This window comes from Drosophila busckii, chromosome X, assembly GCF_011750605.1.
Source record: "Drosophila busckii strain San Diego stock center, stock number 13000-0081.31 chromosome X, ASM1175060v1, whole genome shotgun sequence".
Lineage (NCBI taxonomy): Eukaryota > Metazoa > Arthropoda > Insecta > Diptera > Drosophilidae > Drosophila > Drosophila busckii.
This window is the reverse complement of record NC_046608.1, coordinates 17,264,594-17,336,682: the sequence shown is the minus strand read 5'-3', so window position 1 is coordinate 17,336,682 and position 72,089 is coordinate 17,264,594. Positions and strand designations below refer to the sequence as shown.

Below are 72,089 nucleotides of genomic sequence, written 5' to 3'. Positions count from 1 at the left end.
GTCGATGTTTCTTACACGATGTTTTTCGTGCATTTGGCAGAAGTGTAGGTCGGCAAGTTGAACTGCTGCTTGTGACGCGACGGCTGCTGCCGCTTGTGACGTCACGGCGGCGCGTCTGAGTAAATAAGCTTAAGTAAAATAATAAAGACAAGTTTTTTCGGCCGCTAGTTGCTGGCATTAACACACAAATAAATGAACATAAATGCATACTTGTTAGTTAATAATTGTTATACATAATGTTTAAGTAAATACAAAATGCATTGCGAACTGTATTTGTAAATAATGTTAATCTGTTTATATAAGCAAGCATTAAATATTTTGAAATGTTGAGCGCCAACTGGAATGATCATTACGCCATAGCGAGCAACAAAACTAGCACGTATCATCCAGCACCATCGTGTTGCGCAAGTGCAAGCGAGAAAAACATAGTGATCGCTCAAACTCAACTCAATTGTAGCTTACAACGCGCGCCAAATTCAAATTGTCAACTGTAAATGAGCAATGGAAGTAAAACAGCGCACTTAAATAAAAATATACAGCTTACGCAATTATGTATTTTTATTGAAGTAAGCTGCCATGACAGTATGTTTGTTAAGAATGCGTGATGTACTTATACCAATTTACATATGCAAATATGCATGTAAATGTGCGAAAAAACAATAAGCAGTGTTTTTTTTTTGCATATGTACATAGCAAAGTGGCCTTTAAAATTACTGTCCCATCTACATAAATATTAAACACATATTCTTCATACTTACATACAATGAATATATAAATATGTACATATATATATATATATATGTGTGTGAATAAGAGTGTATGGATATGAATGCGCCAGGGGTCAGGTCAACTTTGTCGCCTGCCAATTAAAACTTTTTAATGCGCTACGGCTGCTACAAAACACACACACACACACATACAACGAAACGCGCCAGCAGTAACTTTATTAATGCAATTTCAGTTAATTAACAGCAACAATTACACGTATGTATGTTTATACATATACATACATACATATGTAGAACAAACAGCAGAAGCCAGAATTTCAAAGTTTAAGAAGCATTGCGTTTTGATCAACGCAGTGCCAAAAAAAATAAAAATAACTATTTTTAATAACATAGAAATGCACTTTCAGTTCACACTTGCTGAGTGCTAACTGTTAATATGGCATTCGCTTGAGTTTGCGCGCAACACCCCAGCACCCCCAAAGCGACTGTTGCAGGACTGATTTGTTATGATGTGGCCGCCTACGCAACATTTTGTTGCGAGTTCGTTTTTTGTAGCAAGCGCTCAACAAGTTGCTGCCACTGAGTTTAGCCAAGCATATGAAAAATACAAGTGCATGCGTGCGTGTGTGTGTGTGTGTGAGCAAAAAGTATTGCCTACATTACTGATGAAAGCTTAACACGCAGCAAATTTGCATCTTGTGAAGGCTAAATGATGCTCTAAGCTGTATTTTGGGTTTTCGTTTTTTTAGCTGGCCACAAGCAGTGTCAAAATATTCATAGACGCTCACTCTCTCTCTCTCTCTTTGAACTTTTGGCAGATGCAATCAGCAAGCGGTAAAGCACTAACTACATTTTACTAATGAAAATTTTGCGCTGTCTATGTGTGTGTTGCATCATTTGAATGCTGGATATATATGTCTATCATCAAGAACTGTGCTCCAGCACCCCAATAAGTGGTTGCCAGCGGCTACTGGGGTAAAAACCTGTGTTTCGCTCTCTCTCTCTCTCTCTCTCTCTCGCTCATTCTGTGTTTCGCATAACTTGGCTATGAAATTGGTACAAAATGTGCTCTAAGCATTATGGTCGAACACACCAGCAGCAGCAGCAGCAACCATGATTTTTATCGTATTTTCATATGCACAAAATTCTAGCATGGGAATGTGGGAAAAATAAATCTGAAACCAAGTTGAGCGATTAGCGCAATGTGGTTATCTAGCTGACGCGCCAATCTGTTGCTACAGCTACACACTCGCAATTTATTACTGATAGCGTATAAATAGAAATTATAGCACATGCTATAGCCAGCTAGTTGAAGAGCCATTGCAAAATAAGTCAAAAGCTTTCACACTTGATGCGTGTGCTGTGGCTTTGGTAAGGGTATATCCAAATATTAAGCGAAGATTTGTTTGGCAACATTTGCTTTAACTCAATAATCGCCAAACAGTTTCAAAAACTGAAAAGTGCTGAGCACAGAACTGAAAACAATTCGTTTCTATTTAAAAAAGCAAGTGTATAATAATTTTAAACGCTAAGCTCAAGTGTATTTAAGCACTTAATTGGCAAAGCATTCAGTTTTTGTATATATAAAAGATGAGAGTGTATATTGGACAAGACAACATTGGTGCCAATAAAGCAAAAGCGCAGACTTTTCGCTTTCGCTCTCTCTCTCTCTCTCTCTCTCTGTGTCTTTCGTCGAAAAACGGCAGCTGTCAAATTTATTTGTGCGTGAAAATGCATTGACAACAAACAGGACAGTAGCAGTATCGAATGGTCAGATGGCTGCTGCTCCCGCTCCCGCTCCCGCTCCGCTGTGAAGTGTAGAGCAACAAGTGGTCGACAGCTTGACACTGTCATAGTCGAAATATCTATGGATATATACACAGCTACAATTGACATGATGTCATGAGGCGAAGAGATACAGCCAGTCATCAATACGATTTGTGCAAACTTTCTTCTTTTTTATTCTCCTGCCACGTTGTAGCATTGGGGCAGCCCCTCCTCCTTTATTTTACGCGTATTGTCAGCCATGAAAAACTCAACAGCCATTTGGCAGTGCAACGAGCATAGCGTAAAAACAATTCAATACCCTGTGTTGGTTTTTCCAAAAAAAGGTTTGCCAACTGATTAAAAATTTGTAAATCGAGAGCAACATTTTAAGCATAAATTATATTTTAAGCAGCAACACACTTTTTTAGTTTGTATTTTGCTCACTGCAATTTATTAAATAGTTAAACTATATGCCCCTTTAACTTTTCTATAAGCAGGGTACATATGTAGGTAAATCTAGGCTAGGTAAATTGGCAACTGTTTACCAGCTGCTGCTGCCTGAGAGCACATCCAGCTAATCGAATTTAAATAGCAGGCCAAATGAAGCGCAATTGACCAAAAATGCAATTGCGCTTTTTGTAGTTTTCGTGTTTATGTCGAATTGTCACAGTCATTGCAATTGCATTAACTCGTTTTTGTTGGCAACACTGCACTGACTACCGTCGACATGGACACCTATTTAACCACACAACTGACCTTCGGGCGATAAATCTGCATAGCTGGGCATATTGTCAATGCGAATAATAAAATTATAGCTAGCTATTGAAACTAACAAGATTAAGCATTAAACAAATGCAGAATTGAACAAGCAAAGCTTATAAATTGTTAAAAACTTCATTGGAAATTAACTAAGAAAAATATTAGTTGATTATATAAATAGCAAATCATCAGCTACGTATAGCTTAAATTTTTTTTAAATATTTTTTTTTAAAAATGGAACATGCAGTTGTGAAAATGTAACACGGAGAAGAAGGCGTGGCATACCCCATAAAGTATATATATGCTTGATCAGCAAGACAAACTGAGTTAACGTCTGTATGAGCGACAGTTTCTCAGCAACTAAAAGAGCTAGACCAACCAAATTTGGTATGTAACTGCTTCCAAGCCCAGAACATATTTTGCGTTTATTTTACTTTATTTAATTTGCTCACCCTCCCCCGCAAATGAAAAAAACTAAAGTTACACGCACAATATTAAGCAATTCAAAAATATGCAAAAATCTGCAATAAATTACAAATACGCTTTGGCATGTTTTTGACTGATTTCGAAAATTTCAGAACGAACGCATACATAACTTAGGAATTATTTACATTTCAATTTGCAATATAGTCAGCGGGTTGCGCCATACGAACGTCGCTGCTAACGCAGGCGGCGGCGTCGCTGCTAACGCTACAGCGAAAACGAGCATTGGCTGTTTGTGTTGTGTGTGTGTGAATTGAATACTTAGTTTGAATATATTTCAATATAATTACATGCAGCAAAGAGAGCAGAATGGCAGGTAGAGTGGCTAGTATATAGTAAATCATAAGTAGGCGTTGCTTATATTCATTGTATATAACAAACAATATGCAGCTTATGCATGAATTCATGGTAACTAAATAAGGTCTTGGCCACGCCCAGCTGCTGCCTAAACTTAAACATAAAGCAGCAGGCAGCCAATCAATTGATAGATCAATGACTGCATTAGAATCAAAGTACGTCTATACACCACCCAATCCCCCCCACACACACACACTATGCTGTCAGTGTTAGTAACAAGCATTTTCATTTGTAATTAAAATTAATATGCCATAGCATAAATAAAAAAATGCTATCACTAATTTTGAATTGTTATTTAGTTGCATTTATTTATTTAATGAATTGCTTTTGTTGTTAAAACTTTATTGCGCTTTAAGTTGCGCCAACTTTTTGTTGATGCTAATCCATATTGTAAAGTTTGCTTTGTTGCATGCAGCGACGCTTATTGCTGACGACAAGCCAAGTAAGCGACAGCTAGAGCGACAGAGTGAGCGAAGGCAGCGGCAGAGTTAGGAGTCCCTGTTGTTGTCTGTTGCGTTAGCTGCAATGCGACAAGTTAGCTCGACTGAGAGCGCAGCACACAGTCCATCACATCAACTGGTGTCCAATTAGTTATGGATAGGTAAAAATGGCGATGCACGCCATCATAAATCAGAGCACAAATCCTATACACACACACACACACACACAGAGAGACACAGCAACAGTCTGGGGAGAACTTTACCGCAGCACAAGAGTCGAGGCAACAAAGCCGTAGACTGCCGGGCTGGCTAGTTGGTGAGTTGGCAGCTGGTGTCATTGTAAACGTCAATTATGTTTCGCTTGCTGTTAAACAAAAGCTTGAGCAGCTGTATATATGAGATTAAGCTAGGCTGACATTAATTAGCATAATCTACAATATACATGTGTGTGCCACACCCACAATTACTGCAAGTAACAAGTAAACTCTAAGGCAGCTTTCAATTAAGTTCGAACTTAAGTTCGCTTCGCACTACGCCGCGAGGCCCTTAGAACTTTATAATGATGCAACTTTAGTCTAATAAACATGATTTTTAATCAACTTGCCAGCAATAATTTGTGCGTATTGCTTAAGCAGCTTAGCAAAGCCCAAAGACTGAAGCGTCCGTGGTCAACAACAATGTGTCTAGTTTAGTTAGCATTGCTCTGACTTTGAGCAGCTAATGCACTAAGCTAATTTGTGAGTAACTCATATAAAGCTACAACGCTGACAAGCTGCACACAAATCGCTTAGCTTGGTTTCTGACATTTTGGAAGTGTGCTGTCGTCCAGCATAAAGCGCTAAGTTCGTTCGCTCACTCGCTCTCTCAGTGTGTGTTGGGCTGAGCGTGTGGCCAAGCAATTTCACACGCATACAATTCCATATGCAAATGGAGCAGCTGCAACTGCAGCTTATCTCTGGCAACACAAAAGTGCAACCACACACATGTGCACACAGGTGCAATGAAAATGTTTGCAAATCAAAAGGCAAGCCGAGTAGCTGTCGCTTCACTCACGCTCGCTAAGCTTACGGCTGTCCCAAGCCCCCCCAACTGTTTGAACAGCAAGGAGCGGAGTGAAGCGGGGTGGGCTGGGCACTGTAGCTAGTGGTAGCGGCGTTAGTGCTGTACACAATAGTTAAACGTATTCATTTCAAGCGTTTTATGCATTGTTCGCTTTTGTTTTAACAGCCTCTCATGCTCTTCGCTCATGCTCGTCCGTCCGTCCGTCCGTCCGTCCGTCCAGCTGACACACTTTTTTTTGCTGGCCAGCCCCCACTACGCTCTCACTTGCTGTGCTGTGCTGTGTGTGTTTTTTGCGCCACTCCTTTCCCACTTAGCTGCCGCCGCTGCATGCCACATGCCTTCTTGGCTGCTTGGCGTGCCAGCATTGCTGACAGTAAATGCTGAAAATTGAGTGCAACTTGTCGTAACTTTATTTCAAATATATGCGGAAGGACTAACCAGACAATGCACAACACACACACACACACGCATGCAGGCATGCTGCTATGTATTATGCGCCTCAAAGTATACTGCGAATTGTTGCGGCGACGCGCATTCAACATGCAAGCGCCTCAACAAGGCGACAACAGTTTCAGCTTGCCAAAACTACTTAAACCAGATATTATAAATATAATTAAGAAAAAAAAAAATGGTTAAGCTAAAGCAAAGTCGCTGTTATTTGTTAATTGGCATATTAAACGCCAAAGCTAAAGCAAAGTTTGAACAGAATGCGGCTCCAAATCAAACCGCATGCAAGTCTTAATGCTCATCAGTCCAGCTGCATACAAACAAAACCAGCAGCACAGCACACACATAACTAAGGCACACGTTTTTGTTAGCGCTCGAACTCGATCGCTCTGCGCTTTGAATTGAAAGCTACGCATTGGAACAATGTGCCCCTGGCTGGGTGGTTTTTGTTTTTCAGGCTTCGTGCTGTGCAAAAATCACCTGCATCCAATCACAATTGTGTGCAAAGCATTGAGGCTACATGCTAACGAGCATGTTTGCATTGTATAGTTCAATTAAATAACATTTTGTTGGTTGAACTTAACTGCAGTGTGTGCTGCACAAAAGTATGCTATACATTTATGCTATACAGTTAAGAAATTATAGACTGTGTATATAATTTTTTAATTAACTTACCATAAGTACGCTTTAGCTAAATTGCATTCCATTAAATTTATGCTGAAATTATGTAATTTGTTTATTTAGTGCTGGTTACTATAACTATTTATTTTAAAACTAACTAGCAGCAACAAACTTTTGTCGCCTGTACAATGAGCAACGCTTGCTGCTGCTTATTTGTCTGTGTGTGTGTGTGTGTGTGTGTGTGTGTGTTGTGCTTAAGTGTTTTGCAACAAAGTTTTTCTTTGCTTTTTGTCTGAGAGCTGCCGACGCCGCCGCCGCCATTACGAGCAGCTGCTATGCCCAATACGCTGCCGATTCGGCCAGGATGACGACTCTTGGCATTGCGGTAGATATTTTATGAATATGTCAATGTTAAGCCAGCAAGAAAACGTTGTTGTCTATATATAATACTTGTAACTTAGCTAGACCTTAACGCCGCTGCTCATAAATTAAGCTCTAAAGACTTAAATTCAAAATGTAATAAGCACCAAAATAGTTTGCAACTAGTGCTTAGAGCATTGCACAATATAATTTGAAATTCCCAGCAACTTGGTGACTTACGTTATTACATTATTTTTTTTAATACCTATCATTGAACATAATATGAGCTGCTGTCGTTGTGTCATTCTCAGAACTGAAAGTGAATGCAACTTTGTGCTGGACATTATAACAAGCAGCAAAAGCGAAAAGTAGCGGGTAGTAGTTAGTATATAATATGAGCAACTCGTGGCCAGGACATAATTAAGTTAGCATGAATTCATAAATAAGTTGCTTTAAACTTTGATTGGGCCGTTGCATATACTAGTATTAGTATATATAGTATTAGTATATACTAGTATTAGTAATAAATGCATGTTAACTAAATAAAGTTTTGGCCACGCCCAGCAGCTGCTGGGTAAACTTAAAGTTAAAGCCAATCAATTGGCTATCAATGACTGCTGCACACTACATTAGAATCAACGTATGCCACCCACCCACACACACACACACACACACACACACACACTCTGCTGCTAGCCAAGTGCATCGCCATTGTTAGTAACAATATATTGCAAGCATTTTCTACGAACTTGGCCCACACTGCAAACAAAAACAAAGCGACAACTGACATTTAATAACTTGTATATGGCTAAAATTCTATTGCTGCCCACGCTTGTTATTCTCGCAGTGTATTTATTGAGCTGTGTTCACTGCTGCTGGCCATGGGTGTTGCCCATTGTATAGTTTGGCTGCTGGCGTTAAGTATCAATAACCAACCAGCAGCAGACTGAACTCATATATATATAACATAAGTATATAGTATAGTATATAGGTATATAAGCAGCTCAATACATACATGCAACGTATATGGCCAGATCAGCTTTTTGATTTCATTAGCCAATTCCTTTAGTTTGTATATAGGCTTCATAACTGAAGTATTACGTTGCATTAAACGATTTTTGCTACGCTTTGTTAGCAGCAGCTTTTGCTTTACTTTTTGCTTGCTACTTTGGCTGCAGGCGCATTGAAGGACCCACAACATGTGCTGCTCGCCTTTGTTAATTGACTGCGGCTCCAAGTGGCTCCAAGTCATGAGCTGCAGGCACTTTGCCTGCCTCAAAAATAAAATGAGCGCTTCTTTTGAGTTTGCATAGCTTTGTCTCTAGCTAAGCAATTTGAATTTGAATATAGTTATGCCAATCCACACACACACACACACACAGAGCAGCAAAAATAAAATATTTTCAAAGCAAATATTTGCATCGATTGCGGCATGCTCTGCAAATATTTGTAAAAACCAATAGAATGTGCAAACATATAGCAAAAAAAAAAAAAATGTCTTTAATCTATGTGCAAAAATGTTTTGCCTAAATTCATGGCCCACAGGATCAAGGCACATACATAAGCCTTAGAGCAGTTTGCTCGGCTTACTGCAGTGCAGAAAAAATTTGGCAGCATTAGCTGCCCCCACCCCAACGTATTTAGCAAAAAAAAAAAAAAAAAATTGAGTTTTCGTTTGCATTGTGCATTTTTTTGTTGTGCTTAGCTTTTAACATTGAGTGATGGACAGTATTGAAGCAATGCTGCCAGCTAATTTGCAGCGCCTTAAAGTTTAAACAGCAGCTTCAATTATTTAAGCGCATCAAATCAATTGGAATGCAATTGAAAAAAGGGCAGCAATTTTTTTTAACAAGTCTTGCTATGAACATTTTTTATGCGTGAAATGCTTTTACAAATAGCGCTAAAAGGATCAAATTATAAAACAACAACAACAACAAAACTCAGTCAGCTGTCAACTGTGAAAAACTGAAAACTGAACGCTTTAGGGTTGACAGCATGATAAATGCATTTAATAGTTGTAATTAAAATTAATACCAGCGCACACACATAAATTTTAAAATTGCATAGCCATTGATCAATATAAGCGTTGCAAAAAAATAAAAAGCAATGCGCATTTGTCAAAATGTTTATGCCAATTAAACTAAGTTGGCAAAAATGTTGTGTGCATATGAATTAAGTAACTACAGTAAGTGCTAAATATAACTGACAGCACTCGCAATAGAAATTAAAATGTTTGCTAACACATTTTAACAATTACAATTTAGAAAGTTGTAAATTTTAAATTCCTGCTAAGTGCAGACACATAGAACTGCATCAATTATAATGATGATTAAGTGAATCAAGCTAGCTCAATGCATTGATATATTGCCCAAATTTATGCTATATTGGAGCTGCATATGGACTCGCTTATTGGCTTACAATTGCCTTTGCTTAATCGGTTTACAAGTCCTTTGGGCAGCGCTCGATCGCTGCTGCTGCGTTTTGTGGGGCTCTGGAAAGCGAAGAGAGCGCACAATGGCCATTTGCACCGTATGCGTGTGAATGGGATTTTGCTTTGGCTGCAGGCATACTGGCTTTAGTCTTAGCAAACGTCAACTGAATCGAACACAAATCTATGCAAAGCATTGCAAACTACTTGCTAATTAGCATGTTGGCATTGAATGCAATGCGAAACTACAAGCTGAGCAATAAATTATAATTCAATTTAAGCTGCTTAAAAATAGCAACAAATTTCTATTTTGAAAAGTAAGCAGCGCAAATAGCTTCAAATTATAAACAGTATAAATATATAAAGCGCAAATATGTGCAAACACTTTCTACAGAATTAAACGCCAGCTTAGAGTTTCAAGCGAAATCTAAAGATTTAGCAAAGATTTTATTTTGCAATTGAAGCTTGAAGCTTGAATGATTTTTTGCAGCTGCTTGTCCATCAATCACAACACACAGTCCTTCGTCCTGTGTCCTTCGTTGCCGCCGCATGCCTTATAAATAATTTAAGCTGCTTTTTGGTCAAACTTTTCAAATATTTATGCAACAATAAATGGCCTACAGTGATAAGCGCTGCTGCTTGAAAACAAAAGAAGAGCTAAAAACAATATCAAAGCAGCAGCAAAGTATTCAGATTCCAAAATATATATTTATGTTTTGACAAATTTCAATGCCCGAGGACGCGGCTGTTTCAAGTTTGTTGTCTAGCACAAAAAAAAAAACTAAAATTTGAGTTTGTGAATTAAATGCATAAAATTTTTAGCAGCCTGCACACGTTGCCAGCTGTCCATATAATTGCTTAATTAAAGTAACAAAAGTAACACTTGCCTGGGGGCCGAGCATTATTATGAGTTGAGCTGCAACTGCTGACTTTTCCCTCATAACAATTTAATGCGCTTTTATTTCGCACCTGGGCCAAAAACACAGCAAAGGCAACAGATATATAAAGCTTAGCTGCGCTGGCTAAAAATATTAAATTGTTTTATAACCAGCGCCGTGTCATGTTGTTCAGCAAGAAATCCAAAGTGAAGCAGGAGCTGTTCAGCTTTGAGGATCTAACGCGTTTTCCAATGGTTTTCTACAAGACCATTGGTGAGGATTTGTATTCGGAGCGGGATAAGAATCTAGTGCGTCGCTATTTGTTGCGCCTGTATTTGATATTGGGTTTCCTCAACTTCAATGCCTATGTGGTGGGGGAGATTGCGTACTTTATAGTGCACATAACCTCGACGACCACGCTGCTGGAGGCGACTGCAGTGGCGCCCTGCATTGGCTTTAGCTTCATGGCCGACTTTAAGCAATTCGGGCTGACCGTAAATCGTCGCAAGTTGGTCAATTTGCTGGATCAGCTCAAGGAGATCTTTCCGATGAGCAGGGAACAGCAGCAGGCATATCAGGTGGCCTACTATGATAAGCATATGAATCGCGTTATGTGGCTATTCACCATTCTATGCATGACATATACATCATCGTTTAGCTTTTATCCCGCCATCAAATCGACCATTAAATATTACTTTATGGGCTCGGAAATATTCGAGCGTAATTATGGTTTTCATATACTATTTCCCTACGATGCGGAAACGGACATAACGGTCTACTGGATTTCGTATTGGGGTCTAGCACATTGTGCCTACGTCGCTGGTGTGTCCTACGTCTGCGTCGATCTGCTGCTCATCACAACCATCACACAGTTAACCATGCACTTCAACTATATGGCCGATACCCTAGCCGCTTACAATGGAGATGAGCACAGCGTGGCTGAGAACCTAAAATTCGCACAGGACTTTGTTGTTTATCATACGCGCTGCTTGGAGTAAGTTGCGCCTTTTCAAGGCTTCAAAGCTAACCTAAAGCTCTCTCTCTCTCTCTCTCGTCTCGTCTCGTCTTGTCTTGTTGCAGACTCAGCGAGGAGATCAACAATATCTTTAGCTTCACCATACTTTGGAACTTTATAGCCGCTTCGCTGGTTATTTGCTTTGCTGGCTTTCAAATCACCGCTTCGAATGTTGAGGACATTGTGCTCTATTTTATCTTCTTCTCAGCCTCGCTGGTGCAGGTGTTTGTTGTTTGCTATTACGGCGATGAAATTATATCATCGGCAAGTATTCAAACTAACAATGCGAATGAATAATTGACAATTGGCATTTTGTCTTTGCAGAGCTCACGCATTGGCAGCTCGACGTTCAATCACAATTGGCTGTCCTGCGATTCGAAATATAAGCACATTATGCGTTTTATTAATATGCGAGCTCAGAAGCCCGCCTCAATAAGACCGCCCACATTTCCGCCCATATCGTTTAATACCTTTATGAAAGTCATAAGCATGTCTTATCAGTTTTTCGCACTGCTGCGCACAACTTACTATGGCTAAAATTCTAATGAAGCAAAGCATTAAATTAAGGCTCAGAGCAATTGCAATTAAAACTATTTGCGTAAAATATTTACATTTTTTCAAAAGGCTTGGCTGACAATTTAAAATAAATTTTTATTTACTCACAGCGTAATGTGGTAGCAAATTGTTGACATGGGCAGTTGCACAAATAAATGTATGCAAGAGCGAGAGAAAGAGAAAGACAGAGAGAGAGAATGTTAATTTGCAAGCTTTTGATAACGACAATAAATGACAAGCAAAACAGTTTACAAAATGGCTGATACCAAGCAGATTTAACGGCTTTATAATTGGCTATAAATTTGTGGAACTAGAGCTAAATTGCTCGAGCCACTGACACAAACGTAATTTGCTTTTATATTGTTAAAGGCATTTTACTCAAGTGTCTGCATATTTAGCAAATAACAATTTTGTGCTTGTTGCATTAATATTTATACGCACTGTAGCTGCAGTTGCAGTTGCAGTTGCAGCCACTGCTGGTCATGATGGCTTGTTAGTTGCACTTACAGCTGCTGCTGCTGCTGCTGCTGCTGCTGCTCCTGTTGTATTTTTTAATTGCATATCAACATTTTATAAATATTTACAGACAAGTGCCACACACACGCACACGCACACGCATACAGCTGCAGTCTAGAGGTATTTGTCTGTCAGTTTACATTTAAATCAATAAATGTCAAAAGCAATGAAAACCATAAAAACCTGTGATTGTGTGTGTGTGTGTGTGTGTGGCTTTTACACTGACATAATGATGACCATAAGCAATGCCTATCAACGTTGCATTGAATTTTTATGTCAACAGCAAACATACAAAAACAGCAAGTCAACAAAAAAAAAAAAAAACAAGTGGATAAATTAAAGTTGGGCGCAACCAACCAACTAGATATACTTTGAATAGAGCATCGCAGCAAACGCGTCAGCACGTGCACCCCGTTGTCTACATTAAAAATTCAAATGTAAATAATTCTTTAATTAATTAATCCCATCGTATGACAAGGCAATTTTGTGATTTATTTCAGATTTTTAAGACTTTTTTAATTGCCCCATATGGTTTTATTTTGATTTGCGGGAGAGGGGAGTGCAAATAAAAAAAAAATAAAATAAAAGCGTTCGGGTTTGGCTATAGAAGCAGCTATATACCGAATTTGTTTGCTCTAGCTCTTATAGCTGCTGAGAAACACGCACTCATACAGACGTACATGGCTATATCGACTCAGTTTGTCCAAGAATATATATACTTTGTGGGGTTTGCCACGCCTCCTTCTTCCTGTTGCCTACATTTGCACAACTTCATGATACCCTTTTTCTATTTTTTGCAAAAATGTCAAAGTGTATAAAAACCACACACACACACACACACAAAAGTTGCTAGAACGCATTAAAAATATGAAATTTAATTCCTAAGTTAGCTATAGCCTGTTAACTAAATGAAATATTTGTAAATGAGTGTAGCTTAATTCGAGTTGTAATTAGTTGTTTGAATAGTCACGCACTTAATTTGCATATTAAATGAATAGAATGTCATGGCTGGCAGCCTTCAGAATCTGTGCCCCGCCCCCCTCGCTAACAGCTTGACTATGCCCATGCAGCCAAAGTAGCTAACGCTGCTAACTTGTTGCGCCATTAAAAACAACAACAAACTTACAAATTACCACACCTCAAAACAAATATGACTTAAGTCAGCTTCTTAGCTTAGCTACTGCTACTTAATCTTGTTCTGCTTCTTCTTCTTCTTCACATCAGCATCACATTTGTGCTTGGCTACATAGTTGAAAATCCCAAATGTGCCACTAATTTGTGGGCTCAAGCATGCGCTGACTTTTACACACATCTTTTGAACTTCGGATGTGGATGTGGATGTAGATGTGGCATGACGGCATCTTATGTGGCATACAACACACTACACGTGCCCGCCGCCGCCGCCGCCGCCTGCCACTTATATTAGCAACTTGGGGCGCGCACTAACATTTCGTCTGTGTGTGTGTGTGTGTGCTGCCTAAGAAGCGCCCCCAGCACTACTTAAAATGTTTGGACAGCGTTTTTAATGTAATCCAAGGCAGCGACACATGCTGCATAAAATATGCCCCCAAAAGCAGAAAACTATGGAGCTGCTAGATCTAGAAAATATAATTACTAACTCTATTTAATTGAATAAATGATTGCATTAGATTAACTCAAACCAAGGAACAAGCGTTGAGTTGGCTTAAACAAAATAAAGTTTACCTTTGAAATTCGTTGTGAAATTTCCAATTTCCATTTTGTAGTTTCTGTTAAATATAATTAAAATTTATTAATAGATTTCGGTATAAATAAAGCAAAAATTGTATAAAAGTATTAATGTGCAGGCTTACATCTAAAATTCGTTATAAACTTTTCATTAAATATAATTAATAATGCCAAATTCTGTTTAAATTGAATTGAATAATAAACTCAAACCAGACGATAAATTATAAATATGCGAATCTGTTTAAGGTCCTAGAGCACGCCTACACTTCTATAGAATAAAATTACCAATATATTTAATTTAAATGAATGAATGAAAGATCAAAGCGCGTGATGGATCGCGACATAAATAAAGCAAGAAGTATGTATAAGAATTTGAATCAGTTAAGAGTCCTAGAGCAAGTTTACCTTTGAAATTAATACTAGTATTAAATATAATTGGACTATACTATACTATACTAGTATTAAATATCTTGGACTAAATAAAGCAAAAATTGTATAAAAGTATTAAAATTCCGATCAATCTAAAATTCGTTGTGAGCTTTTCATTAAATATAATTAATATTGCTAAATGCATGAATATTTTAATATTAGCTTAAACTCAAACCAGACGGTGCATCGCTTGATAAATTATAAATATGCGGATCAGTTAAGAGTCATAGATCACGCATACACTGCTATAAAATATAATTGCTATTATTATATTCTATTTATATTGAATGAATGACCAAAGCCTGAGCTAGTTCGCGACATAAATATAAGAATTTGCAACAGTCAAGTGAAACAGTCATGAAATATAATTAAAATTAATCAATTGAATTTCATAAAAACGTTGAAAGGAGTCAAAAATTATAAATATTCGAATCAGTTTAAGGTTTACATTTGCAATTCGTTAAACAATTGAATTTCATATGCGCTTAAACTCAAAATCAGAATCAGACGCTAGAGATCGCGGATAAAGCGCAAAAATGTATAAAATTGTTTGGCAATAAACTGAAGCATGTTGATGCTATCAACAATGTAGGTTATGAACGAGCTGTAGATGTGTTAATTTAAATATTTTCGCTATTGTTAACAGCAATAAATTATGAAATTTTATGATGCCCGACATTCGATTGCTATGCAACAAAGCGTTGCAGTTGCCACACGTATTTCCCCAGCGGCTTTTTCCTTAACATAAATCAAGGCTGTAAACCCTTACACACACACACACGCTGAGAGAGAAAGAGCGAGAGTGAAAAAGTGAGTGAGTGAGTGAGAGAGAGAGAGAAAAGCACATTACATTTAACAGCGAAATTTTGTTAAAGTAGGTGAAAGTTATGTGCATATGTAGTTGTATATACATGTGTGTGTGTGTGTGTGTGCATGTGTGTGTGTTGTAGCCTTAATAACTTCACTTACACTATTCACATATGCATATATAACGGCAGCACGTGCGGCAGACTTGACTTGACTAGTAGTGCGCCTCATTGCTGCTGCACCATCATCATATTTGTTTGTAGGTGTGCGTGCGTGTGCGTGTGTGTGTGTGTGTGTAGCTGAGTGCCTGTTGGGTGTTTGCACATTTTAACGGATTTAATATGAAAATTAACAGTCACATATTCATATATGTTGAGCATATATACATATATATATATATATATACGTATAGCTACAACCACAATCCTTTGCCTGTGTGTGTGTGTGTGTGTGTGTGTGTGTGTGTGTCGACCAATTTGCGCTTATAATAATGAATCCTTGTCTGCTGCTTGGCGTCGGCAGCTTGCACTTAGTTGAAAACTTCTTAAAATAGCAACAACAATTGTCGTTAGTAGTAGCAAAAACACACAAACTCACTCTCGAAACTCAAATTGTTAGCCCTGGCTGTCAAACAAATTCGCCGCCTTTTATCTACAAGTTAAACAATTATTCAAGACGTGACTTTTTGGCATTTAAATATTTATGCGCACACGTTTTGCAAACGGCACACACACACACACACACGCACACACATGCAAATGAGCCAACTGTCAAAACGTAACATTCAAGTTAAGTGAAAGTCACAAAAGGGCAACACACACAAATTTTACATTGTTTGCTTATAAAAATGATGATTTTTTTTATGAAAATCTTTTTGGTTAATGCGGTTTGTTGTACTTTTTAATTAAAACAATTTTGTTAATTAAGCGCTTGGTTATATTTTATTAAAAATTGTTTGTTCGTTTTGCATTAACTATTTTTATGAGCCAACTATTTGCTAAAAGTTTGCTGCATAACTTTTGCATTAAAACAATTTGTATGCATTTATATTTTGTATTTGTTTGCCAACAACTTTTTGCAGCTGCTGCTGCTGCTGCTGCTGCTGCTGCTGCTGCTTATACTTAACGTAAGCCATACGTCAAGCGTACTAACTGATAAGAGCTGTGGTAAAAATAATTCGCATGCATGCAACAGAAGTTTGTAAATCTTGCATCTACCACAAGAAGCTGCAACAGCCACAGCCACAGCCAGAGCCAGAGCTGATTAAGAGCGTAATTAAATTTGAAGTGTGCTGCTGAGATCTTAATAGGCTTAGGCAATTGCATTGCAGCTATAGAAACTATAGATTGGTATATTGAAATAACTATTTATGGCAATAGCTTGGCACTTTAATGCGACTGGACTGCAACTTTGTTTGTGCCCGGCACACACTTGTTGTGGTCTATTTAAGTGGGTGGCTGGGTGGGTGGTTGGCACTTGTTGTGCGCGCGTGTTCACGCGAATCGCACGTTAAATGCTTTTGGGTTTGGCAATCCATACTGTGGGCAATTAGTGTGAAAGTAAAAACCAGCACACACACACACACACACACGCGTGTGTGTAGACGCGCTAATGGACAACGTTGCGTATGTTTGGGTTGAGTCTGAGCTTGTGCACAAAATGCTGACACGACATATCGCTTAACATGTCGAACATGAATATGCGCAACAGCAACAGCAACAGCAACAACAACAGGTGGCAATGGCATCCGCATCCGCATCCGTATCCGTATCCGGGTCATGCAATGCACGTTACGTGCTCCCAATGGACAACAACAGCAGCAGCAGCAGCAAAAAAAAAAGCAACTCAAACTGGCACTGGCACTGGCACTGGGTACTGCTCCCAAATGTGCTGCGTGTTCATGCATAGCATTATACACATGAGACGACAATCAATTGTTCCTCTGAACTGACCTGACATACTCCCAGTTAACTGCCACGCTCATGGTCGCTTCCTGTTGGCCCAACTGCTAGTTCAAAGGACCTTTATAATTATATACAGCAAAAGACAATGACAACAAAAGAAAATCAGCGCAAAGTATAATAAAAATAATAGTTGCCACAAGTGGCACACACACACACACACACACTTGTGTGTTCGCTTTTCCCACAGGATTTTGCTGTTGAAATATGAACAAAGCGGCAAACGGAATTGCGCAGCTTTAATCAAATGAATTTATTAGATATAAATATATGAGTAGCTTGTTTTTTATTGCATTGCATGCATTAATAAAAGTTAAGTTGCTGCCTGGCAATTTTTTTGTTTTGTATTTTTAATTGCTACTATTGATTTTGTATGCTTTAATTTTCATATCAATAAATTATTTTAATTAATTTGCATATCATTTATTATCAATACGAATCGCAACATTTGTGCTCTACATTTGATGATTTAAATACGCAACGGATTTTAATCAATTTAAACAATTTAAATGTTCATTGATGTCCATAAATAAATGCAACATTTAATTTATGCAAGCAACAAAATTTTGTGGCGAAACATTCATAAGCAGCCAAAGCTGCAAATGGCCTAGCGTCAGTTTCAAGTAGTGACAACATGTCGTATGCGTAATATACGCGCGAGAACAACTAACAAGTTGTGACACTAATTAGACACAGGCCTGCATATAATTATTAATATGCAAAACTTAATTTTATTTCATTTTTGTTATAATTGAAATCAATTTTATTTCAACACTTTACACTTTGCTGTTGAATGTTCATTAATTTTGCATTTTGCATTGAACGCACAAACAACAAAGTGCCTATCAAAAGCCTTTGACACATACAGATTAACAGACAATTGCACATTTGCAAAACTGCTTATTAAATTATTCCTGGTAGTCAATTCAAATTGCCAAACTATTGAGGCTTATGCCTTGAATTGAAATCAATACAAACAATATTTGCTTTAAGTTTGACATATATACTTATTATGCTAGTCTTGTCTTGTTAAATCATTTGACATTTATTATTATGACATGCTGTTGTAATAAATTAATATTAAAAAAGACAACAGCAATGCAAACTAAATTGCATTATTCGCATCTAATTGTTGAAATGTCAAATGCAGGCTCTGATGACAGACTAATTGTTAAATTGATGGCAGCTGAACTTTAACAGCAATAAATATTTTATTTAGATTACTGTTTGCCAAAATAATATTTATATTAATGCGAGCGTAAGTGAAAAACAATTAAAGGCAATTATGCAAAGAGAAATTAAGAGCGACAGGACAACAGCTGAAAATTATGCCTAGGCTAACATTCTATATCAATTGTGCTGAACATTTGGACGCAGCCACAGCTAAAATAGTTGAGTCGACTGCGTTCCTGATGTATGCACCAAGTGAAGCAGCAACTATTCTCCCATGGGCTGTCAAATTGGTGAAGGCGCGCAGCGTATTGAAGCGCCCGATAATGGGTGGTAATGGGCAAGAAGAAGAAGCAAAAAGTCGGCAGTGAGCGATCCGCTTCAGCTTTGATTTGTCAATAGAACTCTCTCAAGCTGTCGGCATAGCTAAGACTGAAGCCTACACATGCAACGAGGCTAATTGTAGGGGTCGCGCCCAAGCAGCGTGGGAAAAATCGAGCGAGCACACAGGCCTCAGCTCACGTAGGCACTAAGGACTAAGCAGTTGACTGGCAGCTTAACTCTTACACTTTTATTGAAATAACAATTATGCGCAATTAGCATTTATATGCAGTATTATTTGCTTAAATGAAAGCTACTCATATTTATGTATTTTGCATTTGTTTAACTCACAGTTTTGCAGGCTTTAAGGGCAAGTTGAAAACTTTGACATGCCACCAACAAGTTAACCAAATAACAATTTGCATTCGCAGCTGATGCAGTGTTGAGAATCATAAGGATGTTAAGTATGGCTGCTGTCTGGCTTGGGGAAAAATGTCGTAATAAGTTCAAAAAACACACAAACCAAATGATTGTGAGGCGGCCTCTCAGTTTGTACAGTTGCTACAGCTAGAAGCACTTTTGGTCGAAAAGTCTGTAGACTGACCAATTGCAGCTTTGCATGAACAACTTGCTGTTGTTGCTTTTGTTGCTGGTGCTAAGCCGCACAAACCAAAAAATTTGTTTGCAGTTAGTTGGTAACGTTATGCAAATGCCTTTGGCCACGTCAAAATTGTGTGACAGTGTGTGTGTGTTTGGACGAGCAGCACATTAAAACAACGAGCAATAAGCAAGCGACAGTGCCTGCTAGTCTGTGTTTTATATATATATATATAAAACTAAAAATAGCAACGACAATATGAAGTGCTGCTGCTGCTGCTGCTGCTGTTGATATCGCTGCTGCTAACCACATATGTACATGAAGTTTAGCTGCATTTGCACAGCGGTTAAGCCTTTGCATTTAAATGAAGAGTTTTATTTATGCAGCGACGACGTCGCGACGGTCCAAGTTGTGGCCCAGCGAGCTTAAGCTGGCCAACAGACGCTGCAGCAAATTTAACATAAAAATCTCTCACACTGATTGTCGGGCAACTTTTAATTAACATTTTATAATTATTATTTATTAGCAGCAGCAGCAGCAGCAGCAGCAGCACACGCTATTAATTTATTGATAGCAAGCATTTGCTTGTGCTTGCTTTTAAATTTATTTCATACAAGTTGCTGCACTTTGAATTGGGCAAGCTGCATAGTTCATGTTCGCAATGCTTTAAAGGCGTCAGCACTGATCAACCCAGTTACGTCATAGCCGCTGCTTTATCACGCCTCACGCCGCATAATGCAACACTCGAGTTGCGCTCGCACTTCTATTGGCAACAGCAGTGGCAGCAGTGGCAGCAGCAGGTGACTGCTTGCCGCTTCCCTTTTTGAAGTTTTTGTCGACCCATTTTGCAGGTTCATGAATTGCATGCACACACACACACACACACACACAGAGAGAGAGAGAGGAACTGTGACTGCCTGGCAGCCATTTCCTTTAAACATTTTTGGTCTCACATTGTAGCTGCCTAATGAACACATGAATAAAATATGCGATTTGCTTAACTTTGCACGCCATGCCAAAAGCTTCAAGTTGCTATACATAGAATGCCATAGGATGGCTTAAAATGGGAGAAGGACCCACAGCACTAACAGCAGCAGGCAGGCAGGCAAAAGTTTTTCGAGATTTGCAGCGCAGACAAGCGAGCCTGACTGCAACCTGCAGCACATCACAGCACACACACACACTCACACACACACACACACATTGAGTGCAACAGAGCAGGCATATAGAGTAGTCTCTAAACTGGGTGAATGGGCTACGGCTTGGCTTGGGGGTCTGTCAGTCGCTGTTTTATTTCTTTTTAGGCCCATCACAAAAATCGTTGAGACTCAATTCAACAGTTTAACAAAATGGCGACGAAATCCGCTCGTCATGCAACCGATAGCTGCTCACTTCTCACCTGCAAAGGTCATGCAGGTGCATGCAACACCGAAAAGCAATTATTACTAGTAATAGAAAAGCAATTATTGCTGCTCTGCATTGACAGATCTGCATCTTACTGAGCCGAATTGACTGCCATTGAACAATAATTTAGCTAACTCAGAGCCTTGTCAATTAATATGTCAGCAAAAACAATTTTAAATTGCTTTATGTATTTAAAAAAAAAACTAACAACTAACCTGCTAAGCCATTTGTAGTTCATATTAAATTGCATGCGCTTGCGTTTTTATTTTTTATTTAAACGCTAGAGGGACAACAACAACAGCGCGATTTCTCCGCGCTCCTTTACAAAACTTTTCTCGCATGCGCAGCTCACTTTTATTTTTATTTTAACACCAGAGGGACTACAACGCGCTTTCTCCGCGTAGGCGTTAGCGCTCCCTTACAACGCTAGAGGGACAACAACAACAACGCGCCTTTTCCGCGGGAGCGCTAACGCTCGTTTGCCAAACTTTTTTCACATGCGTTTGTTTTTAACGCTAGAAGCACAAGAACAACAAACAGCGCGATCCTTCCGCGGGAGCGCTAGCGGTCGCTTTCAACACTAGAGGGGCAACAACAACAACAGCGCGGCTTGTCCACGGAAGCGCTAGCGCTCCTCTCTCTAAACTTTTTTCGCATGCGCAGCATTTACTTGCAACTAACACTTAATATTTATGCATTAACATTCAAAACACTTGTTAATGCAATAGTATATATAGGTATATCACTCACTTGCAGTTTAAACAATTGCGTATTATTTATTTACACTTAAATTTCTTTTAGTTGCACATTGCAAATTTGTCAAACGCGCGTATACGTGAAGTTGGCTACGCTTGCGTACGTCTTAAACCGAAATGAGAGCAGGTGTCAAAAAGAAAGAGAGAGAGACTGCGGTGAACTTCAAGTGGCTACATTACAAAAGCTGACTGTTATGGTGAAGCTAAAATCAATTGCATAACTTACGAAGCTAATGGCTGCCAAACAATGAAAGCTGTAAACAGAGATTGAGCCTAAATACAATTTAATTTAATTTAATCCTTTTTATTACGCAGAATATTATTTTTGTCTTCATAAGTAATCGTTCTGAAATTTCATTTAATCTTACTATAATCAGTAAACAGTCAATTCAATTAAAATTATTTATAATGCATTTTATTAACTGAGCGTAAAAAAGTATTTGCTTCGATTTATATGCGGCCGTAAAGGCGAGCGAGGCTGTAGACGTGAGCGGCCCACTGCTTAGAGCGAGCTCAGTCTCTCTTTCTCTCTCTCTATTAACATTCTTTCTCTTTAAAATTGACATACTTTCTCTCTTTCTATGTACATACTGTCCGTTTGTCTGTCTCTCTCTCTCTCTCTCTCTCTCTCTCTTTACACTCTCAGCTGATATATTCCCTCTCTCTCTCGCTCTTTCTAGACTCTACACTTTCTAGACTGTATTTCTCTAGACTCTCTTTCTTTCTAGGCTATATCTAGACTCTCTCTCTTTCTTTCAAGGTTATCTCTTTCTCTCTCTCTCTCGAGACTTTCTCTTTTTGTCTAGAATCTCTCTCGACACTCTATCTCTTTCTTGATACTCTCCCTGCATTTTCAAAATTCACAATCTCTCTCTGTTGCTGTCTCTCTAATATATCTAATTATTTATGTCTTTGTAGACAATCACTAAATCCTTTTCTATACAATCTCTCTCTCTCTCTCTCTCTTTTTTAATTTTGCGTACTTTTTACATGTCTTAAAGCTAGCAATGCTAACGTTAAGCAAAGGTAAAGTGTCGACTCTTTTATGCGATTGAATTGCCAACCAGACATACACGCATTCGCACACACACGCACACACACACACACACAAAGGACACAGGAGACAGAGTGCGCGCTTGGCAGGGCGACAACGACAGCAACAAAGCCAAATCAAGCTCCCCTTAACCAGACATCCTGGCTTTAGACACACAACGGGAAAAAGGTTAAGTGGAAAACTGAGCTGCACATAAGCTGGCCACGAGCATGGGCATGGGCATGGACATGGGCATGGCCATGACTGTTGACTTGAGCTAAACGAATTGACATTTGGTTATTTTTGGGATTTGTGCCAAAGAGCAGAGCGCGCGCGCCTTCAATTGCAACAATTTGAAATCGTATGTGGGCCAAGCGAATGCCTGTACAGCATGTCGTATGTGCGATATATTTTATAACTGCACTTGCATGCTGGCAACGCCGCTGGTAACGGTAACGCGGGACACACGCAAAAGCCACAAAAGAAATGCGGGATTTAAGCCAAGCCAATGTAATTGCATGTGCTTGCCACATAAAATGTAAAAAACACTTTTAACTTGCAACTTACAACTAATGACCATCATTAAATTTGTATTTTTAATAAGTCGCATATAGCCACATGGCTGGCCTAATCAGCTGGTTGCTGCTGCTTGCAAATTGGAGCAACATGCAACAGTCGAAACTAATGGCAACAGCTTGGCAAGTCATTTATTCAGCTGTGGGGGCAGTAAAAATGCAGCACTACAAAGTTGCTCACAAACAGTTCTCTATATTCTATAATTTCAATTTCTAATTTAGACACAATAACAGGCCTGACATTCGTTATTAAATACCGCAGAATGTAGTTGGATTGTGTCCTCGTTTCGGTTAAGGCTGCTGCTGCTGCCTGCAGCTTAGACAAATGCTGAAATGCAAATTAAATATCAAGTATACGCACATGTGTTCAATTGCCATATGTCTTGTGTGTGCTGGTCAATTTCTGCAGCTCTGTGTCTGTCTGTGTGTCTGTCTGTCTGTCTGTGTGCTTAAGCTGGTATGCGGGCAACACAAGAATTGTTTGCAAATAAAATGCAAGTGAAATGCAGCGCATTCATTTTGACAAACAAAAAGCACAAAAGTGTGCATTGCAAACAGATGCGCAAACTGGGCAATGCCTTTTGCTTTTTAAGCTGCATATGTACATGTGTGTGTGTGTGTGTGTTGGCTTGTCGGTTTGCCAGTCTATTGGTCTGTGCCAGCTTTTACTTTTTTGGCAGCCGAACTGTTGACGCTAAGCAGCAGCATAGTCGAAAGAAATAGAATAACACGAAAGTAAAGTAAAGTAAAGTAAAGTAAAATGAAATAAAATAAAACTAAATTGTTCAATTTCACAAACAAGCGAGCAACAGCAGCAGCAACAGCTTCAAAAACAGAAACAGGTAAAAATATCGTGGGCTGTGCCTTAAATTTGAGCGAGCGGCAGCAGCGACAGGAAGTGCGGATGTGTAGCAGCATGCGGGAGTAAAAAGCTTGTTTACTGCCACCAAGCGGATGACGACGGTCACAGCTAGAATTGCCTGGACGGGCACACTGACCGCCACTGACCGTTGCAGTCTTGCCTTTGGTATTTTCCAATACGTTCGTTCGTTCGTCGCTCTTTTTTTTTTGTACAATTTGTGCGGCTGTTTGACTATTTTTGCTTTATTTTGTGAGTTCACGGTTCACATCGATGTAAAGTTCAAATTGATTGCGCACCCGTTTCCAGTAGCTTGTGGCTTGTGGTCCGAAAGCTATTAAATGGATCAACCTAAAGCCTAAAGCCAGCGCTTAAACAGCAGCGCAGGCAACAGTTAGCCAAATTGAATAAGGCCTGATCATGCAACTTGACTATAAAGCTATTGGCATATAAATAGTGTGATATCTATACAAACTAAGCAATTGCTATTGAACATTGGCAACTTTGTTTGCAAGTTTTTGTTTTCATGCAGCGCGTGAGAGAGAAAAACAAAGAATATTTTATTATTTCTTGCAGCACGCATTGCAATTAACTGAGCAAGAGAGCAAAGAGAGCTGTAGCTAAAAATCTTGCAATGCATTTACATAAGAATTACAAACACAAAGCGCATACGGCAACTGCTGCAAATTGAAAATATACCGAATTCTGATTTGCTTGGAATGAAAAGCAAAGAAAAGCAAAGCAAGACTATAAACTACAAGACAAATGCCCCAAAAGTCGGCTAGACATGCTGGACAATTGAAAGTGGGCACAATTGAGGCAGAGCCAGCGACAGTAGGCAGAGAGATTTGCATATATTGTTAGCAAAGCAGTTTTTGTGAATTTCAATAAACAGAGCTTAAGATAACAAGTGGAAAAATAAAAGTTGGGCGCCACCAACTTTTAAATACACTTTGACTAGGGCATTCACAAATACATACACACAAAACAGCTGTAGCTGTTCGCTGTAGCGTCAGCAGCGACGTTTGTCTGGCGCGTCAGCAAGCGAACCCCTCTGTCAATATTGAAAATTAGAATGTGAATAACTCCTAAGTTATTAGCCCGAACTTTCTATTTTTTTGGGCATCGGTCAAAACCATGACTAAGCGTTTTTATGATTTATTTCAGATTTTTAAATATTTTTTACTGCCTTATATCGTTTTTTTTCGATTTGCGGGGGAGGGGGTAGGAAATAAAAAAATAAAAAATAAAAGCGTTCGGGTTTGGATATAGGAGCACCTATATACCAAATTTAGTTGCACTAGCTTTTATAGTTGCTAAGAAACACGCACTCATACAGATGGACAGACGGACAGACGGACAGACGGACATGGCTATATCGACTCAGTTTGTCTTGCTGATCAAGAATATATATACTTTGTGGGGTCTGCCAAGCGTCCTTCTCCCTGTTACATACATTAGCACAACTTCATGATACCCTTTTTCCATTTTTCACAAAAAATGTCAAAGTTTATAAAAAATATGCACTGTGTTGACAATGGCTAATAGTAAAGGAATTTATAATAAAGCTTTGTGCGCTATTCAGCTTTGGACTTAAATTAATTTACAAACATTTTTGCACAAATATATATTTATTTTTAATAATGCTTTGTTGACTGTCTCTGGGTGATTGTGATTGTGCAAATGCAATAAAACTATTTAGTAGAGCTCATTGCGAATGACCTGGCACAAAACTATGCAACAGGCTAAAGGCTAAAAGGCAAACAAATTCGTGCAACGTGCAACGTGCTGTTGCATGCAGCTTACAGCTTTGCACTATACAAATTTACAAAGTCAAACAGACAACGTGTACTAAGGGGAGAAAACATTTGTCGCCTGCCAGCGCTCGGATGGGATGATAAGCGGCTTGGACTTGTGCATTAGACGCTGAGCATTGAGTTCGCGTTTATTTTAGTTCGCCATTAGGCAAAAGTCACAGTCAACATTACAGCGAGGGAGAGTTGCCCGCCTTATACTGTTCACCACCACTTTGTAGTGCAAAGCGTAGACGCCAGTGCGTGTTGCTGCGTGTGTGTGCGTACTTATACTTTTTGACAGCCAACATGTGCAGTCAACGCAAGCATGAGATAATTTCCAAGAAGTTAATCCACAGCATTCCCATTTGGGTCCATATATATGAAAATTTCGCAAAATATGGGTCCATATAAATTAAATCGTATTTAAGCCCTATCTCTCACCGTTAAGAAGTTATGGGCATTTAAAGATTTTCAAGTATTTTGTATGAAAATTTCGCCAAATTTGGGTCCATTTAAATTAAATCGTATTAAGCCATATCTCTCACCGTTAAGAAGTTTATGGGCATTAAAAGACTTTCAAAGTTATTTGTGGAAAATTTCGCCAAATTTGGGTCCATATAAATTAAAATAAGTCGCGAACGAACTTCTGCAGGTGACAGACGTGTTTCGAGTGCTGAAACTAAGTGTTTTCCAAAACAACAGTGAAAGCTCATGGACAAGTCCACAGTGGTGGCACAAACCTAAACGGTGAACAAACTAAAGCAGACGCGAGTGAGATAAGCCAATCTGCAGTGAACTAAGTTAAAAGTGAACATATTTTCACAATTGGACCGCAGCAGCTAGCTGGCGGTCCGCTCATAAACACGAGACTATCAGCTGTTGGAGCTTTAAGCTTTCAGCAGGTTCGTGTCCAGGTTGGGCGAAGTGAGCGCCATCTAACGGCTAAGCGCAGAGCTAAGCCGACTAAGCAACTGATCTCACCACTGTCAATTACTTAGCTTTATTTAGTAAAGTTTTAGTTGGATAATGGAAATGGATAATGGAAAAACTCAGCCTAAATCCATCGACTTGGAGTCGATAACGAAAATTGCTGGGGCAAACCATCCAGCGCCTAGAAAAACTACAAAACGTTGTACGGGAAATGGCAAATATATGGGCTGGACGCGAACTTACAGGCCAGTCTCATAGCAAAGTTTCCAACCCGAAATGAACTCCTTAAAAGTCCTGATCTGGAATGTCAATGGCATTTCAGGTAAAGCGAGAGAAGTTGAACTCTTCGCACACAACAACAGCGTTGATATCCTTCTCTTAACGGAGACTAGACTGAAACGAGGAGACTCAGTAAAAATATACGGATACACGTTCTATCCTGCGTATAAACCACTACACAGCAATTATGGCGTTGGAGGAGCTGCGATACTGATAAGAAGCACCCTGAGACACTTTCCAAGAAGGGTCATTGAGACAAACACAATCCAAATGTCAACAGTCAAGGTAGCAACAGGCCTGGGAGACATAGAATTTAGTGCCATCTATTGTCCCCCAAGAAATATATTAGATGAGAGACAGTTCACAGAGATACTACGTGGCTGCGGGCAACGATACTTGGTGGGTGGCGACTGGAATGCCCGACACTGGCTATGGGGAGACAGACATAACTCACCCAGGGGACGAGAGCTCGCCGAAGCCATTTCTGCCTGCGGCGCTAATATACTTGCCACAGGATCTCCAACCAGATACCCACATGTAGCAAGCCATACACCAACCTGCATTGACTTTGCGGTACATCGTGGAATACCAGACTTTCGAGCTACCATAAGAGATAACTGGGATCTCGCCTCTGACCATCTGGCTCTTGTGATCAGCATACAGACTGAGGGCATTACAGTGAGCCCATCTCCTCGGCTGGTCACCAAGCGTACTGACTTGACAGCCTTTCAACAGGAACTGGAGAGCTCTATACAACTAGATGAAACACTTAACTCAGGGGAGGATATTGAGATGGCAGTTGACAAGCTCACTGAGCAAATATATGCAGCTGCTGCTGCTGCAACTCCCCCACAATCCCAGACAGACCCAATCAAGTATGGCATCGTACTTACAAGGGAGGCTAAAGAGCTCCTCGCAACAAAAAGGCGATTACGTAGATGCGCAATTCGATCACAAGACCCTTGGGATCGTCTCTTGTGCAATCGAGCAGCAGCCCAATTACGACACGCGCTAAGGACAAATCAGATGCGAACTTCTTTGAGCAAAAAGCTGGCTTCAATGGATTATACTGTTGACGCAAACTATTCTCTGTGGAAAGTGCACCAGATCGCTAAAAAGCCAACCATTTCGGACAAGTTCCCGTTCGATGTCCAGGAGGCAATCCTTGCCTAGAAATGAAGAATGAGCAAGGCCTAATGCATTCGCCCAACACTTGGAAGCTCGTTTCACACCCTTACGAAGTTTGCTAGTACCAGAAGAGGTTCACCTGAAACATACAACAGCCTGCAGACACCGCTGCAAATGGCCCTCTCCAATAAAGGCCAGCCAGAGTTGAAGGAAATTCGTGAAGCGTCGTAAGGAAGTCTACCAAAAAACAAAGCACCAGGCATTGACAGAATCTGCTACGCCGACACTCAAGGCCCTTCCAACCCGCGCCATCATTTATATGGCACAGATATTCAATGCTATGCTTCGGGTGCAGTACTTCCCAAGGCAATGGAAAACGGCAGCTATCCTGCTCATACATAAACCTGGTAAGCCGGAAGACGACCCAGAGTCATACTGGCCAATAAGCCTCCTGCCTTCCATCTCCAAGGTGTGGGAGAAGCTTATTGCCAACCGCATCAATAACATCATAAAACAAACAAGCATCTTGCCGGATCACCAATTTGGCTTCCGAGAGGGACATGGGACAGTGGAGCAGGTGCATAGGCTGGTAAAACATATTCTTCAGGCCTTCGACGATCTTGAATACTCCAACGCAGTATTTATAGATATGCAGCAAGCATTCGACAGGGTCTGGCATGAAGGACTTTTATCTAAAATCAAAAAATGTCTGCCAGCACCGTACTATGGTGTGCTACGATCGTACCTTGAGGGACGGGAATTCAAGGTGAAGGTTAAAGAAACGTTTTCTGCCAATTACCCAATGAGAGCAGGCGTCCCACAAGGCAGTGTTCTTGGACCGCTCCTGTACTCACTCTACACTGCAGATATACCCTGCCCCAGCCACCAGCATATGGACGCTCCTTCTAAGGCACTCATTGCAACATATGCAGATGACATAGCCGTCATCTACAATTCTGGCTGTCACATGGAAGCAGCTAATGGCCTCCAAGCGTACCTGAACACACTAGCAGCTTGGTGCAAGCGGTGGAACTTAAAAGTGAATCCTGTGAAAACCACGAATCCTTGCTTCACCTTAAAGAGATTAATAATGACCACACCACCAATCCAATTAGAAGGAGTAGAACTTGAGCAGCCGTCGCAAGCCAAGTATCTGGGCATCACGCTGGACAAGCGCCTTACTTTTGGACCGCACTTAAAAGCCACAGCGATGAAATGTAAGCATAGAATGATCCAGTTACGTTGGCTTATTAATAAAAAGAGCAACATGACACTGCGGTGTAAGAGAGCCATATATGTGCACTGCATTATGCCGATATGGCTCTATGGAGTGCAGATCTGGGGGATCGCAGCAAAATCAAACTATAAACGCATCCAGGTGCTGCAGAACCGTGTCCTGCGGCAAATCACTGACTGTCCCTGGTATGTGCGCGGCTCTACACTCCACAGAGATCTCAACCTGCACACAGTGGAGGAACGGACAAACTGGTGAGACACTCCAGCTTGCTCGCAAGAGGCCTATTACCCGCTAGACCCTTAAGACGACTATGTCGGCAAATGAGATAAACAATTGGACGTCGATGAAGATATCCTGCTAGGTTCAATTCCGCATAGGGCATCCCTATGCTGTTAGGCTTAAATTCATTATATAATTGAGATGTTATAGTACGCTTTTGATGTACTGGTTCTTCATTTAATAAAGAAATAAAAAAAAAATATATATAAATTAAATCGTATTTAAGCCCGATATCTCTCACCGTTAAGAAGTTATGGGCACTTCAAAGTTTTTCAAGTATTTTGTATGAAAATTTCGCAGCGAAATTTATTTCTTTAAATACTTTGTGTTTAATTTTTTATATTTTCTACATTTAGTTGGAAGAAAGTTGGCAAAGGTAACCTTGACCAGGAGCTGGTGTTGGCAGGCAGCTTGATGGTCTTGTTGGGTTTGCTTGACGGCCTTGAACAGCTCCCAGTTGCACTTCTTGGAGGAGATGAGTGCGTGGTGTTGGCGTTTTGACCAGCAGAGCTGGCTGCTCAGATGGATGAGCTTGTTGCCGATCCTGGACTTGCAGGAGTTGACAATGGTGTCCACATATTTGATGTAAGCATTCTGTATATCGTGACTGCTTCAGAACCGTCTAAAGCTGTAGCTCTCAAAGTCCACATAGTCGTCATACAGCTGCGTCTCCAGCTGCTACAGCACCAACTCCATGGTGTCCCCAAGCTTCTGCATGCTGCTTGAAACAATCTACAAAGTAAGTTTCTTTACTAATCAAACACTAGGGATTATCTTACTTAAAGTTAATGCAGCATGTGCAACTTCTTTTGCGCTCTGAGGCAGAAATTTTCCAAGTTGATAGACAATAAGATGACCCCAAATATTTTTGATAACAATCAATAGAGTCTCATGTTGTGAGGGCTGGAAACTTAGAGTTTTGAAAATGCGACCTGATCCTGCCAAGATATGAATACTTTTCTTTATAGGATCGTTTGTGCTTGGCAACCCTTTGTGGTATGCAAAGCTTTTTGCAAAGCTTTTTGCAAAACTCTTGCAATGCTAAAAGGCGTTGCATACTTTTAAGACGAACAATTAGCGGAGACAAAAACCAGGCCCTGAACAAAATCATTACACCCAGCAATAAAAACAAAAGAAAAAGACTTAAGAAACGAACTCGAGACCAAATTGACAACGAAATTAAAGTTGTTAAATCAAAAATGTAATAATATAACACGTCAATTCAAGAAATGTAATTTTTATTTTCAAACACTGCTATAAAAAAAAAAGTATTAGTACACCATTGAGAGCAAAAAAACGCATTTGATTTCAACAAATAGAAACGTATTATACGTGAACAGTTGTTCTCAAACAGGCCGATAACACGCTTAGCCGATATCTTGCCGAACTTGCTTAGAGCGCCAACAGCCAACAGCCAAAACAGCTGCTGGGGCTGCTGTTGGAGAAAGAGTGAAGTGGCAAGACCGGTTTTTTCTTTTTCTCGGGTTCCACGCTTACCATTTGCTGTTATGTTGTGATTGTGAGTAAAAAGCCAGAATGCCAGAAGAGAAATCGTTCGTTCTTGGCCAAGACTTTGTTGACGTGTGCGCTTGCATAAAATGCAAAGGCTTCAAATTTAAAGTTTAGAATTTCAACTTAATGCACTTAAATAAATAAGTTATAAACAATGGCTGCCACTGTAGTTAGAGCGCACAAGTGCAAAAATAAAACAAAAACAGTTGACAAAGCGCAGCCAGCGCAAGTGAAAGAAAACAAATGGTAAGCCAACTAACAAAAGACTTGCAAGCCATGAACTTTATTTGGTATTTTATTTTCAGGCACTTGTGGCTTTCACTATGTGTTGTTTTTCTTATCACCTTTGGCACACGTTTCTACAAAGTAACTGAACCAGATCACATATGGTATGTATTATATATAGAGAGCAATATGAAACAGTTTAATTAGATGCTAAACTTTTGCTTTTGACAGTTGGGATGAAACTCATTTTGGCAAAATGGGCAGTTGGTATATAAATCGCACGTTCTTCTTCGATGTGCATCCACCACTGGGCAAGGTAATTACAAATGCTTTAAAAATAACTTTTGAATTTGAAACAATGCGGCAACAATTGTAATATTTTGAATCTCAAATCTATAGCTACTTGTTGTATGCATAAATTAAAGTAACTTAATCAATTAAAATTTGTAAATTTTACTTAATATGCATTTATTTTTTAGCATAAATAAATGCGTAATAATATTTGCTGCTTAACGAATTGTTCAAGTTACAAATTACAAGACTAATTAAATTTGTTGCTGCATTACATGTTAGCTTATAGACATAGACATAGACATAGACATTTTAGATTTACTCTGATTTATGCTTTGCTTGCTTATTTTATATTCGGCACAGATGCTCATTGGCCTGTCTGGCTATTTAACTGGCTACAACGGCACCTTTCCCTTTGAGAAACCCGGCGACAAATACAACGAGACGCGCTATCAAGGCATGCGCTATGTAAGCTACAGTAGCTGCTATTAAATTGTGCACAATTTGTAGTTTTTTATGTTCTCTATAGTTCTGCACCACGCTGGGCGCGCTGATAATTCCCATGGGCTTTGATATCGTTCACGATCTGACGCGCTCGCAGGAGGCGGCGCTGCTCTCAGCTGCGTACCTGATCTTTGGCAAGTATATAGATATATAGCTATGCTATCTATATGTACTAACATTTATTTGTGGCTTAGATGTGGGTCTGCTTACGCTCAATCAGTACATACTGCTGGATCCCATACTGCTGTTCTTTATGATGGGCTCCGTTTGGGGCATGGTGAAGATCTCGAAGCACACGTTGGCCGGCGGCTCGTACTCGCTGCGCTGGTGGCTTTGGCTGCTGCTGACGGGCACGATGTTGTCCTGCACCATCAGCGTGAAGTTCGTGGGTCTGTTTGTGGTGCTGCTGGTGGGTCTGCATACGGCCAGCGAGCTGTGGCTGATACTTGGCGATCTGCGGCAGCCCATAGTGGAGACCTTCAAGCAGATTGCCAGTCGCGCCCTGACGCTGATTCTGTGGCCCATTCTGCTCTACATTGTCTTCTTCTACATTCATCTGCGCGTGCTCAATCGCAGTGGCAACGGCGATGGCTTCTATAGCTCCGCCTTTCAGTCTCGGCTCATTGGCAACTCGCTCTACAATGCCAGCATGCCACGCCATGTGGCCTATGGCGCCTTGGTGACCATCAAGAACCACAAGACTGGTGGCGGCTATCTGCACTCCCACTCCCATTTGTATCCCAAGGGCAGCGGCGCGCGGCAGCAGCAGGTCACCACCTATACGCACAAGGATGACAACAACATTTGGCTGATCAAGCCGTACAACAAGCAGGCGCTGCCCGACAAGAAGCTCCAGCTGCTGCGTCATGGCGATCTGCTGCGCCTGGAGCATCTGGTGACCAAGCGCAATCTGCACTCGCACAGCGAAGCGGCGCCCATGACAAAGAAGCATTTGCAAGTCACCGGCTATGGCGAGGTAAGCGCTTCAGCATGAATTTCCCATCCCAGCCAGTGAGCATCTGTTTATCTCTTCAGCTGGGCGTCGGCGATGCCAACGACGTGTGGCGCGTGCTTATTGTGGGTGGCAAGGCCAATGAGAGCATCAATGCGGTTACATCCAAGCTCAAGTTTGTCCATTATTTGCAAAATTGTGCGCTTACCTCCAGTGGCAAGCAGCTGCCCAAATGGGGCTTTGAGCAGCAGGAGGTCTCCTGCAATCTCAACCTGCGCGACAAATACGCCCACTGGAATATTGAGGATAACCGGCATAAGTTGCGTAAGTTGGCAAACAAATTAAATCAGCTATACATAGTAAGTAATTAATATTTATTATATAATTACTTACAAGTTTAATTTAAAGGCCGTCGACTCGACAGTTTACTTGTAGCTTAATTAGAATTTCATTAGCATTTTACATTATGGTGAGTTCAACAGAGATGCTGGCCAAAGAGACGAATCCTTCTGTTGTTAAGTTGAGGGCATTGATAATTCTCCACCGCAGCTGGGCTAGTAATTAATTACTTTGCAAATCATTCAGGTCAAGACCCAAAGCCAGCAGGTCTAAATGAGGCCTCAGATAGATTTTGACTTAAAGCGACACAAGTTTACATTTTAAGTTATTTTGTATGAATGGGCGTCGATTCAATTAGTTGCAGTAACTAAATATTTAGACCACTAAAATTTCAAAATTAAGTTTGCAGACTTCAAGTTGGAAAGTCTTAGCTTATTGATTGCTTATTTTTAATAACTTTTTATAAAGTTTATCGTTTAATTATTAAGCACAAAGTTATGTGAGCTGCAAAGTATTCTTCAAAAATATTTAATTACAACAAGTTAAACATTGCCACTTAATCTTATTATAATTTCAAATATTTATTGTTGCTGTGTTTGCATTTCAGTGCCCAATGTTAACTTTAGCGTTTATGCTCCTGGATTCTTTGCGCGATTTCTGGAATCGCATGCGGTCATGCTGCAAGGCAATGCTGGACTTAAGCCCAAGGATGGCGAAGTAACGAGTCGACCTTGGCAGTGGCCCATCAACTACAGAGTGAGTTTGCCGATTTGTTCAATGCTAAGCATAATGCTAATAAATTCTTGCATTAGGGCCAATTCTTTTCTGGCAGCAGCTATCGCATCTATCTGCTGGGGAATCCCATAATCTGGTGGAGCAATTTAGTCTTCCTGGCACTCTTTGTCGTCGTGTTCCTGTGGAATGCAGTGCTGCAACAAAGACGCGAGGGTCAAGCTGCTGCTGCTGCAACATTGAGTGAGGAGCAAGTTGAAGACTTGACGCAATACAGCGAATCCTGCGACTGCCGTGCGGGTGCGAGAGCTGGCGGCATGAAGAGCTTGCCCTTCGCTGCTGGCAGTCCAAGTGCCTTGTCCTTGAAGGCTGCTGCTTGGCTATTTGTCGGCTGGCTGCTGCACTATCTGCCCTTCTGGGCCATGGGACGTGTGCTCTACTTCCATCATTACTTCCCAGCGCTTATCTTCAACTCGCTGCTCACGGGTAAGAGCCAAAGGACTTTCTTTCTATATGCCTTCATTCAATATACAAATCTCTCTTAGGCATTATGTTCAGCTATTTAATTCGCCCGCTGCCCAAATGGCTACAGCACGCGCTGCTGGGCACGATGCTCTCACTGGTTGCCTATAGCTTTGTGCTCTTCTCCCCCCTGGCCTATGGCATGAGTGGCCCACTGGCCAACGAACCCAACTCCACAATGTATCCACTCAAGTGGCTGTCCACGTGGGAGTTTTAAGCACATTAAATATATTATTTAATTTTTTTTTTTTTTTATTTTAAGCTTAATTTATTTATACAATGTGCAATTTTGTAAGCAATAAATTAAAAAAAAAACATATTGCTTTTAATTCTATTCGATGCTCATTTTTGAAAAATCAAAATAAAATTATCAAGCTGCATTTGCATAAATAAAAAAATTAAATATTTTAGATGAAATTTTTTTTTTTTTAATTTTCTTCGACTTCCGAAGTTCCAATTCCAATTGCAATAAAAACAACATTTTTTTTATTATATATCATTTCGTATATTTCACATATAATACGCCTTAGAGCTATAAAAAAAATAATTGCAAACTAACAAAAAAAAAAAAGTATTTCGAATACTATAGTATGTAACATAAGTATGCATATCAATCAAAAATGCCCAACTCATCGAATCGTCGAAGTGCGAAGCGTAATGTGTCCATGGTGCGTGGATTCGATGTGAACATTAGTTGGACCTTCTGCTTGGCAAACTCCTCGTTGGTCAAGGCCTCAATGCTTATGTCATGGGAGTGCTCCTTCTTCATGGTCACCATGGGCAAGAAGGCGTACGCTGAGAAGAAGCCATAAAGTTCACGAGCGTGAATCTCATGCTGAATCTCTTCGAAACTGGGCACAAGTGGTGAGTGCATCTGCTCCAGACTCTGGCGCAGCGATGCGTAGTAAGTCTGTATGAGAAACTCCCGCCGATGGATGAGCACGTCCAGCTGGACGCTGCTGTTGAGGAAGAAGTTTATGTCACAGCCCGGACTGCCAAAGAAACTGTTTTGAAAGTCCACCTGGGTAAAGGAGAAAAACAAATTCAGTAAAATATAAAATATAATAATAATATAAAACAAATAACAAATGTCTTAGTTCAGTGCATAATACAATTAATTTGAAATATTATTTTAAAAAATTTTTCAAGCGACTTGACTATATAAAAAAATTATAGCAAAAAGAAGTATGAAATGTAAGCTGAATCAGCTTTATGTTTTATTTATAAAACACATTTTGTTAGTTGAAAGTTGTTAATTAAATCTTAGCTGTAATTGATACTATACAAAAGAATGAAAATCAAAGTGGAAAATCGAAAAATAAAAATATTAGAAACACAACAATTGCTGTTGTCTTTTTATATAGAGGTTGCCTATATATAGAATGTTTACTAAATAAGTCTACAAAGTACAACCTATTTATAAATATTATAAAGAGAAAATGTAAAATGATTATCTAAAGTAATTTAAACAAATATTTGTGATATTTTATAATTTGTTTTAATTGATAATTGATTAACAGCTAGCACTGCCTACATTAGTTATTATATTAGTTTGTATAATAATTGATCATGTAAATAAATATATAAATTAAAATAAAATTATAAAAGCAAAAAAGTTGAGATTCGATTGAATTCGAATAAAAAATATTCATATCAATTGAGTTTTTCATAGCAAAATGTGGGCATAATATTGAAATATATATTCGTATTAAGTCTATTTAAAATTGATTCATTATTTTCAAGTATAAATCGAATACTTCTATTGTCTGTACTCACAAAAATTGCATCCATGGGTTTGGTGGGCAGCTGATCGTGATATTTGAACATGACATTGTTCACCCAAAGATCGCCATGATTGAGCACAGTTAGTTCACCAGGCAGCGATCGACCTGTGCGCACTAGATTCTCCTTGATATTGTCGCAGTGGCGCTGCAGCTTCAATGCGAGCTGCTCATGGCCCGGCCAGTTGCTCACCAGGCTGGCCAAAGTGCTCAGCTGCAGCGTCATGAACTTGATGAAGCGCTCGTTGGTACGAATGTAATGCTCATCGAGCATGCCGCTGATGAAATGAGCACGCAGAGCGGGATCCTTCTCCGCCAGCAGCATGGAGCTGGCATGGAACTTGGCCAGCTTGGTGAGCACCACGACGCAGTGCTCCTCATTGAGTCCGCACTGGCGACTGGCCAGCTTGTAGCCATACTGCGTGAGATCGTCAAAGACAATCGTCTGGATGGGCAGACGCGTTGTATGCAGACACTTGGCGCCGAACTGGCAGCCATCGCCGATCAGCACCTGCAGCTTGCCCAGCACATCAAAGTAGAAGACCTTCTCCCGCAGATAGACGGCCAGCTCCTCCAGGAACTGCGTCGCCGGCGTTATGGCAATAATCTTCACTATCAGCTGCAGCTCCTCGTCCCGCTGCCGCTTGCTGCTGCGATAGAGCGCCCGAGCCCGATAGATCTTGCTGCAATAATTCTCGCCGGCTCCACTGCCGCTCGATTCACTGAACACCACTTTCTTTATCTCCACACGCATCTCACGCAGCCCATCCTCTAAGGCTGTCTTGAAGAACTCCTCGTTGAGATACTTGGGCGGCTGTTCGCTTAGCAGCTTCATTTCTAATTCAATCAATCAATATTAACTTCCAACCTGCTGCGCGTTGCTTCGAAAACTGTTAACAGACCAGAGGACCGCACTAAATATATGTTGGCTTATCAAGTTGGACTAACCCATAACTAAGCCACACACACATATATAGAAAACATATATTTGATTATTTGCAATTGCTTGTTAGAAGTGCCAGCCAGCTAGCCTAATCTCGAGCCCTTAGACTCAAGTGTTTCATAGCAGTATTTACTGTAATTGTCTGATAAGCTATTGATTAGCAGCTTCTTCAGTTAAACTGGATTTTTTTAATTGAGTTTACATCGATTTTAAGAATTAAAAACGATTTTTAAATACTCAACATTTGCATTTTATTTTTCATACATTGCAACTATTTTTATTTTCAATTACCAACTTCTTAGATTTTTTGGTAGCAAATAATTGAATTGAATTGATATTGTTAAATTATATATATTGTACATTTATTATACAAATTTGTTATACTAAAATATGACAAATTTTGTACATTTATTGTTTATATTTCAAAGACTTAAATTTAAATTTGATATGGCTATATTTTGTTTACTTATTTGTTAACTTTTTTATGAATTCTTTAATATTCAATTAATCATTGTTAAGGAAATAAATATAGTTTTTGTATATTTAATTATTAAGAGTATTATAAATGTTGCCAAATTAGATTTATTGTTTTTATTGCAAATAAATCTTGATGCTTGATAATTAAATCTAATATGAGATTTCCTAGAATTCTAAGAAACAAAATTACATTTTACAGTTTAATATATTGACAATGATTTGCATTTATAGAAAAGTTATGCTAGCATTTTGCACATTATTATATAAAAATATAAGTTTATAATAAATTCTTTATGAACTTAACAATCTGAAAATTGCGTCAGCTTTAAGCCAAAATGCCAACAGTTCGTGCAGCTATTAGTCATATCTGTTGTATATATAGAAATATTTCCATTTTGAATAACAATACGCAGTATAAGAAACACAGATATATTATATTATATACTAACTGAACAATATGTGACAGCCTTCGGGCACTCGAATTACATTTGCTTGGCATAAATGCAGCGAGCAAACAATAAAATAGCAAAACAAAATAGTGCAATTGCTGATTGCGTATACGACAAGTTGTACGCACTCAATAGTTAATCAAGCGGTCTGGTAATTAAAACTCTTATTGACACAGCGGCGAGGCAAGTGACTTGACTTAGGTGCGTAATTTCTGTTCAAATCTATGTCAAAACTCAAGTAGAAGACAATGGTTTGTCCTATATTCGATTCTTATCTAATCTCGAGCGCGTTTATCGAACGATTTACATGTTGGTCTGTCTTATGAGGAAACTTGGCAGATTCTCTGGTATTCTTTATTGCAGCTAAGAAAGTTGGGAGCTGCTTTCAATGCAAGACAGCTCCTTAAGCTTTCTCCAGTTTATATTTAATGCAGTCAGCTGTGTTTCACAAATAAATGAAATGAATTATTTATGCGTTTCGGTATGAAATGAGTGTAACGAGGTAATGCATTTAATATATTTAGAAAAATATATATGTACATATATAGCTGGAAAATCAGAATGTATGCATTATATAGGATCTGCCACGCCTTCTGTTGCCTTGACTAATTTTAAGCAACCTCCGGGTCTTACATTGAAAGCCTGCAAATATAATTGATAAAACTTTTATAGCAAATTGATTATGGAATATGTAAATATATTTTATTTTAATACTATATTTTGTTAATAATATTGCAGTGTTTTTTAGATATAAAAATAAAAAATTGTAATTTTTTTCATATAATTTAATAAGCACTACTACTAGAACAAAATACTTTTCAAAATTATTACTACATTGTTTATTTTTAAATTGTTTATTCATTTATTTCATTCGCGCGCGCAGCTTGACACTGCCCTAAAATAATTTAATAAAGTGCACTAAAAGCTTGTAATTAACTAAAGTACACATTAAATAACTAATCATGTAAAACGAAAAGCAAGAAAAGAGAAATGACGAATCGTTCGCTCGCTTTTTGATGACCTACCACAAAAATCAACAAATAAATCAAGAAAAAATACTAAATAAAATGAAGAAGAAGAAGAAGAGCAAATACGCTGCTGGGACCCGCTTTATTATAAATGTTTACTCATTTACATAAGTACATATACTTATGCAGCACGATTATTATTTTTATTATTTTGCTGTTTAAACTTATTATGCATATGTACACATACATATGTAGAAATTTATGTATGTGTATGTATATGTATAGAATTTTTTTTGTTGTACTGTAGAAGCTCACGTTGCCGCTTAGTTGATAAACGAACGCGCTGCAGAGCGGACCTGCCACAAATAAAAATAGCAATAACAATAGTAATATTAAATTCAATTAAACTCAAGTGCAACCGATTTGCAAGTTCAAGTAAACTCAGATCGACGAAGTTCATGTGCAAAGTGCAAAAAGCGACAAAGAAAATTCAGCTGGTGAGTGCTAAAAATACAACAAACACAGACACACACACACACACACATGCATGCATGCAAACATAACTAATGTTATTATTTTAAATTTAGCACAGCGTTAATAAAAAATGTGTTAAGCTATCAAAACAGTTAGTAGACAGTGTAAACGGATTGAGCTCTGTTTACTCTTCAGCATTTGTTCTTACTTTCTCACTATTTACATACATACATACATACATATACGTATATGCGTATGTATGCATTCAATTTTTTGCTTGCCTTTGTTTACTTTGTTATGCCGACTTCCTTCAGCTGTTTGCCCAAACGCGCTGTCCGACATTCAAAGTTAAACATGACACGATGACCCATTTTAAGCAGCGCGTCTCTCTCTCTCTCTCCCGCTGCCGCTGCTGCTCCCTCTCCCGTTTACCGTTTTATTTGCTGATATTCATTACTAACTCTCGTTCGCTTACGAGTGAGCGAGGAATACGTCTGAGTCAGTGTTGAAGCATGCAATTTGCATTGTTCGTTGTCATGATAAAGTCTCGTTGATGCTGGAAAAAAAAAACAAAAAAAAGATCTGTAGAAATTTGAAACGCAATTGACTGGCATTGATCAGAGCTCAGAGCTCAGCTCAGCTCAGTTTATTTTTATTGCTATGCATATCCAGTGGATGCGCTTCGCAGTCGAGAGCAAACGCGCTGAGTGGCCAAAGATCATGCCAAAGTACGTGCCTGTTGCTGCCTCGAGCCCCACAACTCTATTGACAATCGCACACACACACACACACACACACACACACTTGGCACATGACATGTACGCATACATAAATATGTATAAATAATTACATACATACATATGCATTTATGCATTGTATACTAATTGCCAACGCGCTGAGTTTTCTGTTTAGAATTTCGCGCTCAAAACAAAAGCCAACAATAGCTGCTTAACTGCGCTGCTGCTGCTGCGCTTCTTATCAGCAGCAGCGCGTACAGTTAAGTTTCCAATCAAAGCTCAGCCAAAGCTTTGGCAAAAGCTTTTGTTGTCTGCCTTTTGCTTGCTGCACAGTGAAGCAGAGCACTGCAAACTGCAGCTAAAAGAGGATCGTATTAAAGTAGAGCGCAATCAACTTACTTATACACTTTGACTTGGGCAACCACATGGCAGCTGTGTATGTCTGAAGCTATCGGACTTATTTACTTTTTTCCATGGTAATAGATAGATGTAAAAATGTATATGTAATAAAAAAAATGTATATAATACGGGTGTTAAACATACCCAACATTTATTGTAAGCATTAAGAAACACAATCAAATCTTAGTTAGTCTTATTTATAAATATTTAAATAATAATAAAGCAAGCTCGCTCAGACGCTCAGCGCTACATCGCCGCAGTTGATCCAGAATAAACATATGTATGTATCTTTATTTAATGGTGTTTGCCACGCCTTATTCTGCCTGCTACATAGATTTTCCCAACTTCATAATACCCTCTTGCATTCCATTCCAAGTGTATAAAAAGAAATAGCAGATATCATAAATGTTAGACATGCGTCTGCTTGCTTGCACTTTTGACTACCTGTCTGGCTTTTGGGTTATTTACCTATAAGCAATGTGTTTTTAATCACTTTATGGGCAGCTATACTTTATTATCTGCTACCTATGCATGCATAAATAGGTCCTGTGACAGGTCAACTATCGCCAGATGACTTTTTGAGCTCTAAGCAAGCGGATGCAGTGTAAATTGAATTCAAACAGACAGACGATAACATAAATAAAGTGTATTATATATTCAATTCGACTATAATTAGGTAAGTGACACAACAGAAATCTAAATGTAAAGCATACGTGCGAAATATAGAATTTGCCCACTGTAAACGCTGCTGCTACTGCTGAAGAAGAAGCAGCAGCTTTCACTCTCTTTTTGCATTTATCATAGTGACTTGAGCAATTTGCTAGGAAAGCTTTTTGGGTGTAGCTATGCTCCATGACCACAAGCACACTGACAATGACGACACTTGAACTGGGTTAGGCGCAATTCAAGTCAAGACATGCGTCAGCAGCCTTAGCAGTAGCCCCCAACTGAGAAGCGGCAGCGACGTAAGCAGCAACAGCAACAGCAACAGCGACAGCGACGCAGCAACAGCGACGACTTCTTTGTTTGCAAAATCAAAACGAAGAGCGCGCGAAGCGTCGTCGAGAGCGTTACACTTACAGTTGCACTCAATTGGCAAGTTCAATTTTTGTTGCTGTTGCTGTTGCTTTTGTTTTGGCTGTCGCTGCTGCTGTCGTTGGCGTCTACGTCTACGTCTGCGTCTGCGTCGCTGCCGTTGGCCGCGCTGGCTGTTGGCAGTCCATGCTGAGCTTCAATCAGTGCCATTTATTTTGTTGTTGCTGGTCAACAAGTCAGGCAGCTGGGCGTGCAATATTTTTGTGCTAGTTTTGAAATCACAATTTTTTTTCGAGTTTGCGTTTGTCTGTGTGTGTTTAACAAACGCAACAAATTGTGCAATAAATACTCAAGTGTATGTCTGTCTGTGTGTGTGTAAGACAAACAGTAACATTGTGACTACTTACGATCGTATATATACAAAATATTGTATATATAAAAATAAATAAAATAAATTGTATTGTTCAAGTGCTGCGTAAAAAGTCAAAACTTTGCGCGCCAGTTTCGTTGCTGTGACGTCAAACGTGGCAGGCGGCGGCTTCTCTCAAGAAATATATCTGGCAATTCCATTGTCTGTGTGTGTGTGTGTGTGTGTGTGAAAAACAAAGAGACAAGTTAACAAACTATGCGCATTTATTGGGCGCCAAAGCGACAAATACAACAAACATTTGCAACATGCAGCAAGTGCCACATGCCACGACAGCAACAACAACAACCTCGACAGGCTACAAGCGCAAGCCAGAGCTGGAACAGGAGCAGCAGCGTAAGCAATATCGCAGCTGCAATTACAACAGCAACAACAACAGCAATTTGAGCAAGCCCAGGCAACAGGCCAAAATGTATTACAATTCGAATTCGCGTCCCTTTTGGGCCAAATACCGTGCAACAGCAAAAACATTAACACCAACGAGAATAATTATGCCGAAGCTAATAAGCAATGCAAACTTCAACGACAACAACGATTCAGCAGCAGCTGCAACAACAACAACAACAACAACAACGACAACGACAACAATACTATGTAAGTCGATTCATTAATTTGTCTTCTTCTGTTTCTTTTTTTTTTTTATAATGTTGCGCAGTAAGCAACACAAATACACTGACAAAACAATTTTTATCTTGCTTTTGCACGTACGAGAGCAAAGCGAAGAAACAGGAATATAAAGCAAAAGAACATGCCCAAGCAAATGCAAGAAACAAAAACAAAAAGCAAAAGACAAACAATGCAACAAGCCAAACAGCTGTGGACTGGGAATAAACTGTAATAAACGAAAGCCACAACACAGCGAACAGCTGATTATAGCGTATACGCACAGTGGTGCAAAAGCGCAAAGAAAAAAACTTTACTTTGTTGTCTGCTCTATGCTAACAAATATTATTATAGTAATTTATTATTAATTAAAATCGAAAAATTCGTCTTACAAATATAAAAATAAACTATAAAATATACTTAGTTATAATATGTGCGAATTGTTGCTTAATTTTTAATTAAAACCAAACATATATATAAAAAAAATTATAATTTTTACTTTATTTAATATTTCAATTTTGTTTGATTGCCGTACCACAAATTCAAGCGTAGTATATATTGAATGCTATAAATATCAGCTAGAGCATAAAATGACAAGTCATTCATGAATAAAGTTCTATATAGTAATTAGCAGGAACCGGTAAATATGCGGGTGCAACAAAGCAAGGCTAAACAAGAGAGAAGAAGAGCTCCAAAAACGCAAAAGTGGAAAATTGAAAGCAATTAATACACACACACACACACACACACACTACTTGGATATCTAATGCGCCATTTCTATATCTATATACATAGATGGATTGTATGCATAATATTGATCATAAATGCAAAGCAAATTAACAGTGGCGTCGGCAATATCAACAATAACAATAAAATGGCAACGCACCAGGCTGCGACTGCGACTGAGGTTAAGGCACGGCAATGAACTTGAAAAGCCCAAAGTTTATTTTCGAGGTTAAGTACGTCAGTTGCTCGTGCCTGTGCCTGTGCCTAGGTCAAGGAGAGGGCTGGGGTGGGTGCTTGATAGGGTGCAAATATATATTTGAGGGTTGTTGAGCCACAGTCAAGTGATTACTCTTTTACTCTCTATTGCAAACACTTTCTCTTCGCTCTTTCGCTCTCTCTCTCTCTCTCTCTATTGCTCATGATACAAAAATATCAGCATTTTTATTTGAATTTTTGTTTCTTGGCGTGTGTATGAGCACGCAAATTAAATAAACAATAAGTTCAATGCACCTACAACGCAGTAGAATTCAATTTGTGAGCGCAGACACACACACGCACACACACACGCATACATATGCAAAAATTATCTTAAATATTAAAGCTTTGAAGAGCTTTGCGTTGTTTACTGGGTTTAAACACTTTAGAATTATAAACAAGTAATAAAATTGTATTTATTAAATATTCAAATTGTAACGCAATATTTCGCATATAAATTGTTTTAAACAGCTTAATGCAATTAATAATGTTAAATATTTTAATGAGTACTTGAACATGGAGTTAAGCATTCATATAATTTGTTTAATTCTAATTGAAAATAAGAGTTCAAAGTTGGCAATAAAAATTGAATTGAAATTAAAGGTTAATATAAAAAATAAATACAAAAATTATATTTAAATTAAAAGCTATAAAAATTACAAACTGGCTACTGACTTACGCTTAAAAATAAAAGATAAAATGTGCATTGTCCACAAGTGCACATTACGTATACGTAGCAAAAATTATTTAAAATATGTTGCAGCTTAAAAAAAGTGTTACTTAGATTAAATTCCACGAATATATGATGCATACGCATTTCGAAATGTATTATGAATATTACGTATACGACATGGCTGTGCCTAAAAAAAACCACTTTAATCAAATTCGCATTAAGTTTGATTCGCACGTCAAGCATTTCGTTTGAACTGTGTGTGTGTGTGTGTGTGTGTTTGGCAAAAAGTTCTCAGAGCAATTGTTGCTGATGAAAAGAAAATTATCGCATTTTTGATCATATTTTCTTAATGCACGCATACAACTTCCGTTGTTCTTGTTCTTGCTTTTTTTTTTTGCTCAGTTACGCATTCATTCAGTTCGTAGCTTCCGCAATAAGTTTAGTCTTAAGCAAAGACCACGTGCAAAAATTAAATTTCATGCAAAGTTCATTTTCGCACAGGCGAGAGGAAGTGTTAACAAAGATTGGAGGACAGGAAGTGAAAAGTGCAGGAAACGCAGAACATTGTTTTGTTTTATTATCTGCATGTGCATTTAACTCTTTTATTTATTTATATTTAATGCATGACCATGAAACAAGCGCAATGCAAATACATTGTGTGCAATTGTAATTGCAACTGCAACAGCAACTGTTGCTGTTGATATGTTAATAATTTACAAAAGTTGTAAATGAATTTTCGCGCTCTCTCTCTCTGTTACTCTCTTTCTCTGTCTCTGTCGCTGAAGTGTCGCCTACCCCAACAATTTGCGTAGTCTACGCTGAATTTGTTGCTGTTGTTGCTGCTGCTGTTGTTGTTGAGATTGTCACAAGGCAAGGACAGCTGCGTAGCTGCGCATGCACTGAGGCTGCTGTCGGTTCAATCAACCTGAACTCGCCCCAGCCTGCCTTGTGGGCATATATATATATATATATATACATATATATATTTTGAAATCGTCTGCAGTTGAACGAACTTATTGTTGTTGTTATTGCTTAATGGCCTGAGGCACGCGAAACAGTTGTTGTTGCTGTTGCTGCTGCTGCTGCTGCTGCTGCTGTTGTCATCAACAAATTATCAGACGCAAATGAAACTTGCAGCCGAAAAGTTCAAACACCTGCAGCCCGTTGGCTCTGATTAGCGTTAGCTCTTTTTTACTTTTCTAAGTAGAAAGCACGCGCTCTCTCTCTCTCTCTCTCTCGCTCTCTTCACTCTCTTCAGTCTCTTCACTCTCTCTGCTGATTGATTTAACAGCTGTGAGCAGCGGTTCGTTTCATCGACAAGCTTTCGCTCTGGAGCTGCCTTTTTATTTATGAATATTTTGTATTATTGATTTAATTAATTAATTGCACATAAATTGTACTTAAAGCAGCTTTTGTATTTTAGCACACAAATGAATTTTGAACTTTGTTTGACTTGCACTTATTTTGATGCATTTTAATTAATTTATGCTTTTCATTTTTTATGTCTTTGCAGGTGAGTTAATTTTAACGTTTATTGCCATGTAACGTACATAAGTGGGGTAAGTGACTTGCCACGCCCACAGCGCCCCCCAATGATAGAAACGTAAATAAGCTCATTAAGAAATTGCGCACAAAATCAACAACAACAGCAACAACAAATGTAAAACTTGTTGCGCTGAAATCAAATGTCGCATAAATTTTGAAACAAAAAATCAAAACAGGAAACGTGGGTGTGTTTACGCCTAAAAATGTCTGGATAAACGGCGGCTCAGCAGCAGAGCGTGCCGAGGGGGGGAAAGTGCGATATATAAAAAAAAAAAAATCCTTTGCTCTTGAGGTTCAACGCACTGAGCAAACTTGCTCAGCCAGCTGTGTGGACTAACAACAATAACACTACATTTTGGGGGCCCACTGGGGTTAAAGTATGATAGCGTTCAAGCGGTGGGTGGTGGGACGTTTGTTTGACGGGAAGGCGTTGCAATTGGCGACAAAGTCATTAACATTTGGGCAAAACGCGCGCGTTTCGTTGAACCTGCGACTGCCTAACAGATAAGAGATGCGCAATTTGAGGCAGGCGACTGTTAACACATGTATACAGTTGAAGATACACAGCCTATAGATACAGATACATGTGTCGCAGCTGACGACACATGTCGCTAAGCCTTTCGACATCTGCGTGCCGCATGGCGAAATTCGTTGCCCGAATGCAGCGACTGCAAAATGAATACAAAGCAAAGAAAGCAAGAGACGCAGGGCGCCAATGATAGCAACAGTTTGTGCATAAAGTATCTTGGGCAAGGACGATGTCTGAAGCGAGTGGTTAATAAACAAGTCAAAAGCCTTGTACTGCGATAAACAAAACCTGCGCTGGGGAAAGCGCGTATACGCAATCTTTTTAAATTGGTGTTGTATTTAATTATTAAGAAATTAGTAACAGACTTAATTTTAGCTGCTTACTCAATGCTTACGCAAGTTGCGGCAAATAGGCATAATAACCGTTTACAAATTTACAGCAATTAATTACAATTTAAGCATTAAAGCTAACTATCAATGCTGCTAAATTGAATTTACTAATTGCGTTAACAACATTAGTTATAAACAAACTTATGCACAAGTCAGAAGTTTTTCTTTCAATGCTATCAGACTTGTCGTCAAAGCTTCCAATTGGACGCCATTACGTCTGCAGGCAAAAACTAAGCTGTCTCTTAACTTTAGATACACTCATGTGTCTATGTGTGTGTATCTGTGTGTGTTTGCTTGTGCATTTGCGTGTGCAGTTGGCACGTAGCCTTGTGGCAAAGCAACTAAAGTGCAACACTAAGCGCATGTTTCGTACGTGTTAAAACGCCATTGGCCGCAAAATAAAACAAAAATACAATACAAAAAGTAAAAAGAAAATACAGTTTTGTGTTAAGAGCGCTTCCTGCGCTTATGAGCTGTCTTGATACGATACAGCGCGGGTGAGTCATAGTCAAATGTTTGAATAGAATCAAATTATTGCTGATTTATTTGTCTTGTTTTGGCCAATGATCTTTTAGCCATAAATACAAAATAAATATAGTTGTGCGCGCACGCTTAAAAACTACAATGTTTTCATATTTACTGTGCCTAATTACTTTTCATGTTTTTAGTCGCTCGCTTAAATTTTAAAAACCAAAAAACGTTTCTTTTTGTGTGACCAGCGCAGCATTTAACATTAACATGCGCTGTTGCAGGCACACAACATGCGATTAACATGAGCACAACATTTTCGGCTCACATGTTCGATTGCCTTGGCAACTGTCATCCGAGCATAATCTTTTGCTCTCGCTTGCACGAACCGCAAGTTCGCTCGCTTTAGCAGCAGCTTGTCGATCTTTATTTTGAATTTCAAATTTAAATCAACATTTTAACGTCGAACGAGGCGGTTGTGCGAGCGGTCAAGACGGTTTTGCGAGCGCGAAAATAATTCGTAAATTTCGTTGCGTGTGTGTGGTGCGGTCTTTGAATTGTTAACAAATAAAACGCGCATTGTATTAAATTTGTTGCCTGCATTTTGTAAGCGCACAATTGCCCCTGGTTTTAGTCTTGTGGCGGCGGTTCATGCACATGAAAATATGGCAATGTTACAACAACAATGTTCAATAGCAACAACAATAACGACAGCAGCAGCAGCAACAATCAATTTGTTAACGACGCATAGCGGCAGGCAGCAAATTAAACCAAGGGATATGCCACAAACAATAGCAACAGCAACAAAAACAACAAAGCGCATTAGAAGCATTACTAAATAAACGCCGCAAAAAGCGCAAAAGCGAAAGACAACAACAATTAAGTAACACAACTGCGAAACTCTTACGAAACGTGCATAACGTATTGCAACATACAATACACCAATACATATATATATATATATTCCAATTGGGAAAAATACGGCGAAAAATTTCTAAGAAAAGGCGCTGCGCCTGCGTAAATATAAGAAAAAAAAAAATACTAGTGTGTAAAAGAGAAAATAGTAAATAATTCAGTTTTATTTTTTTACTGTGAGTGCTGAAAGTGAAAAGAACGCAACAAATACTAAAAATAGAGAGTAACAAAACAACAACAACAACAACAACAAAATGGAGCAAATTACGCATTACTTTGAGCACATGGATTACGTGTCCTTTGGCGTTATAGCCTTGCCCTGCATTGTTATAGCCATCTATGGATTTCTGCAAATGGCGAGTGGATTCAGATACAGATACAGCCAGGCCAAAAGTAAGTCGAGTGTGTTTTTTATACTAAGCGTGAAATTAGGGATAAAGTAAGTAAATTGCTAGAGTCAACAGTGAATAAATGCAAATACCAGCAAAGCTACAAGTGTGTGAAGCGGCGAAGGCGGGGGGTGTGGGGCGGCTGCTGTTAAGTTTTAACAGCTGTCTCCGCATTTGGGCTTTTCCCAGCAACAATGCATAGCCGCAACCAATGCGCTCGCTCTGCTGCCTCTTGCGCTTCTTCTTTAAAATAGCAGAAAACGTGTTTAGAAACTCGAACGGAACTCGGACTAGTCCAATGCATAGTATGTATATGGGCCCTGACCTATCCATCAGTTTGTATATTGTGTGCTCTGCAGTATCTCGCATGATAAGAGGCAACAAATTAAAGAAAAGTACAAGGCAAATATTTAATCAATGCACTGCTAATTTCAACATTCTAATAAAAAAAACCTTTTAACCTAAATTCATATTTTAAAACTTGTCGCATGCATAACGTCGGCAACTTTCAAACTATGCCATATAATAATATAAAATTATAAAAAACACAAACTTTCTATTATATGATATAAGTTTTTCAATTTACATTTCTCGCAAATAAAATTGATGTTGTTTTTTTTTCTTTTGCTATATATGCTATGAGTTTTTGGTTATTTTTAATGCGTGGCCCCAAAAAAAAAAAAAAAATAGAAATTAAATGTAGGAAGTAAATGAAAATTTGCAAGTTCATGCTGACTGCCAAACTGTTGCGCTAAATAAATTTAAATAAATGCAAAGCGCATAGCCAAACGCTAGATGGCGCTGCAGCGTTTAGCTGCCAAGGTTAACGCTTATCTCGGTTAGCCATTTATTTATTGTAGTTGTTACTCTTGGCTCAATGCATTTCCAATTGATACGTAGCTGTTAACTCAAGCGTCTTATCTATTGGTGGCAACATTGTTGCAAGCCAAATGCGCATTAGCCCCTGATCTGTGCCGATCCCCAGGGCAGTAAACTTAACCCTCAGCCAAGCCGCAACCCTTGCGAATTCTCATGTCATTACTTTGTGGCTTGTTGCAGTTGTTAAACGTATTTAGTTTGTAACTTAATTGCTTAGCTAATAATATATTACGCATACGCCACCGCCAAGCTGTGTAATTAGCATAAATTTTGAATATTTTGCTTTGCTAATTCAAATGAAAGCTGCTGTAATTTATCAAGTGTCGTCTTATTAATAAAAAGAATGGCTTCTTTTTTTGTTTATTACATAAGCTATTGAATTTTTTTTTATATTTTTGCCAGCAGTTTGCAACAATTTATCATCATATGATTTTGATTATTAGCAATAAATATACACGCACACACACACACACACACACATGTGTGTGCATAAAAATAAAACATGTTTTATTGTTGTTGTTGTCATTGTTTATACTCATACATTTTGCGCGCGATTTATTTATTTTATTTATTTATATGCTTATGCTAATTTGCTCGCATTTACTGAGAACGAAATTTATAAACTGATGTATATAGCATATATATATATATATAGTATAATCGTAAGATCACGCAGCCACAGCCACAGCCGCTGGCCTTAACATATTTCAATTGGCTTATGCGAGTCTTTAGAGGGGTAGGTCGTGCGTTTCCAAAAACATAAATTAACTTTAATCTACACACACACACACACATATGTATGTGTGTCGAATATATCTGAGACTGGTTCAAAAGTGAAAAGTTGAAAGAAATAAACATAAATTGCGAAATTCAAGACGAGCAAAGAGAGCGCGCCGAGACAGAAAGAAAGAAATAAAAGTAAATACGTGACATAAGAAAGGTCGCACCATTGTCATGGATAAAACCCAAAAAGCGACTTGGGCTCGAGACCCATTCATGACTGGTTTTGACTTTGGCTCTTACTTCTTTCTTCAGCTGCTGCTGCTGCTGCTGCTGCTGCTGCTGATGGCCAAGTGCAAAGCCAAAGCGAAAGTTTTGCTGCCTTGCATCTTTTTTTTTCGACTTCTTATTTAACACGACTTCGTTTTCACTTTGCTTTCGTTGCTTGGGCTTGTTGCTGAACGTGCCGCAGCTCCAAATGCAAACAGCATTTTTCTTAATAATAAAACAAACAAAAATTACAACAAATTCGTATGAAATTGCAAAATCTACACAAAAATTTCCCTAACTGAAGCTTAAGCTTTTTAGCTCGTACTGATTTGTCTAGTGAAAATTGTTGTTCTTACTATTGTTGAGCCAAACGCTTTCTTTGCTGCTGCTGTTCCAGTTCGCATGTCATATATATATATATATATATTTGTTTATTTTTATGTTTTGCTTTAGCTTTGTTTTTGGCAACTTTCATTTAAATCTCTTGCGTTGTTATACAATCCTCGCTGTATGAAGTAGCGTGCCCCAATTAAGTGTAACCAATTTGGAGACTAAACTGAGCCAATTGTTGTTGTTGGCTAATACGCCAAGCCAAATAGGCTTTAGACACAGACATTTGTCAAGGGCTGCAAGCATCAAATAGAGCTATGCAGTTAACACACACACACACACACACAGACACACATACAGAAAGACAGACAGACAGACAGACAGGCAGTTAGCCAACTTATTTACAGCCGGCCGGTCTGGTCCAAACCGGAGTCAAAGTTAGAGCCGGCTATAGTTAGAGCTGAGCTAGTTGGCAATAGATCAAATTGCTCTTTTAACTTGTTAACACGCTTGTCTTTATCTTCTTCTTTTTCGCAACACATTCACACACACACACACATAGCACAATCTGTTGAATAACGTTTACTCTTACTCTCAAAGCTGCCACATGTTGCTGCAACTGCAACTTGTTTGCCTATTCACAAATTAGTTAAAGTTAAACATTTACTATTGAAGCAAATGATAAACAAATGTTTAGAGTGTAATTTTCATAATAGAATTTATGATTTGCTGCTTTCAATTTTTGAGAGCTAGCTGAGTTGAGTTATAGAAATAAAGAAATTATAGATATGAGAAACATTTGAAAGTAAAGAATACTTTAATTTAATTGAATCTATAAAGCTAAAGATTGCTAATGATTTTGATTGAAATGAGTAATATAATTATATTCTATTTCAGCAGAACAATAAGCAAATCTTTGTGGTTAAAATTAATTAAAATTATTTTAAATATATATAAATTTTGTAGTACCTTTTTCATAAAAAAATTAAATACAAATTTAAAATAATTATGTTTTAAATAGTGAAAAAAAAAAAAAAAGCTGTACTAATCTTTATGAATACAAAATTCTAGCTGATAGAGCAAAATGTTTAGGGTTTTGGTTTGCTCTTTTCATAAACTAAAATCTTTGCTCTTATCTAAAGCAGCCAGCAGTAGAGCCTGCTCTACTATTAGATAAGAGAGCATTTGTTGCTTACATTAATTCTTGTACAATATTTCTATTTATAGCTTATCATCTCAGCTTTGCTTGAATTGTTGCTTACATATATTATTTGTTATTATTATTTATTATTATTATTTCTGTTAATGTTTGGCCCATTTCTGCTGACAATTTCATTCAGTAGACTTTTCAAATAACTTAATTGTTCTGACAGCCCATAAACAGCAAATTTTCGTGCGCATAATTTTAATGCAGACAAAGAAAGAAACACACACACATGCATACACACACACACACACATACATATATGTTTACTTATTTGTTTTCTGTGCCAAGTGCTTTCAATGTGGTCGGCTCTCTATGTTTATTTCTTCTGCTTGTAATTTTTTTTATTTTATATATATATATATATATATATATATATAATATATGTGTGTATATATGTATGTATATTTTGTTTTGTGGTTAGTGTGCGCCAACTTGTTGATTTGCACACTCAGCGCGTCGTCGCCACAATGCATATGTAATATGTATATATATATAATATACATATGTATGTACATTTGTATGTAACGCCTATAAGGCTGAGAATCCAAAAGTAAATCAGGAATTCCGTGTTTTTGCAAGCCGACAATAAATATTTCCTGATTTCCAAGCTACGCCGCAGCCTTTGCCTGAGATTGAGCTCGAAATAAACGTCAGCGTCATCATCTTCATTGTGATAATCAAAACATGACTAATTACATATGTATATGTTTATATATATATATATATGTGTGTGTGTACTTCTTACTTCCGCTTTCTGATAAAGTTTAAATTTAAAACAAAAGCAACTTCAAGCAAATTAACATTTATTTCCTTGCATGCAAATATTGCAATGCAGTCAGCAACTGTACATCAACTGTACATCACAATTACATCACATGCTTGGCTTGCAGCAATTACATTACATCAACATAGAGCATCGTTTTGTCATATATAAACATTACATCACGATTACATCACGTTTACATCACTCCAATGCATTATGATTTAGTATACTGTGAATATTACTCAGCTTATATGTTTAATCAAAATTACATCACATGCTTAACTACTTTTTAGTTGTATCGTACATCATAATTACATAAAGTTACATCACACCAATGCACATTTTTATTTAGTTTCTGAATAAAATCAATAAATAATTTCTTGATGTAACATTATGCAAGTGTACATCAATTGACATATGTAGTGATGTAATGCAATAAATGTCATCAGTAGCTCGGATTGATGTAGCCAAAGCAATTATTAGTTTTTAGCATATAGTACGTATGTTTACATCAAAATTACATCAAGTTACTTAATTTAAATTGAATACATCAGTGCTGCATATTGACAGCAAATACATCATACATCAAAATTAGTTACATCACAGTAATATATGTAATTTTAATCAATATTGCATATGGACAATACATCATACATCAAAATTACATCAAGTTACATCAACAATTCATACAATATTTATACATATTGACAGCAAATACATCATACATCACAATTACATCAAGTTACATCACATCAACATCAAGTGCCTGCTAACTTGCTTAGCTCAATTTTCTTGTATTTTTTTCTCATGTCTGCTTCCTCTTTGGCAGTCGCTATTGTTATTGTTATTGTTGCTTGGCCTTTCACTCGACAATTTCTATGTCTCTCGACTCTCATTTGGTGTTGCTTTCGTGTTGTTGTTGTTGTTGTTTTATTTATCATATCGTATATTTATTTTGTTGCTTTATATTTTGGTTTTGGGGCATGGTCATGTTAATCGGACTTCTCTCTTTGCTTATGTACATTTACTTATTTATTTATGTATTTTACAAGTGCAATTGAGGTTACTTTCTTTTCTTTTTATTTATTTATTTTTTTTTTTTAAATTAAATAAGTACGCATGCAAATAAATGATGTATGCATGTATCTATGCCAAAGCCAGAGCCCATTTCTTTTTCCTACTTTGCGCTGTTGCTGTTATTTATTTATTTATTTGTTGTTGTTGCTGTTGTTTGTCAGCCTGTTGCTGTTGCTGAGTTTTATTTAATTTTTTCACACACAGCTGCCGGCATGCATCAAAAATTTGCCACAATTTTAAGTTGTATTCTATTTATTTTATATATATGCAAATTTTAGCCTCATGCTGCGCCCTTGCATAGATGTTGGGGCTACAGATACAGATAGAGATACAGATAGATATAGATATAGATACATTTATTTATGCTGCGCGTTACTTTTGCATCTGAGCTTGTTAAACTATCTGTCAGTTTGTCTCTCAGTCTGTCTGTCTGTCTGTCTGTCCGTCTGTCTAGCTGAACTGTCTTTTATAAGTTTTGTTTGTTCACTTGTCCATTTTCATTTATTTTTATAAATTGTGCGCTCATTTGTATTACTTTGATTACTTTCCTGCTGCTTTCCGTTCCGTTCTCGTTTTGCCATTTGCCATTCGCCATTTGTCGCTTCATCCGTTGTGCTGAAATAAATCATTGAGGTTGCGGTTTGTAGTTTAGTTTAAAATAAGATCTATATACATGCCATGTCACTGAACAAATACAAATATATATACATATATATATATATGTATGTAGATAGATAGTTATTAGCGTAAAAACATCAACATCAACTCACACGTCAGCAATAGAATTTCTTTGCTCTCCTTCACATTAAATACCTTTAAATATATATATATGTATATATGCATTAGAAATTAGTATGAATGAAAAGTCTTGGCAGTGCTCAAGACAACAAAATAATAATAATAATAATAATAATAATTACGCTGGTCAGATCAACAAATTTGAAAAGCAAAACAAATGCAGCCGAAAATGTCAGCTGAGTAATAAAAACAAATTTAGTGGCCATGCATATTGATGTTTTTATAAACTTTTGTTTAATTAATGCAATATTTACAAATTCATATAAAGCAAAGTTAAATGCAGTCTAGCAAATAATTTAAATGAATTAGTCTGCGCAAATTAATACAAAATAAATGCAAATAAATAAATAAAATATTGCATAAAGTAACTGCAAAAACATAAAACGAATTAATAAATCATTGATTTAAACATTTACTTAACAAAGCTACAAAGAGTCTCAAAAGTTTGTCGATCAAAAAGTGCCTAAAATATTTATATATATATATATATATAAATATTAGTTCTGCTTGAAATAAAGCAAATTAATTTAGGAATTTAAATTCGAGTTACACTTGCAACTCCCTTGAGTTGAAGTCGCAACTCCAGCTGAGGCATTTGCAATTAATTAGTTAATTAATTAATTGCTTCGACTGCGGCACACAACGAATGTCAAAGTGTTTCAAAGACAGACAGACGCACGGACAGACGAAACGACTGTCAAGTTGACAGCGAGCACGCGGAGCTGTTGGCCTGGCCTATATATTTTGGTATGACAAACAACTGTCAGCAGCGTAACAGGCAGAAACTAAACCACATAAATAAAATAAAATGGCAGAGCGCGCTGAATACTTTGTAGGTTTTTATTTAATTTGAATTTATTTTTGTGTAAACAGCACAACTCATAATGTTTCAAATTAATAACAAATGCTCTGCTCACAAGCATTCGGCGCTGCTGCCGCCTCTGCCTGCCCCAACTCAAAAGCAAGCACTTGCCGCATGACGTCGGCAATTGTTGTTGCTGCCCAATTTATCAAACATTTCTTGGCTCATTAATAATGCGGCTTTATCTGACTGACGTCGAGTACTATATATGTGCCGATTTAATATCGGCTATTTGCTCACATTGCGCTCGAATGCACTTTGAGTGATTTAGTTAATGCCCAACAAATTGTTTAAAATCATTACAATGAATATAGCAAATCGGCTTATCAAAATTACAAATTAACAGTTACCAGTTGATTAAATAGAATTCGCTATTATTAGCCAAACTACTTTCGCCCACGAAATTCCAGAAAAACGTTCTAAATTTGTTAGCTTTGTGCATTGCGCATACGCCATGTGCTCAATGCCGTCATCGGAAGTGATTTGTTTATCGATTTCGTTAGCAACAACAACAGCTGTGAATGCGATTGTTACTTGATTGACACGCCCATGTCACGCCCGCCCCCTTTGCCTTTGCCTCTATTTAAATTGTAATCAGCATTGCGTACGTGAAATCAAAAACTTTGCTGCTTCTGCTTGCGACTGGGGCTGGGGCCGCGCAGTCGAGCATTAAATAAATCTATATATACGTATATATAATTGACTGTCTAACGTCATCGCGCCAAGTTGCGTGCTTCTTCCTTTTATTTTTATTTAGTTGGGGCGGAAGGGGGGCGCCGCCGCCGCCGCTTTGATTAAATTCCAAGTGCTGCACACTCACGTCTGTTATAGAAACTCTTCCTGTTTCTATTGCTCCATGTGTCTTACATGAGCCGCAGAGACACGTAACTGAATGCGAATTGCTTCATTTATAGAGCTCCGATCACAATTAAACCATAAAGCGCCATTTACATTTCCGCTAACAAAACTTAAATATACTTTGCATAACAAACTTTAATCAAAGGCACGTGTTTTAACTCCCCACGTGCCTCCAACCAAACTAGTTTGCTGCTAACTAAACTAAAGTTTGAAGTTCAGTTCAACCCCAAAGAAACTCGAAACCGAAACCCCCCCTTGAGTTAAAAACAAAACTCGTTTTAGGGTTACAAGCCAAACATACGAGTATTTCGACCAAACAAGTCCAAAGACGAAATAAAATTCGCATCAACGCTATAATTTCAACATAAAATGTTTAAGTGTGTGTGTGTGTGTGTGTAGCATGCGAAAAATTTAATAACTATTCATTTGAAATTTATGCAGCGTTTTTTTAATGAGCTTAAAGTTCGCGAAAAACACAAAAATATGCAGTGTACATAATTTAAACTTTTTTATAGCCAGTCAGTTAATTTATACATATATACATATATATTTTATAAAATAATTCTATGCAAAATGAAGCTAAAAAATTAATTAGCTGAGGCAGTCTTGGAAATTAAATACATTTAAATTAAATTATATAAAAGCTAAAATAAAAAAATAGCAACAAAAAAATAGAAAAATAAATACATTGAAATTAAATGAAAATATAAAACTATAAAATATGAAATAGCTACAAAAATGTTCAAAATTGAAACAAATTATAAAAAGTAAATAGAACAGCAGAAGCGAAAATCAAAGCGACATAGAAAAGTCTTAAATAAATATTATTAAGGTAAAATGCAGTTATATAGCTAGAAATATTATAAACTTTAATATGTTGAATTAAATTAATATGTCTGAGAATGATGCTGCGCGTAATTTGAATTCAGTTAGGAAAAATTGAATATTTAAATTCAAAGCGAATTAAATGCAAAATTGATTTGAATCTTTTACAGCTCTGATAAGCTCAAGCAGTTGAAATAAACTCGAACTTTAGTTATCAAACTTAAGTCTCAAATATTTCAACTATAAATAGTTTGTAAGCTTAAATTCCAAACTGCATTCTTCAAGTCACAAGCTGCGACTTCTTTGCGGCAAGTTAATTGAGCTTGTTGCTAGGCTGATATATGTGTATGTATGTGTGCGTGTGTGTGTGTGTGTGTTACAGCTACAGCTAAAGCTGCAACTAAGTGCTTAGTCACCTGAGCAAGCGGCGCGTGTACTGAGCAGAGGCGTAGACTGAGAGGGGGCGACCAAGCAGCTTACGCATGCGCCGCGTCATCAGCAACGCGCTTTGCCCATGCCCATGCCCAAGCCATTGAGAGTCTGTATGTGTGTGTGTGCGTGTGTTGCCATGCGAGAAATTTTTACCGCGTGTTCGCTTTTGTGCTGTTTTTGTTGCTTGCTTTGTGCTTGGCCTTCCTTAATGATCTCCTTTGGGCTTCGCTTCCCGTCGAAGTAATTCGAGCGTCGTCGTCGTCGTCGTCGTTGCCGTTGCCGCCAGCTTTGGCGCATTTTGTTCATTTTCGCTTTCGTGGAATTCATTCAACTTTTAAACACACGCACACACACACACACATACACAGTTAAGACTGTGGGAACTTATGAATGATGTGGCCAATGATCATTAAAACGCTCGTGATGAGCTTAACGCTGATGCGTCTGCGTTTGCCACAAATAGCCGCATGCACTTCCGTTTTGGCAACAGACTGCAGCCATTACGGCCTGCCCATAAATAAATACATATATGTATATATATATCGTATATATATCGTATGCATGCCATAGGAAATACGGTCAACAACTTTTATGGCTCGAAAGATATTTGCAAACAAAACTTTGCACATTTTGTTGCAAAGCAAACAAATGAAAAATGCAATAAACCATAAAAGGAATTTTATAAATTCATAAATAAGCTATAAATATATATGCTATATATATTTGCTAAGATTTTGCGTCACAACAAACAGCTTAAATTAAAAGAAATTTAATTAAAGTCAGTGCATGTATTAAAATTATTTATTTATTTAGTTATAAGTAGTATAATATTAAAATAAAAAAAGTAATATATTTTAGTGCTAAATAAAAATTATGTGCTTAGCTTAAGTTTAAGGCATTTGCACTTTGCTTTATAAATAAATAAAAGTGTATACAAAAGTCGGCGCTCAAAACTGAACTGAACTGAATTGAAATAAAACTACGCGAGCCTCATTCCGCGCGTTCCATTCAAAGTGAAACGAACTGAACTCATTACCAAAAACTCATCCGATCGCTTGGCCCGTCCGTCCGTCCGTCCGTTTGTTTCTTTCACAAATTTTTGGGCAGAGCAAGCCACTTGCTTGTTTTTTTTATTGTTGTTGTTAACAACTATGTATATTGCAACTTGTATACATATGTGTACATATGTATGTGTGTGTGTGTGTGTGGTGGGGGGGTCTATCTCTCTTCAGTTCAGTTCAGTTTGTGTTATGAATTTCAATTTTGAATACCCTAAAATTTCCAAATATCTTGCTTGGTTTCGTTTCGCCTTTTTTTGGTGTGGTGTGGTGGGGGGTGGTATTAACTTTGGACATATTAAACGTCTGTTGGAAGCGGCGCTAGGCACGAGCTGGTACCTGTTTATCGCAGTCGTGTTTTGACTGCTTTTTTTTATTTTGGCTTTGGCTTCAACTTTTTTTTTGATTATATTTGAATTTTTTTTCTTAACTTTTCGATACTTTGCTTAGCTCTTTTTGTTTTGTTTATTACTTTGTTGTGCCGTTATGCACATTTCTAAGCAACTATAAAAATGTTATAAACAAATTGCAGAGTAAAGTAAAACATATATATGCCGATGTATATAGAGATGCTTAATTGGGAAAATTCATAGCTATTTTTGGCACATGAGTGAACTGAATTTTGAATGAAAACTAAGCTGCAATTGGAATTTGAATTTTTATATATATATATTCCATATAAAATAAGCTGCGGGCGCATTATTATTTTCATTATAAACTTATTCGAAACGAATTTTGAAATTGAGTTTGCTTAGTTTCGAGAAATCCTGTACATAATAATTTTATATGTCAAGGTTCTTAAAAAATCACATTTATCTTAATGCTAAGAACTGCGAATATATAGCGCATATATAATTTTTATTTTCGATACGTTTGCGACTGTCTGAGAGTAACGAAAAAATATTTCGCTGCTGCTTTTAGTTTTTTCAATTTTTTTCTCTCAGTATTAACTATAGAGCAGTAGACTGACTTTTAGCAGTTTACAGTGTTGTCAAATTTTCGTTTTTTGTTGTAAACAAAATTTCTTTGTCCATAAAAATTTTGTAACGTCCTTTGCATACAAAAACAACATTGTAGACAACAATTATCAACAAGAAATTGAAATCAAAATACGCGTCGCGCGTTGCACGTGGCAAGTTGCACGTAGAAGAAGAAGAAGAACAACAACAACAACAACAACAAAAGTACAAAAACGCAGAAAGTGCAGCGCCAACAAATCGAATTTTGAACAAAAACAAAAAACTGTAAGTTAATGGGCGTGGCAAGGGGCAAGTGGCAAGTGGCAAAGCGCGCGCAGCGTCAGCGTTAACAACAATAAGCGTCACGTCGGTGGTCAATTCACGCTTATTTCAATGCGAGTGATTCACAATATTTTTAAATTCTGTGTCGTCATCGATAGCGCAGCGCAATTCAAAACGCCGCCAAGCTTTGAATAGTCGCAATGAACTCGCTTGGGTTTTTTTTTTTATTATGAATTGGCAGGGCGTTGCTTATTTGTTTATATCGTGCGATTTTATTAATCATAGCGTTTAGTTTCAATTCAGCTGCAAGTGACGACGGGCGCGCTTAGAATTGAGTTTTGCTTTTAGTTAACAATTTAATTGTTTATCTGCAATATGCAGCTAACAATTGAACATTTGTTGCGCTGCCTGCGTAAGTGTGTGTGTGTGTGTGTGTGCGTGTGTGTGTGTAAATTATACAATTTAATTTGATTTTTGTTTTGTTTTTGTTTCGTTCTAGATGACAATATGCAACGTTTTAATAACAACGCCAGCAACAACAACAACAACAACAGCAGCAGCAATCATAATCAAAGCAATTGCACTAATGGCGGCAATCATCACAACAACAACAATAGCAACAACAATAAACGCTGCACACAAAAATATGTTGGCTACAACTTAGCAACTGCTGCTGCTGCTGCAACGACAGCAACCAGCATTGCTAACAGTTATCAGCAGCAGCAGCAACAGCAGCAGCAGCAGCCACAACACAATAGCAACAACAGCAACAACAGCAACAACAACAACAACAAGCCACATGCTATGCGCAAAATGCGCTACAACAATCACAACAACAACAACAACAACAACAACAACAATAAGCGTCAGGATAATTACAGCCTGCAAAAACGAGATCACGCCTGGTTGGATCACAAGTTTGGACACCACTTGGTCACTTCTTCATGCATCGAAGGTGAGTCCAAAAACAACAACAATAGCAACAACAACACTAAGCTGACTCATTCAAAACAAGAAAATTCCAAGCAAACCGCGTGCGATTTCACATGAATCATCGACTCAGCCCTCAGCGTATGAATCTTTTATTCAAGTGTTTTAATCAGCTCACACACACACACACACACACACACACATGCGCCTTTGCCTTATAGTTCAGTCAGCATATTGGCTAAGGCAATGTCTTAACTTTTTATTTTCTGAGCAATTGCCAATTCGTACGCATTAAATATCAAAGCAAACAGCTTTAGAGCTTTAACTTTTCTAACTTTATAATTTATGCTCTTGCTTAGCTTAATTCATTATTTAAATAAATGCTGAAATTGCTGTCAGCAAAGCGCTAAACAAAATAAATTATATTGTTATATGCAAATTTAATATTAATATTTTTTATATTAATTTCGCTTTTTTTTTTATATAAATCAAAGCTAAGCTAAAATATTTTTAATTTTATTAAATATTTTGTTGATTTTTTTTTAAATATTTTTATTTGCATTTTATTAAAATATTCTATTTATACAAATCAAAGCTAAGCTAAAATATTTTTAATTTTATTAAATCAAACATAAATATTTTGCTGCATAGCTTTGATTTTTTTTTTAAATATTTTTATGTGCATTTTACTTATTAAAATATTCGCAGTTTATTAGCAGCAGTTTTTAAAAATTTATTTTATTTATTTAGTGTATTGCATTTTTTTTTTATTTGCTGCTTATCATTAAGCAAATCACTTGAACTTCTACAAGTTGGCATAAAAACACTTGAAAAGAAAAACTAATTTTATTTAATAATTGCCTTGGGTAAATTTCATAAAAAAAAAAAACTCGCGACGCAAAAATTTTTACAATCAATTTATAATTATAGACTAAACAAGAAAATTGTTGGCCTGGCCGACACGCATTGATATCGATATTTGGTTAAGAATTGATAAAAAAAAGAAGGCCACTTAAGCCAGCTACAGTGAAGCTCAAAATAAACAGTTACAAATTCAATGAATTCAGTGATGAATGTTGTTGGCATTGTGACCCAAGTTGAATTAGTAAGCGGCTAAGTTTGGCTATGCGCAGTCAATAATAAAGATAAAGGTTGTGACTAGACAGCGCGAGTGAGACAGCGATAGCGAGAGCGAGAGAGAGAGAGAAGGGTGTTGCTATTTTCAGCAGCACGCAGAGAATTTTAAATTCAATTGCAGCTTAAATAAGAAAATTGCAGGAAATCTTCGCTTAAACTATAAGCAGCTCAATGAAAGTCACACACACACACACACACACACACACATAAATATATAAACATTAGTGCTGCTCGATTATGTCAAATTGGCAGCAACTTTCGTTTTCATTTTCGTTTTCTCATGCATAAAATAAATCAATTAAAAATTCAAACACCCGCCAGCCGGTCACGAAATCAAAATACAAAACTAAGAGTTCTTCATTAGCTAAACAAATAAACAAAGAACGTGAATATAAATAACAAACGCAAAAAGAGAAAAAAAAAGCAAATTGCTGGAATAAACAAGCGCATAAGCCCTTAAGTCTAAACAAACAGAGCAGAGATAGATATAGAGAGAGAGAGAGAGAGAGAGCGAGAGAGAGAGCAGCAGATGTTGCTTAAATATTTTCATATTCGCTGGACTGAGCGTTAGGTAATAATAAATATTCAAATAAATCTTTTTTCGCTAAGCAAGTATGCAAATAAAAGTTAAGCTACAGTAAACACTCTAAATGAGCAAACGCTTGATAAAAACAAAAGCTATAAAAAGAAGGTGTCGTAATTGTTTATAAAAAGTTGTTTAAATTAGTGTTGTGATTTATTGTTTAACAACTTTTAATTTCAAATAATATTTTCTAATGTAATTTGCCAATTACAATTAAAGAAAAATTCAATAATAGCAATTTTTGCATTGAATTTTAAAATTAAATTTGCAAATTTGTAAATGAAATTAAATTTTAAGCAAGCATATTTGCTCTTCGGCTAATGTTTAATTTTTCGTCTCACTTTATGCTGTGCCAAAAAAATATAAAAAAAATAAACAAGCGAAACTTTCCAGTGACGACGACGACGACGACGACGACGAAGCTTAAGCAAGTCTATTTGTTATTATTGTTGTTGGTTGTAAAAACGCTAGTGTCGCATTTATTTATAGCAAAAGCAGCTAAGACGCAATACGCTTGAAAAATCAGCTGATTAATCGTGCTGATTGTTGAACTAACTGAACTGAACTGAACTGAACCTGGCGCCATATGTTAGTACCGCTATGTTCTCAATGCTATCAATTAATAGTTTTATGTGCGCCCCCCCTCGCACTCGCCGCCCATGGGCACTAAGCGTTACATAAACTTTTGCCTTACGCGTTCTGTCATTGATTAGCACTTCAATATCAATATTAATAGCAATAGCAATAGCAATGGCAATAACATAAACATATGGATGAGCACTTGAGAGCAAAATTCGCACACAGCTGATAAATAAAATGGCTAGAGACATAACTCAGTTCGGTTCCAGTTTTGGTTAGTTCCGTGCAATGTCAAGTTGCAGGCATAATTAACAAGCAATTAACAAAGCAGTTCCAAGGACTTGAGTTGACTTGAGTTTCCTGTGCGCAGCACATTTTACTCGCATAAGTTCGTTTATAATTTTATATATATTTATGCTCCATCTTCATTCCGCGTGCTTAGCCTTGGCTAAGCTGCTGCTTCTTCTTCTTCTCGTAATTAACTTGCAGCAATTGACGAGGCGTAACGCGTTTTGTTCAGCTGCTTGGCAATCTCTTCTGCTTGCTCGAGTGTTAAAGAGTGCAACTAACGGTTGAGCATTGAGCTCATTTCCACTCTCTCTCTCTCTCTCTCTCTCACTCACTCTAGACAAATTGCGGTCAAGTTGTTGGCCAAACATTGGCCTTTGAGCCGCATTCGCGTTTGAGCCTATGGCTGGGCTCAGTTGATTGATTTCGATTCACAATTGATTCGTACAAAGCTGCGAGGGTCGTCCGCTTGACCCGCTGCCTTTGTCACATTATAGCCCAGACAACTGGCGACCTTAAGTCGACCCAAGCTGTCGAATTTGTAAGCCAAGTTAACTGATTTGGGCTAAGCGCCATTTCCACAGCCATAACTTTAAAATAATTTTAAACGCTTGCACTTATTAGTTCATTTTTATTTCAAAAGTGTTTGATAATTGCAAAAAACTAATGCGCTAAAATTTAAAATAATATTAAGCATTTAGTTTACTTTAAATTATTTTAAATATACAATTATTTCTGCATTATTAGGCCAAAACAAATGCAAATAGCTAAACATTTTCAATTATATCAATTATATTGAATATGCTGCTAATATTTAGTAATTTGACAACCAATAGAAATTTCAATTTAGCAGCTTTAATTTATATTTTTGTTATTACGCTCATCAATTATGCAATTCAAATAATTATTTGTTGAATATATATATTGCATATTGTTGTTGTTGAACAATTGAACAATAGCTCTCAAACCATTATAAGCAATTCATGCTGATATTAACTATATTAAACCCGTTATTATGAATGCGAATCCAACTGATGTAACTACTACAATTTGCATATAGCTTATATTATTATTATAGCTCTATGAACATTTCAATTTCTAAACGCAACTTGCTGCGGCTGGCTAACTTGGCTAACACAAACAAAGCGCACACATTGACCTCAATGACCAATTCGCATGCATAACTATATATTGTAAGCAGACAAAAGCTGACTGCTGCGGCTCTAGCTGAAGTTCAACTGACTAAAAATAGAATTTTGGCACGCGCTCAATTCGAAGCTTAGCAACTCGCACTTGGACTTAGTCACATTTTCTATTTTAATTATGTATTAAATTTATATTTGGGGATTGCCGCTTGGCTGGCGTGCTGATTAGCTCAGCGCTAAAAATTCAGTTGACAACCAGCAGCAGCAACATGGCAAAGTTATTGCCTTATCAACGCCCAGCAACCTCAACTATGCCCAATTGTCAAGCTCCGATGGCATAGTTACTTGCATTAAGGCGCTACACGTGCTTCTTGCCTTAATATAAATAGCTGGCTACTCAATTCGTTTAACTTTTATTAATTTATGACTAGCATGTGGTGGTTGATGGGGAACGCTTATGGAATTCAAGGCATCTATAATTGTATGCATTTGTCTTTGCTATATAGCATTAGCTTGTAACTGAACTATCTTATCCGCACTCATCTATTTTAATCTCTTATCTCCGACATTAATCAGTTATCTAATTCACCTTCAACTTGCTTACAACTCAACTCGACTCTCAAGTCAGTGTTAAAATGCTTCGTCTAGCTTTTTTTTTTTAATCTGTTTTTAATGACTTCAAGTCGCGATTAAATATCTTTTCAAATTGCGCCTTCTCTTTATTAAGCAATTTTCAAGTTTTATTTACTGCGTTTCAATTTTTCAGCATAGGCATCTTTATTTTTGTTTCAATTTTGTGTTCCATTCCGCTGTTAGCAAAATTCCATTTTTATTTATTTAATTATTGAACTTTGCTTTTCCAAAATTAATTTTTTTTAATTTATTGCCTATTTAATATTGATTTGTGTTCCATTCCGCTGTTCCCAACATGCAACTTTGCTTAGCTAAAATTACTTTATTTTATTTCATTTAATTTATTAAACAAATGTCAATTTTTCTTATCTATAATAAATTATTATTAATTAATGTTCCATTCCGCTGTTTGCAGCTCAATTTACTTTTCATTTATTAAGTTTCCGCACTGAACTAAATTTTTTTATGTGTATTTCAAATATTTCAAAATTTTGTGCACACTGAGCGAAATTATGCTACGTTTTGTATGAAATAATCGCATGTACATATATTAAAGTAGGCGCATATTTTGTTATATGACTGTTCAAGGTTGTTGGAGATTTTAGCGCGTGTTTGTGCACACATTGATAGACACACACACACACACACACACGCACATAGATACAGTGGAGCTTAGTTAACTATTCATCCTTATGTGTGGGAAGCTCGGAAGCTCGTTTATCTAATCGCTGCCATGTCAAATGTTTTTTTTTTTTGTTTAAATGTGCTAAAGTACGTGTTGCACATATGTAAACAAAATGTGTGTGTGTGTGTCTGTGTGTAAAACAAATGAGCAAGCGCGCAAAGCCAATGCGGCGTATGCGTGATTTATATAAATGCCGTGCAGCGTCAACAGCGTCCAGCGATCGCTTGCGATCAATTTCGCTCGCTAGTCACGTGCCAACAGTTTGACCAGCCCATGCCCCTCTAGCGCTTTTAGCTTTGCTACCAAATAGAGCTTAAGGCGCCCATGTCCTTCAACTAGCAGCGCAAGTCAACGAACTAGACTCACTTAAAAATTAAAAAAAAACACACACATAGCATATGCGCATATATATTAAACAATTGCAGTTGCTGTTGTAAATCATTTTTAAATAATTATTATTTCAACGTTGTTCGTAAAAAAATAAAAAAAAAAACATAAGTATTAATAAATATCAGCTGACTGTCAAGCCAAATGAAAAAAAAAAAAACAAGTTTAAGTGCTGCCGAAAATTTTAATCCAACACATGCCCAGCAACAGCAGCAACCCCCCACCCCCTTGAGCTTTTGGCCACGCCTCTCTCTTTGAAACAACATGCGGAAGTAAACGCGCTTTTAATTAGTCAAAGCTATCATGATAATGAGTAATACTTGAGTAATATTTGTGTAGCCAAGACGCGCCCCCAGCTTCTAATTTTTCCACCAATTGTTGTTGTTGTTGTTGTTGTTGTTGTTTTTCTCCCAGCATAAGCCACTGAGTAAACAAAGTACACAAGACTTCGCTTGAAATAAAAACAAATTGAAAAGCACGTGGCGCATTATGTTGTTAATCAGTTGATAAGCTTGCTGGGGCATTGAAATGGCAAGAAAATACACTGCAATAAAAGTAGAGCTGATTAGTAATTGTAATGATTGCTAATCAAATCATTAAGCAACAATTACATGCGAGTAACTAACTAAATAATTGAAGTGATTTGAAATTGCTCAAAATAATTGTGAAAGATTTTTTAAATATTATTTTTATTATTTGAAGTACATTTTATATTAACTAAAAAATTATGCAGCCTGATTCGAAATTGCTCACAGTAGTGGAAAAAGATTTTTTTTTAAATATTTCTTTTTATTTATTGCTTACTAATTGCAGTAAATTTTATATTATTTGGCTACTAAGCAAATCCAAATAACAAATTAAATCTATATAATATATAAGCTAAATATATTACTTAATCAGTCGCATTATTATGCTATAAATTTAATTAAAATTATAGCTCATCATAACTGAAATGCGAAAATGTTTTGCTGTCTAAAACTTACTCAACTTTGTTGCGCAGTGTAGTAATAGCCTCTTAGTCTTATCAGCGCACGTAAATTGACGTCAGTCAAAATTGATTACAGCTACATAGCTGACAAATATTATTTAGACACACACACACACACATGCATAGTAATAAATAAATAATATTTTGTTTGCTATTTTTGTCGCTTGCAGAGAAATTCTTGGGCCAGCAACATAATCCAAGGCATAGGAACAGCACCAGCAGCGAGGCAACCAGCGAGGATCTAATCTCAGGCGATGAGCAGCAGCTGGGCAAAGGCAAAAAGACACAAAACGGCAGCAGCAGCTGCAACAGCAACAGCAGCAACAACAAAGCGCGTGGCAAGCGTCAGTCGAAGGCGCAGCCCGCGAAGCAGACACAAGAGTCAAGCAACAGCAACAACAACAGATACAACAACAGCAACAACAAATGCAAGCAGGTCAAAGCGCGCGGCGGCAACAGCAACAACAACAGCAGCAGCAGCTGCAGCAGCAACAGCAATAAGCAAGCCAGCAACAAGTCAAAGCCAAGCAAATGCAACAGCAACAGCAGCAACAACAACAACAACAAGTGTGTAAGCAGCAGCAACAGCAAAACTGTTGTCAACTATGCTGAGAGCAATTCAAGCAGCTCATCCGGCTTGAGCTCTCCAGGCAGCTCGCCACACAGCAGCAACAGCAACAGCAGCAACAGCAGCAACATATCTGTGGTCAACTGGCGTGAGGAGTGTCTGCTGCATAAATCGCTGCGCCAGCAGCAGCAGCAACAACAACAGCAACAGCAGCAGCAGCAACAGCGTTTGCGCCTGCAACAGCAGCTGCCGCCGCTGCGGCAATACGAGCTGCTGGACATGGACGATCTGATGCTGCTGCAGCAGCTGCAGCGCTATTTGATCGATCAGCATCTGCTGCGCGTCTACGGATTTCCCGTGGAGAGCGTTGCACACGAGGGCGCCATTGAGATATTCAAATGCCTGCCGCCCATGAGCTTTGCCGCCGCCCATGTGCTGGCCGTGGCGGAGACGCCGGCGCTGACAGTGATCAACTGCCATGATGGGCTCAACAGCAGCTACGACGACAGCAGCAGCAGCAGCAGCAGCACCCAGGAGCAGCAGTGCGATGCGGAAGCGGAAGCGGCAGCCACATCAACCGACTCCGGCAACATATCGCCGCGCTCGCTGGACTCGGAGTCGAGCGGCGAGTGGAGCGGCAGCGAGTGCGAAGCAGCGGCGCCCAGTCTGGCGCTCTACTGCAGCTTCGAGGATGCGCAGCCGGCGCTGGAGCGCAGCCTGGCCAAGCAGTGCGTGCGCTGCAAGCGCGACTTTCTGGTGGACGAGCTGAGCGGCCAGTACTTGTCGCAGGAGGAGTGCAGCTACCACTGGGGCAAGTACCATCGCTGCTACGAGAACAGCAGCTGGTACAGCCGCTGGACCTGCTGCGATGCGCGCGACCAGCAGGCGCCGGGCTGCAGCCACAACGAGCTGCATGTGTGGACGGGCAGCGTCGTCGGCGTCAATGGGCCGTATCACGATTTTGTGCGCACGCGTCAGCGCCAGCGCCAGCAGCCGCAGCGAGCGACGGCCTACGCGCTGGACTGCGAAATGAGCTACACGGGTCGTGGTCTGGACGTGACCAAAGTGTCGCTCGTCTCGCTCAATGGCCAGCTGGTCTACGAACACTTTGTGCGCCCCGATGCGGATATTGTTGACTACAATACGCGCTACTCGGGCGTCACTGCCAAGGATCTCAAGGCGGGCGGCGGCGGCGGCGGCGGCGTCGTCAAGACACTCGCCGAGGTGCAGCGCGATCTGCTGCAGCTCATCGATGCCGACACCATTCTGATTGGCCACGGGCTCGACAACGATCTGCGTGCGCTGCGCCTGGTGCACAACACACTCATCGACACGTCTATAACGTTTCCGCACTCCAGCGGCTTTCCCTATCGCCGTGCGCTGCGCCACTTGACCAAGACGCATCTGAATCGCGAGATACAGACGGGAGATGGCGCCACTGGGCACAGCAGCTTCGAGGATTCGCGCGCCTGCATGGAGCTCATACTCTGGCGACTGCGACGCGAGCTGGAGAGCCACCCACTCCCCACCCACAACCAGGACGCTGCTCAGTAAACGTTTCGACGTTTGCGCTTTTATTTTTATGTGGGCAGAACGAACCTGGAGACAAGCACTTCTTCTCTCTCTCACTCTCACACACTCACACACTCTCGCACTCGCACGCACTGCTGCTGTATTTAATCTCAAGCAATGCCATATCTACGATATATCGATATATCGATATATGGCTAGCCCCCATCCCCAACAAGAAGTAATGACAAATGACACGAGACGACGACGACGAAGAAGAAGAAGAAGCGCTCCTCAGGAATGGAGACACAAGCAAAGAATGATATGAACACGAAATGCAATTAGAAGAAGACGAAGAAGAAGAAGAAGCAAAAGTATATACACACATATATACATATATCTATATACATATATAATCATATATGTGTGTCGTTTATAGAGCGTAACTTATCTATAGAGCTATATGATATGTTAATATATGATACATGTGCATATATACACATATATATTATATATAAAGAGATGTATATATATTTATATATATGTTATGTATGTGTAAGTCTGCATAAATATATGCAAACACTATATTAAAAAATGAAGAAAACCAAAACAAAACAAAACAAAAACAAATCAACAACTAAATAAGCGCTAGCGTATATTTATCACTTTTACTATATATTCTTTCTCTCTCTCTCTCTCCCTCTATCTTTGTTTGCATTGCATCATTTAATTTTGATTTTTGTGTTTATTCTTTTTATTTTTCGTACCACAAGAAAAATGTACTGAAGTTTTAGCTGTGATGTTTTTTCACTTTCTCACATATTTACAAAACAAAAACATAAAAAAAAAACACTTTGGAAGAAGAAAAAAAAATTAAAATTACGCGCAACGTTTGGAAATTTAAGTTTTCTGGCAAAAATACTGCATCTCATATGGAAGAAAAATTAATGTAAACAATATTTTATTTCATAGACACACACCTCAGCATACTAGACCTAAGATTAAGCATAAAACTATCTTTTTAGTCTATTGTCTGTCGTAGTTATTATTATTATTTTTTTCTCTATTTATTTGTTGCAGTTCATTGGAAGCTTGAACTCGAACTTCAAACCTAACATTAAGACATTGTTTTTTTTTTTTTTTTGATTATGTATAAAACTATATAATTAGCATTATTTTGTTTAAATTAAAACATTTATGCAGTTAGTGTTATTACTATTGTAATAATATAACAATTGTGTTTTTTTTTAAAGACAAGCACGCTGAGCAAACTTCTTGTTGTGTGTGACAGATTTTTTTTTCCAAATATAAATAGAAATATATTTTTAGTAAGAACAAGGACAATCATATATGTTCCTAGCAGCAACTAGCGCGCGCACACACACACATACACATTTGAAATAAATATGTATTTTATATATGCATGCAAATAACTATACAAGCGAAATGCAAACAAAAAATAACAATTAAAAAAACTTAAAAAAAAAAGAAAGAAAAAACTATGCAAAGAAAAATAAAACAAATATTCAATTGTTTTTAAACAAGCTAATTTTAAAAAACAAAATACAACAAAAGCCTCTTTTTATTTATGGGTTCATCTCAGATTACAGCTGTTAAGCAGTTAACATTTAAATGTTACAGCTGTTAGCGACTGACCGTGTAAAGTGTCTCACCTTCGTTAGAAATCATTGAGAAAGTAACTGAAGCCCCAAACCCAAAGTGAAGTCGCTTGTGCCGCCTTGACAACTGTTGTTGGCAATCTTTGATGCCCCCAGACGTAGCGTGAGGGGAGTGGGGGGCGGGGGGCAACTACTCAATGTGTGCTCAGCTGAGCGCCCTCAGTTTGTTTGTTTACTCAATCAGCCAAGAAGCAATTGTAAGCAGGAAGTGTTTAAGCCAATTACAGTCGTCGTCGTCGTCGTCATCAACAGCAGCAGCAGCGGCAGCAGCAGCAGCAGCAACAGCAACAGCTGCGTGAATGCAGTTCAAAAATTAAAGTTTGATTTGAATATTGAGTGTACGAATATTCAAAACAAAATGGCAAAAGTATTGAGCATAAGTTTTGGCAAGCTACAAAGTTTAATAAATAAATGTTAGCTAACATCTAGTTAGCTTAACGTAACTTTTAATGCTTTTTCAAACTAATATAAGTGACTAATATATTTTCGAAACGATTCCATGGATGAAGAATAAAGTTTACTCAATCAGCTTGGATGTCTTCAATCTATAGATGTTTAAAATACGAGATTGAAACGAAATGTGAACATAAGGACACTTTAACTAGCCCATTTACAGCTTTGACGCTATATAATACATAAATATGTATGTACTATATATAGCGTTTCCAAAATTTCGCCACTAACAAAAGGTTATCTTATTGTTTTGTTTATGTCC

The 72,089-nt window shown here is 38.1% G+C and overlaps 4 protein-coding genes across 4 annotated transcripts; 3 read left to right on the top strand and 1 right to left on the bottom strand.

Moving 5' to 3' along the window:
* Positions 1 to 10,512: 10,512 nt before the first annotated feature.
* LOC108605972 (putative odorant receptor 92a) lies at positions 10,513 to 11,894 on the top strand. Its single transcript, XM_017995794.1, has 3 exons — positions 10,513 to 11,324; positions 11,411 to 11,609; positions 11,670 to 11,894. Exons 1-3 carry the CDS (start codon positions 10,513 to 10,515, stop codon positions 11,880 to 11,882), a joined length of 1,224 nt encoding a protein of 407 aa, XP_017851283.1. The 3' UTR covers positions 11,883 to 11,894.
* A 19,418-nt stretch (positions 11,895 to 31,312) lies between these two features.
* On the top strand, positions 31,313 to 34,978 carry LOC108605841 (protein O-mannosyl-transferase 2). The gene is made up of 10 exons (XM_017995649.1): positions 31,313 to 31,442; positions 31,502 to 31,585; positions 31,653 to 31,737; positions 32,076 to 32,180; positions 32,242 to 32,350; positions 32,411 to 33,192; positions 33,252 to 33,492; positions 34,115 to 34,263; positions 34,320 to 34,725; positions 34,785 to 34,978. Exons 1-10 carry the CDS (start codon positions 31,351 to 31,353, stop codon positions 34,976 to 34,978), a joined length of 2,247 nt encoding a protein of 748 aa, XP_017851138.1. The 5' UTR covers positions 31,313 to 31,350.
* A 304-nt stretch (positions 34,979 to 35,282) lies between these two features.
* Positions 35,283 to 37,383, bottom strand: LOC108606170 (the record flags this gene model as incomplete). Its single annotated transcript, XM_017996022.2, has 2 exons — positions 35,283 to 35,782; positions 36,538 to 37,383. Coding segments are annotated over 2 exons (1,257 nt in total), but the record flags the coding sequence as incomplete, so codon positions are not given.
* Positions 37,384 to 48,087: 10,704 nt separating this feature from the next.
* On the top strand, positions 48,088 to 70,185 carry LOC108604975 (myb-like protein AA). Its single transcript, XM_033294505.1, has 4 exons — positions 48,088 to 48,947; positions 60,763 to 61,218; positions 67,789 to 68,063; positions 68,139 to 70,185. The coding sequence occupies exons 1-4, from the start codon at positions 48,809 to 48,811 to the stop codon at positions 69,738 to 69,740; spliced, it is 2,472 nt and encodes an 823-aa protein (XP_033150396.1). The 5' UTR covers positions 48,088 to 48,808; the 3' UTR covers positions 69,741 to 70,185.
* The last annotated feature ends 1,904 nt before the right edge of the window (positions 70,186 to 72,089 follow it).

What these genes read in the sequence shown, in the direction of transcription:
- LOC108605972 (XM_017995794.1), top strand. Translation starts at nt 10,513, where the DNA reads ATGTTGTTCAGCAAGAAATCCAAAGTGAAGCAGGAGCTGTTCAGCTTT. An exon ending in TATCATACGCGCTGCTTGGA is followed by an intron (nt 11,325 to 11,410) that starts GTAAGTTGCGCC and finishes GTCTTGTTGCAG; the next exon opens with ACTCAGCGAGGAGATCAACA. An exon ending in GCGATGAAATTATATCATCG is followed by an intron (nt 11,610 to 11,669) that starts GCAAGTATTCAA and finishes TTGTCTTTGCAG; the next exon opens with AGCTCACGCATTGGCAGCTC.
- LOC108605841 (XM_017995649.1), top strand. Translation starts at nt 31,351, where the DNA reads ATGGCTGCCACTGTAGTTAGAGCGCACAAGTGCAAAAATAAAACAAAA. An exon ending in ACTGAACCAGATCACATATG is followed by an intron (nt 31,586 to 31,652) that starts GTATGTATTATA and finishes TGCTTTTGACAG; the next exon opens with TTGGGATGAAACTCATTTTG. An exon ending in AGTGGCCCATCAACTACAGA is followed by an intron (nt 34,264 to 34,319) that starts GTGAGTTTGCCG and finishes TTCTTGCATTAG; the next exon opens with GGCCAATTCTTTTCTGGCAG.
- LOC108604975 (XM_033294505.1), top strand. Translation starts at nt 48,809, where the DNA reads ATGGAGCAAATTACGCATTACTTTGAGCACATGGATTACGTGTCCTTT. An exon ending in CAGATACAGCCAGGCCAAAA is followed by an intron (nt 48,948 to 60,762) that starts GTAAGTCGAGTG and finishes GTTTCGTTCTAG; the next exon opens with ATGACAATATGCAACGTTTT. An exon ending in AATGCAAGCAGGTCAAAGCG is followed by an intron (nt 68,064 to 68,138) that starts CGCGGCGGCAAC and finishes AGCAACAAGTCA; the next exon opens with AAGCCAAGCAAATGCAACAG.